Source organism: Atractosteus spatula, chromosome 11 (assembly GCF_055471065.1).
Source record: "Atractosteus spatula isolate fAtrSpa1 chromosome 11, fAtrSpa1.hap1, whole genome shotgun sequence".
NCBI lineage: Eukaryota > Metazoa > Chordata > Actinopteri > Semionotiformes > Lepisosteidae > Atractosteus > Atractosteus spatula.
The window spans coordinates 3,266,651-3,335,256 of record NC_142716.1 but is presented as its reverse complement, the minus strand read 5'-3'; the positions used below and the strand labels follow the sequence as shown (position 1 = coordinate 3,335,256).

The 68,606-nt window shown below is 46.5% G+C and overlaps 6 protein-coding genes across 13 annotated transcripts in view; 1 reads left to right on the top strand and 5 right to left on the bottom strand.

The window, feature by feature from the left end:
* Window positions 1-14,951: 14,951 nt before the first annotated feature.
* On the bottom strand, window positions 14,952-27,896 carry faah (fatty acid amide hydrolase). The gene is made up of 15 exons (XM_088927369.1): window positions 27,619-27,896; window positions 26,334-26,447; window positions 25,823-25,963; window positions 22,584-22,717; window positions 21,984-22,190; window positions 21,407-21,447; window positions 20,442-20,566; window positions 19,727-19,852; window positions 19,202-19,299; window positions 18,835-18,934; window positions 18,303-18,346; window positions 17,924-17,963; window positions 16,866-16,974; window positions 16,327-16,472; window positions 14,952-16,204 (listed from the first exon to the last, which is right to left on the bottom strand). Exons 1-15 carry the CDS (start codon window positions 27,829-27,831, stop codon window positions 16,079-16,081), a joined length of 1,764 nt encoding a protein of 587 aa, XP_088783495.1. The 5' UTR covers window positions 27,832-27,896; the 3' UTR covers window positions 14,952-16,078.
* Window positions 27,897-32,301: 4,405 nt separating this feature from the next.
* On the bottom strand, window positions 32,302-35,804 carry nsun4 (NOP2/Sun RNA methyltransferase 4). Of its 4 annotated transcripts, none has more exons than XM_088926563.1 (7): window positions 35,702-35,804; window positions 34,469-34,899; window positions 33,963-34,117; window positions 33,587-33,747; window positions 33,259-33,383; window positions 33,006-33,021; window positions 32,302-32,845 (listed from the first exon to the last, which is right to left on the bottom strand). In XM_088926563.1, the coding sequence occupies exons 1-7, from the start codon at window positions 35,792-35,794 to the stop codon at window positions 32,573-32,575; spliced, it is 1,254 nt and encodes a 417-aa protein (XP_088782689.1). In that variant the 5' UTR covers window positions 35,795-35,804; the 3' UTR covers window positions 32,302-32,572. The 4 variants fall into 4 exon arrangements, with proteins under 4 accessions (XP_088782689.1, XP_088782692.1, XP_088782690.1 ...); XM_088926566.1 differs by lacking the exon at window positions 35,702-35,804 and adding an exon at window positions 35,012-35,638; XM_088926564.1 differs by lacking the exon at window positions 33,006-33,021.
* Window positions 35,805-36,969: 1,165 nt separating this feature from the next.
* Window positions 36,970-40,936, bottom strand: uqcrh (ubiquinol-cytochrome c reductase hinge protein). 2 transcript variants are annotated; one of them, XM_088927368.1, is made up of 4 exons: window positions 40,658-40,936; window positions 38,319-38,354; window positions 37,714-37,875; window positions 36,970-37,207 (listed from the first exon to the last, which is right to left on the bottom strand). In XM_088927368.1, the coding sequence occupies exons 1-4, from the start codon at window positions 40,679-40,681 to the stop codon at window positions 37,175-37,177; spliced, it is 255 nt and encodes an 84-aa protein (XP_088783494.1). In that variant the 5' UTR covers window positions 40,682-40,936; the 3' UTR covers window positions 36,970-37,174. The 2 variants fall into 2 exon arrangements, with proteins under 2 accessions (XP_088783494.1, XP_088783493.1); XM_088927367.1 differs by lacking the exon at window positions 40,658-40,936 and adding an exon at window positions 39,961-40,131.
* Window positions 40,937-41,024: 88 nt separating this feature from the next.
* Window positions 41,025-47,144, top strand: lrrc41 (leucine rich repeat containing 41). 4 transcript variants are annotated; one of them, XM_088928031.1, is made up of 10 exons: window positions 41,025-41,272; window positions 41,745-41,831; window positions 42,345-42,415; window positions 42,808-43,705; window positions 43,980-44,210; window positions 44,600-44,761; window positions 45,021-45,119; window positions 45,578-45,700; window positions 45,923-45,998; window positions 46,605-47,144. In XM_088928031.1, the coding sequence occupies exons 1-10, from the start codon at window positions 41,173-41,175 to the stop codon at window positions 46,822-46,824; spliced, it is 2,067 nt and encodes a 688-aa protein (XP_088784157.1). In that variant the 5' UTR covers window positions 41,025-41,172; the 3' UTR covers window positions 46,825-47,144. The 4 variants fall into 4 exon arrangements, 3 of the variants coding, with proteins under 3 accessions (XP_088784157.1, XP_088784159.1, XP_088784158.1); XR_016093774.1 differs by lacking the exon at window positions 46,605-47,144 and having other exon boundaries at window positions 45,580-45,700; XM_088928033.1 differs by lacking the exon at window positions 45,578-45,700.
* rad54l (RAD54 like) lies at window positions 47,002-57,731 on the bottom strand. Its single transcript, XM_088928030.1, has 19 exons — window positions 57,357-57,731; window positions 57,126-57,244; window positions 56,810-56,890; window positions 55,996-56,115; window positions 55,534-55,594; window positions 54,931-55,066; window positions 54,236-54,305; window positions 53,414-53,702; window positions 52,877-53,001; window positions 52,275-52,425; window positions 51,880-52,006; window positions 51,710-51,784; window positions 50,732-50,862; window positions 49,968-50,078; window positions 49,512-49,635; window positions 48,991-49,069; window positions 48,547-48,726; window positions 47,887-48,050; window positions 47,002-47,549 (listed from the first exon to the last, which is right to left on the bottom strand). The coding sequence occupies exons 2-19, from the start codon at window positions 57,126-57,128 to the stop codon at window positions 47,348-47,350; spliced, it is 2,229 nt and encodes a 742-aa protein (XP_088784156.1). The 5' UTR covers window positions 57,129-57,244; window positions 57,357-57,731; the 3' UTR covers window positions 47,002-47,347.
* Window positions 57,732-60,746: 3,015 nt separating this feature from the next.
* The window catches only part of pif1 (PIF1 5'-to-3' DNA helicase homolog (S. cerevisiae)), a 9,835-nt gene continuing 1,975 nt past the window's right edge, over window positions 60,747-68,606 (bottom strand). Inside the window, exons 4-12 of the mRNA XM_088928070.1 lie at window positions 68,123-68,276; window positions 67,575-67,689; window positions 67,121-67,227; window positions 65,739-65,878; window positions 65,036-65,142; window positions 64,671-64,758; window positions 64,250-64,395; window positions 61,297-61,488; window positions 60,747-60,794 (exon numbers count right to left, since the gene is read on the bottom strand). Of these exons, the coding sequence (XP_088784196.1) occupies window positions 60,747-60,794; window positions 61,297-61,488; window positions 64,250-64,395; window positions 64,671-64,758; window positions 65,036-65,142; window positions 65,739-65,878; window positions 67,121-67,227; window positions 67,575-67,689; window positions 68,123-68,276 (1,097 nt within the window). The remainder of the gene's footprint in view (window positions 60,795-61,296; window positions 61,489-64,249; window positions 64,396-64,670; window positions 64,759-65,035; window positions 65,143-65,738; window positions 65,879-67,120; window positions 67,228-67,574; window positions 67,690-68,122; window positions 68,277-68,606) is intronic.

The following is a 68,606-nucleotide window of genomic DNA, read 5'->3' as shown; positions in this document are numbered from 1 at the left end:
GCAAGCTATGTCTTGAAGACGCCTCAAGGTAAGAGACTGGGGGCATCGGCTCCAGAGGAACGCACTGCTGCCTGGCACACAGAGGCACCCTGAAGCCTGATGCCAACCAAACCGATTGCTCTCAGCTGTTAGCTCACCTGTCAGCACGCCTCTGTTCTTATATACAGCAGTTTCACTGTGTCTATGGAAGGATTACACTATAAATAGCACACAGATATGTATTAAACGTCTCTACAATGCCTACAGCTTTTTAACTTGCATGTGAAGCGTGAGCATAAAATAACATTCTTGAGTTCTGCCATTCGAACACATTACTCAAAATACTGTACAGATATTTACTGCAGTAAATGACAACACTGGTGACTACATGTGTGTTCATGTGTAATTCCAGTGCAAGCACAGTGTGATTACAAAAAATAACAAAGAAAGGACAGCTCCAAAGCCTTTGTGAGCTACACATTACTATCATGTAAATTGCAAGAAAATTAGACTTGGGGAAAAGTGAAAATGCACTTAAGTTTTATTCCTGTCATCTTGTTCAATTTACAAATGAGTCACACTTACAGTGTACTGAGGCTTGCTGCTTCTCTTCCATGTTCGTATAGAGCAGTGATTCGAAACCTTTTTGTACTGAGGACGAGATCCTCCTCCTTTGAGGGCTAATTAGGCTAAAAGTCAGTCCATAGCAGGAATACAATTCAGTCAGTCACATTACTGTAAGGTTACTGCAGGGACCTGTCAGAGAAACCACTGGCTTGAGAAACCACTGGCAGACAATGAACCAGGCTTTAAAAACATGGGTATAATTAATTCCTGCAGCCAAATTGTACCTTAATGTGTCCATTCTCTTTTCTTCTTGAGGAATTTAAAGAGCAAATTCTCCAATTCAGAGTGTATTGCAAAAAAAATATCTTGCAGGCTGCTGTTTTCTTTCTCCACTGAGAGGTATTGAAACTGCAACAAAAGCTACTGGTTCCAATACTCACTCGTTGCATTTCTAATGTCTTTCAGTATAGGAGAGCCTGTGCTGAATCAGCTTTGTCCGAACAGAAGCTCACACAGATGCACCCACCTTCTCACTGTGAATCCCCGAGAAACCTGTGCTTAATGAGAACGCCAGAGATGGGACAGCGACACCCACTCAGCTAACAAGATTTCTACCAGTCTGTCAGCAAGAACAACAGGCGCTCTGGAGGCTATTCAACCTATTCAGCGAAGTCTTCACCCCACCTTAAGCCACTGCACATCAGATTAACCTCTGTCGTGTTACTTAACCTGATTTTATCAGAAGACAATTTTGTGCACCAGCTTTCAGTGTTTATCTCTCATGTTATAGCCCGCTTCCCTGCATCAGCGCACGCAGTGACCCCAGACACACCACTGTCCTGCGGTCATGGCCAGTCTCGGCCACAGGCTGCTCTGAGCACAACACAAAGCCAGTTGTCATGGTGCTAATGCAGTAACACTAGGACTGAAAGTGTCCACTGCATTCTCATGTGACAAAAGCACTGAATTAAACATGGGCGAGGTAACACATAACACTTTCATGGATTTAAAAGAACCCAGTTTTAGGTATTCTCACCCCTTGGGTCTCTGAGATGTAGGCCTCTGAGGCCTCCATGTTTCAACAATCAAACAGCCCCAACCACAGCCATCTTTTAAAATACACAAAAATCATCAAATGCATTAAAATCAGGTCTGTGATCAACATCCGCAGCCCTGGCAAAACCAATCCAGACCAAGATGCATGTGGTGCACATATATAATTTTACCTATTTGTTGGGTTTTCAAAATCTGTGATTCCTTATTTTTTGGGGAAAGTGTTTTACTCATAAGTCAAGAACTCTCATCCTGGGCCCCCAGATGAAGGGGAAAAAAGGGCAAAATTGACTTGCTTGCTCCTTCTTCTTTGTAAAGGCGGATCTACTGCCAGTTGGTCCCCTGACTGTATATGTACAGCACAAGCACTTCCAGCACTCTGAAATGCATTTGTTGATGCTGGTCTCCCAGTTTTCGAACCAGACAAACCAGAAGTGTTCCTCTCCACAAACCACACATTCAGAACAGCTGCCTGGCTCTGCAGCTCACACGGCATCCCTCCGGCGCCTGGGACAAACGGAATTCCCCTCTCCCCATCCTCCACACGCGCCACGCCCACCTCCCTCCCTCCACCCAGTGGACGCACCGTCCCCTCAGCTTCCTTCCTTCCCACCTTCAGAACCAGGGCTCTTGGTCGGAAGTTCATTTCAGCTGGAGATTGAAAACAAATTGCAAGACCCATAACAGCACGCAAACGATGTGATCGAAGAAAACACATCAAATGCCTTTGCCTGCCAGGAAGATGAGCTTTGAGCACATTGTACCAGCCTCAGTAACAAAGAAATGTAACTGCAGGTATCAAGGATGAATACTGGGTTATTGCAGGTCCTGCGATAAATGCAGTAATGTGAGAAACTCCCAGAGCAGAGTGAAGCTCATCCTAATTACTAAACCAAGTTTAGGTAAGAATACAGACAATTAGCTAGAGAATACCCTTTAAACATCTTTCTAAATACCGTTAGAAACAGATTAAACTGCACGCTTATCACTGTTTAACCTTCACTGACAAGCGGAACTGAGGAGATAAGCCCCTGAGATGTAGGTGAATGCTCAATCTAAACTGCTGTTTTAGCTATTTAGCAAAATGGGGTTCTGCATGATGCTTTTGACAGAGAAACACACTGGGCTCTGTCTCCAGACTCCTCCTCTTATCACCTTCCACTCTGACTGCAGCAGAGCGATGGTCATTTATGGCTTCACCTAAACCAGGATGAATCTATCTAAATGCCCAATTTCAGGCGTAATCTTGGGAGAAGAAAGGCGAAGGCAGCCAATGTGGGCTGATGGTACTATCGGATTGAAGGTTATAGGACATAAAGCACAACACAGCAAGCACTCCCAGCCTGAGAGGTAATAACAGCGACAGGGCAGTCAAAGCCATCAGTGGATGAACGAAGCCCTTTCCAGTGTAGATTGGTGCTGTTGCAAAGGCAATTTTTTTCCCCTGGTGTTAAGGAATTTGTTGCATTTACTACTTCATTTAAAGGACGCGAAAACAATGCGTTGAATGAATCCGAGGGTCACTGAAAATATGGAATTTCTAGATCGCTGATGCAGGTGGAAGTATGCTATAAACAGATGTTTTTAACAGTGAGGCAGCCTCAATCTTTCGTTTCTTGGTGCCAAGAACTGTCAAAGCATCAGCTCCTTGTGTGCCACAGGATTAAGCCTAATAATGATTTTAAGATTCTGTGACTTCCACAATCCGGTGATCCGGGCTTTCGCTGCTTATATTCCCTATTCTGTGGATTAAAGGCAGCTGATTCTGGACAGGGCTCACTCCTCGACTGGCTTCATTTCCTTTGGGTTTTTTTTATATGTTTTTTTTCTTACCTCATTGCAAAATCCCTGTGCATCTGCCAGGTCTGGGCTTTTCTTTCTTCCCAGTGACGACACACTGCCCCGAAGCCTTATAGCCAAATTGGTTTACATTAAAGAGATAAATACACAGCAAATGCGCTTAAACAAATACAGTAAAAATGCAGACGGTGCATGTCGGGATTATACCCAGAGTCAGTTTGAAAAAAGGAGTGTTTGTGCAACACAAAGCTCAGTTAACCAGCCTGAAGACTGCTGATGCAGTTCTCTTCATCACCCTTTCAGAAAAAAGGAAGGGATTTAGTATTTGCATGCTAGGCTGTGATTCTTGAATTATATAATTTGAGCACAAGCAAACCCCTCCAATATCTTCAGAGTATTGTTTTGTAATTAGCATACTCTAATGGGCGGTTTTAGTAGTGCTTATGAAATGCAGGCCTGCAGGGATGGAGGCAGTAGTTTAGAGAGAGCCCACGCCACTAAGAAGTAAGGTTTTGAACGTGAAAATGTTTCGATCATTTCTGGACAGAGTCTTCTCTTTGTCCCAAATCTTGTCATCTAGTTCAGAAAGATGGTGATGGTATTTGGTTTAGCCTTCGCATCTTTTGTTTTTAAAAAAGAACCAAACATTTTCTTTTGTATGAACAACGTCACAAAATACATGCAGCCTTTTGAATGACAAATTTCTGACCTGCTGTGTCAAACAAATATTAATGTCATTCTACTGTGACTAAGAATGTTTTTATTTTTCTACCAAGATCAAGACTTAAATTATACATGGAAAAGAACACAGTTCATTCTTCCATCTGATTTTGAATAACGCAAGTATTGTGTTTCCACGATAAGCAGAAAGTAGCCGTTATAACTGTAAAGCAGGCAAAGAGTACTGTGCATGCTGCTTGCAATTTAAAACCCTGACTTGCCTACAGCTCATCTAGCCAGGAAAACTAGTGACAAGAACAGTGTATTATTCCTACCAGGTTTCAACTTTCCACCCCCGCTGATCTGGATTTGTAAGCTAATTTCTTGATAGCCAGCATCATGTGAGGAGAAACCCAATGCCCAGGTTTATGGCTGTGCCTCAGGCAAACCTAGACGAGACTAGGGTACTGAGAGGAGACCCCCGTACTCAGACAGGGTGTCTGTGGGAATTGACAGGGCTGAGTCAAAAGCACCAGCTGGGTTACAGGATGCCAGGCTGGTCGGGATTACAGCAGGGTCAGAAGGTTACCGTCAATGGTGACAAGGTCTGGTAAAAGTCAGAGCATACCTATAGTGAGGAGAGCTGAGGATCCAGCTCATTAGAGTCCTTCTGGTCCCCCAGGTGACGGTACGTCCTTGCAATTGCACAAAGACCTGGATATGGAGAATGAAACCATGCATAATCACAGCTTTAATGTCTACACTGCTGGAATGTCCACCCACCCATTAACAGCAAGGTCTCTATTCCTGGTAAGAGTCATGGCTACAGTAAGTCTCTAGTGGAAGCACACAAGGCACAGAGAGAAATCACACCATCAGGTCAAGGTGCCAGTCCACCGTAGGGCACACACACACACAATTAAACAACATCAATTAACCCAGCTAGTATGTCGTTGGGAGGCGGAATGAAACTGGATCACCCAGAAACAAAACCCACGTAAACTAATCATTAATCTGGAAGGAATAATGGCACAAGGGATTTGCACATCTCTTTCATGCGCCGCTGGCTTTTTTTTGCAGTCTCTTTTGTCAGTACCTCTCATTTAAAAAAAATAACAGGAGCAAACAAGCGGTCAATCACAGCAACAACAGACTTGGTCATTTTCTACTCACCCTCACAGGTAGAGGATGTCAGGAGCAGGCAAGTTTGTTTCCAGAAGACTTCGATGAGGCTTTCTGGCTGAGGTGTGATGACGGAGGAGTGCGAATCCGCTAGGGAAACTGTTTCAGTTGTGCGTGCAAATACATTTGAACCAGTCTAAACAGTTCAAATGTTGTCTGAGTGCATATGCGTGGTTGTTACCCTAACCTGATCGCATTGAGAGTATGGGCAATGAAGAAGAGGCACGCGTGTGGGGCTGCTTGTGAAAGTGGGTACGCAGGACAGCTCAGACGTTTCTGTACAGTTAGCAGAACGCGGCCCCGGATTTTGATCCGGCAAGCTCCCTAATCGCTGTCTTGATTCTCTTTACAACGGAACAGGACTGGTAGAGCTGCAAGCTCAGCAGTGCTGGGCTGTGTCATAACAAGGGGTGATAAATTCTGGTCTGCAGAGCTGCAGGCTTCTCTGTTTTTATGTTCTACCTGAACTGTAATTGAAAAAAAGGAAAGAAAATTGTATGTTTCCTTGCCCGTTGTAACCCTAGTGGTTTAAATTACTGGAGTAATTTAAACATGGAAACGTATCCCATTTATCCGACAGCGAAGGTCTGAACTCGAGTCAAGGTGAGGAGTGCAGCCTGATGTGAGCAGCTGCAGGATGGCCAGGGACCCTGGGCAACAGTGGCGGGTGGGCTGGAGTCATGATTGAGAGGTGGTGGATTCAAATCCCAGATGAAACACAGTGGTTATACTCTTAAGCAAGGTACCTCACTCAAACTGCTCCAGTGAAACAACCAGCCATAGAAATGGGTACAAATGTAAGTCACTTTGGAGAACAGCATCATCCAGAATCACTAGCAGCCTGGGCCCAGAACTGGGGGGTACTCCTGTGAGGGGGCCATTTCAACACTTACAGCCGGGGAGCCCACCCTGGCTGTTTCACCCCCTTACAGCAAATCCAAAATCAGAAACGGGATGACAACTGATGCTGACTGTCCCCGACGTCGAACGCGAAGTAGCGTTTCCAAATAATAGAGGGCAATTCTAAGGAAAGGACGGGCAGTACAAACACAATAGGCTCTTTTTAAAAGATTCTCAGCCTGTTCATCCGCAGGACTGATCGTCTTTTTCCCCCATTAGTCCTCAAAGCTCAACGGCTGTTTCTGCTGCAGGTGTGATGGTGTGAAAGGTTCTGTCCTGCACGCAGACCCCAGGATGGGACCATATCAAAAAGAACACTGGCGCTTTGCACCTTAAACACAGGGGAGGGGAGGGGAAGGGGGGAATAAAGGAGAAAAGAGGGAGAAAAAAGCAGGAGTGAGAGCTGGTGGGCGGAAGAGAGGGAGAGGCAGAGGTAATCTTGTGAAATAAAAACCGTGTAGGGACATAAACTATCCCCGATGAATAAGTAGCCTATTATGTTGAAGAATGACAGCCGGGGGCAGTGATTATGCCGCTATTATATCTTAAACAGCGTGGTTTGTCAAAACGTATAAGCCCCAGTGAAATAAAGAGGGTCTCCCCCGTTTACATTCCGCGGGCAAATTGTTGCCGTATGCTAATACCAGCGGCGTGGGCCCGCGCGTTTCCGAAGGCCCGCCAGAGTGACGGCTGTTTTCACAAGGCCTGCTAATTGAATCTGCCCCCTCCACATTCTTCCCCTACTGTAAATAATGGCTGTTTTTCTCCAGCACAGCCTGCCCTTGGACAGGCAGCCTCTCCTCCGTGCTCCGGCTGCTCTAATCCTTGTAATACTGTGAACAACACCCAGGGCAGGCTGCTGGAGAGAGACACTGCAGCTCTTCACAGCTGGTATGCAAACACCCCCCCCCACCCCCCACACTCCCCAAACACCACTACTCCACACACATCCACTTGCCTGTAGGGTATGGGGAAAGAGCTAAGGATTTTAATGTGCTACGGTCGAGTGTCTGACTGCAGCAGTATGACGAAGTGGATCCCGAAGTGGAGGTCACATCCCTTATTTCAAACACCCTTAATACCTCCAGCCTTATTTATTTATTCAGTTAGTTACACGGACGCTGCTGTGGTGGTGATCCTAGCCCTGCTGGATCCAGGCCAGGGGTCACGTGAGGCCTTCGCTCCCTGGTGATCCAGTCCTGTGCTGGTTTAAGGTCGGTTGTCCGCCAGCACGTAGCCCTGCAGATAGCGCTCACACAGTGGCTCCTGCAGGTATACGCGCAGTAAGAGCCGACGAGCCACCCTGCTCTCGGCGCAGAGGGCTGCGAATCATTGAGGAGCGCAACCCTCAGCATAGCCAGAGCCATGTGGCCAGGCGGCAATCTCTGCTACACTCCTGGACAAGCAATAGCTGTGAAGATCTGCCAAATAAGCTCCATACTGTAGCTTTACACATTTAAGTAAAAGCCCGATGACAGCTCACTTTCACTCGCTCCTTTCATGCCACCAGTGCCTGGAATGTTTTTAGTGCATTTCACAGGTTATGTGCATTTCCAGCCAGAGCAGCGGCCCTGGTACAGGTACACTGTGCAGGTATCTACTCCCCCGGAGTTCTGCACAAGCAGGTCTCAGGTTGTCTTTAAGACAGAAACGCCGCCACCCGGAGAATACACTTTTTCTCTTTCTCTTTCACAGCACTGGCAACAAAAGGGTCAGAACGAACCTGTTTTGTTCCTGAAATATGAAGAGCCTGCCTAATTCCAAGCGAACTGCCACACTAAGCAGCAGAGGAACAAGAGAGGTGCTGCAGCCTAGCATTATGAGGGATGACCAGATCTCGGTTACACATTTCATTTCGCAAGGGTCAAAAGGTCAAAGCAGACACTTGGGGTGGGGGGGGGGGGGTCACAAGCCCTAATCCACTTTCATTGACAAAAATGGGAGCTTTAGTTACAGATCACAATGGGAACAAATGGGAACCTGGTTGTGCCTCCCAACGCAGAGACTTAAAGGAGGCTTAATTACGATTCACAAAACAGAAGCGAAATTATGAATGAGTAAGAATAGGGCAAGACACAACACTACACAACAGGGGCTGGAGGCGGGGCACCACCATAGAATTCAAGTTTGATGGTCGTTGGATGGGATATTTAAATCTGTTTCTCATGGGACAAAAAGATAGATTAGCTACAGTAAATGGCATAGCTTTATTATTATTTAATTGTAGACAAACATTCCACAGTACTTGATCTGGTCTAACCCAATTGAAACGATGGTCATAAATGACTAACAAGCGTGCCTTTTGCTGCGTGTTCACTTTCAATCAACACAAACCTCACAGCACACAAAACCAATTTTACTCGTGTATCATTTTTAAATGGCCACAGCGAAAGGAAACCTGGTCTCATGAGGTGTTATTTCTGGCGTTTGGTGCTCTAACACACTGAGGGCAGGAGACAGAAGTCCCCCAGGATCGTGGCCTGGAAGAAAGCAAGTCCAGATAGCTCCAATGCAGGAATAAAAAACAGTGCCACCTCTCCTGGGCTTCCCAACCTCACCAGGCGCAAGCCGTGCCTTCTAAAAAGCTTTAGGAGTTGTGCTCGCTGGCGTCTCTACTGCCTACCCTGCCAATTCAAGATCGGCGCGATTCGTGCTTGTCCAGGCACCTTTCTCCCTGAGGGACGCCCTGCAGCCTGCCAGAGAGAACTGGCCTCAATGCTGGAGGAGCAGCGAGTCATTTATTCACCACCAATTCCCCATTAGCAAAACGGCCCCTGCCACTTTAATCCTGCTGCCCCTCCCCATACAAATCACCCTGAGCAAGCCGAGCACAAAAATCAAGAGCATTACCATTCAATCAGTGTTTTTTTTCTCCCTTTATGGTTGCACTAAAGGTTTTAGCCAAGTAGAGAATGAAAGCTGCCACTATAAGAAACCTTAGCCCATTGAGAAAGTGACAGGCGCTGCCTGAATATGATCCTAATCCTGTTTCCAGCATTCTTTTAGCCCACTGGCATCGCAATTCCGCAACGTATTCTCCAAGCTGTCACCTCAGAAAATCCCTCTAATAGCACATTGCCCAGATACACATCAAAGGACTCTTGGAAACCTCCAGCAGATTAGTGCACAGACTTACTCACACATATACACACACACACGAGATTAGGGATAAGATCAACTGATAAATTCGCTTTCTGAGCAAGTTTTTTCGGAAAACTGTTTACCATCCCAGGAATGCGGATTTGAAACTTTACACCACCCGGGGCCTGATTTAATTGAAGGCAAGTAAAAAGTCAAAAGATTTAATTTTGGCCAGCCCCACGAAACAAAAAAAAGGGAGACTTGAACTCAGGTCACCCCCAATCTTTTCAAGTTATTTTTTTCTGCTCCTCCATCTTCTGAACACCACGAAACGGGAACAGGGGCAGAGACCATTACGGTGCTCATCACTTCACCACTATCTTAGTAAGAAGTAGCTACACTGTGATTAGGCCACCAGGCTCGGGCCTGGTGGATGTGAAGTTACAGTTCTGACTTTGTGCCAGTGCCTTGTGAATGTGATGAGTGCTGGTGACACTGAGCGATGCACACACATCGGCTCTAAGCACCAGCAGTGCTGCAAACACACCCTGACCCTACGGAGAGACCCCACAACATCCTCGTTATGTGGGGTGCCCCATATTATGCAGAGGCCTCCTGTCCACTCACTCTTGTGGGACCCTGTGCTTAGCGTCAGACCTACTTTGTTGTTGTTGAAGATGAATGAAAAGCCGCAGTCTGTTCGTACTGAGCTCAGCTCTCAGCATACCGTACATGAGCACGGCTTTCCGCCTCCGCTGAGTCAGGGGAGAAAACCGAGGGCGGCGAGCCCCGGTCTGTGAAGAGTGGGGCAGGCAGCGTGTCCCAGCGACGCAGGCGGGGAGGGGAGTGCGCAGCGCAGCCGAGGCCGGGCTCCCCGCTGGGCTGTAATTTCACGCCGCGCCGAGGAGAAAGCAAGCCCCCCACAGAGCGATCCTCTGCGGTTCAGGAGTCCATCTCACATTGGACTGATTATCTAATAAACCCTCACCAGGCCCGAGGGCACCTGTGCCTGCTCAGAAACTCTCCTCTCGGTCCCCCTGGCTGCAGGACACGGGAGATGTCCTGCCCTTGTCAGGACAACGTGGGCTGGACACAGAGGAAGAGCTCCTTCTCCAATGAGACGGCTCGGTGAGAAACGCTCTAGAAGAAAGCCCCGTCCTGCTCTGCTGCTCGGGTGGTAGGACTCCAACACACCCTCCCCCAGTACGAGCCGCAGTCCACCACACTGCCTGCTCTGATGAGCAGGGCTGCCCTGCCCCATCCTGTGAAATTAGAAGTGTAATTTCTTGTACATTGTTTTTCAGTTATCTCAACCTGTGTGTGATTATAAAGGATTAAATACTCCTTTAATTACCCTAACCCTAAAGGAATGCCTTTTCCACTGGAGTGCAGCCACACCTGGGAGACACACAGCAGCCATTCTGCACCAGCAGCCCCCCCTGGGAGACACACAGCGGCCATTCTGGACCAGTATCCCCACCTGGGAGACACACAGCGGCCATTCTGCACCAGTATCCCCACCTGGGAGACACACAGAGGCCATTCTGCACCAGTATCCCCACCTGAGAGACACACAGAGGCCATTCTGCACCAGTATCCCCACCTGAGAGACACACAGAGGCCATTCTGCACCAGTATCCCCACCTGAGAGACACACAGCAGCTCAGGGGGATAATTTAGACAGATTAAAGAACTTTCTTCACCGCCAGGATTAAGGGTGAGCTTTCCAGACCCTGAAATGAGTGCAGCCAGCTCACCGGGGTTAACTCCTCTACTTTATGAGCTCTGCCATGGGATCTTTAATGACCATGTGACCAGGACCCCAGTTAAACATCTCTGATGGACGGCTCCTTCTACAGTATCTGCAGTCACCACTGTATAGCATTAGATTCAAAAGAACCTAGGCCCAGTAAGAGGAGCGCCCCCTGCTGGTCCACCACACTACTTGCACCAGCCACTTGGTTGTCACTGGAAGTTTCCTATCCCAGTGCCTAAGCCTTGTTTAACTTCCAAGAGCCAACAAGATCAGCCTACAACCACAAGACTGGGCAACCCGATTTGACAGCGCCTGTGTTTAGGAAGTAGCCAAGTCAGCCTCTGCAATTCATGACGAAACCGGCTATTAGATGTGCCATCCCTTCATAACTCCCCGCGCTATGAAACAAAAGGGACCACCCCTGTTAAGTGTTACTTAAACTCCGCAATCTCCCCTAGCCCCATTAACAAGAGCTTCCTAATTCGCCTCTGCTCTCAGCACGAAGTTATTAAATCGGAAGGGCTGTGTCGCGGATCACCGTAATATGTAGAGTTAATGGGCTGCAGGGGAAAAGACATCGATGGCAGCCCCCCCCCCTCCCCCCTCCCCCCTCCCACGGTGAGCTTATGAGAGGTTAATAAAGCGCAGCGCGGATGAGACACCGCGCCATCTCCGCGACTCAGCGCTCTATCCCCTGCCCTGCTCTCTCAGGGTTTAGGGGTGTGGAGGGGTGCTGGCGTGAACTCTGGGCCTCCCACTTGTGTGCAGCTCAGTCCTGAAAACGCTCTCTCGTCGTCCCACATTTTATAATAATAAAAATAACAATAACAACAGCTATTACTATATATTGCACCTCTTAAAGTAGCTCCTCAAAGCGCTTTGTAGCAAGAAAAATCTAAAGATATGAGATTAAATTAAAACAATTAAAAATAAAGGTGTACAATGCTGTGGAACGCAAGGAGCTGACACAGACAGCCTAAATTAACTTTCGTTTAATTTTAAAATGCAGCCCAAAATAAGACTTACATTTAAGTCTTTTTTTTTTAAAGTTAGAGGCTAGAATATGAATCGGAATTACTAATAATTAAAAAGCGCTCACAGTTCTCCCCATTCATAAGCAATCACAGCGACGATGCTCCAGAGATCTGTGTGTATGTACCTCAAGCAGGGATCATGAGCCAAGCAGGAGACACAGAGACACAAACCGAATACTTACCTCATGGTGTAAGAGACAACCATTATACAGACATACGCTGAAAACAGAAGTGTGCTAGTTCTCCTTTGTCTGATAACCTTCCCAGGCCGGCTTTCCAGTTACAAACTGGACTTCTCAGTATTGCTTGAGAATGGAGTTTAGTTATTTTAGATGTCTGCCGGACATAGGGTGCACAACGCACTGTGAACAGAGAATGGCACTTAATTGCGCTTATCTCGGAAAACTCGCTGGCAAAGTAGAAAAGCACCCGTTGACCGCCACGGAAAGGTAGCCCTGACAAGCAGGGGCTGTTGCAGCAATGTTGACATTTTACTTCAACTTCCTCTAGCAATCGGACAGCAGTGACGGAACACTGGCGCCCTCTGCTGGCTGCTGACAGTACTTTTAATGGAGAAGGAGGAAGCGCACTTGACCCTTCTAGCAGTGCAGCAGAAACTCGCATCAGTGAGGGTGACAGGGCTTGACATACTGTTGTGCATTTCTATGCCAGGCTGATAAAGCTGGACAGCTGAAAATGAGAGTATTCATCAAGGTGCGAGGTGACTGCTACAGCAGTAAGACTGGACTATAGTGTTTGTTACAAAGTTTGATTGCTCAAGAGACGAGAGTGGCGTTATATGTTCTACAGTGCTCCCTACCAAGGAATGTAGCTAGAGAGCACATTACCAAACAATAATGCTAGGTGTTCTATCGTGAGTCACTATAAAGCATTAAGAACTGTGTTATGCAGTGTTCAGCCCACGGTAATATTTGCTGGAAAGCTGAGAAATTCAGTGCAGACGGTACCGAGTAAGAGAGGCAGTAGAACTGAAGACGGGCACTGCAAATGACCATTTGTAGGACGCTCAGAAGGCAGCATCAATATTCCTTCTCAGTGGCCAGAGGACAGAGGGCTATGATGATGTACAGAGTGAGTATGTGGTGGCAGGAGCAAGACATCACTGCCACCAGAGTCACACTGGCTACACAAACATCACACTGCTTAAAAAATGCCTTTATGCTGCTTCTTGGTTTTCAGAACACAAAACTTGCCTTCTTTTACGTTCCCCTCTCCTTATAAGATCCTATCACAATCTAACCGGCAGGCTCAGTGATGACAGTCGTTTCATAATTTAATAAAGACGTGGACAAAAAAAAACAACTTGTCCCTAATGGTCTTTCATCTCAAGAGTGTTAAAAAATGTAAATTTATGTAAAACCCATTGGAAATGTATATTTACAATACATTGGGGTAATCACAAGATGCAGGCATAGCAAACTAGCCCTGCTGATGGAACCAGTCAATACAGAAATAGTTTTATGTATCATTAATTCCCCTAACATTCCCAAATATTCCTTCTATTACTACAGATAATACAGTAATCACTCACAATCACACAGAAAATTATCTGCACTCATCTGTGGAATAAAGGCAAAAAAAAACAACAGAAACTATCACATTTTAGCATCTTCAGTGTCCTTAATGTTCATATCACAGGCTCGCCACAAACAACAGATCTTTCTCTTTTCGATTCTGGTGTCAATGGAGTGCCGTTATCTTGCAGCTTAATGACAGCAGGGAGCAGATGCACTGAGAGACCATCTCCGCTAATGTTCATGTGCCTATTTGAGCTACATCGCCCGAGACAGACGGGTTATTTTTTTTTGATCAGCTACAGAAGGGACTAAAAGGTGAAAGGTTTGCTTCACCCTGTGTAAACACTTTTAAAAGGCTTGCAGATGCATTTTTTGAGATCTTGATCTTTTCTGACTTCTCAAGACACTTCAGAAAGGACACAGACTGTAAATATCTGCATAAAGATAAGCAAACTTTAGTCTTCAGTGACCTGATTCACCCGCGCAAGGCAGATACATCTGTCTGATGTGCATCTAATAAATTAACAAGTTGTTCTCTACAGCGAACAGACTGCGTATTATTGAAGGAAACCAGGAGCTTTCCATTTATACAGCAAAGTGATAAACAGACCCCAGTTGTTCTTAACTAGCCCAAAGAAAGAGGACAAGAATGCGCACCCAAAAATTGAGGTTCTGTCCTGTAAAGGTAGCAAAATCAATTGGTCGCACACTTTCTTCACTCCAAACTCGATTTAAATGATTATAAATAAAATGTTAAGCATTAATAACATTAATTTTTCGATGACATGAATCCATGAAAATACACAAATAAGAAATAACCTTTGTGCTTACTTGATTTTTTTAATTCACAGGCCTTAAGTTAATTGCTCATTATATTTATGGTCAGATGGGTTTAATTTATTCCATGACTCCTTTTAAAATAAAAGCCTCCTCTTATGTGGAAAGCCCACAATTAAGTAATACTGATTTACATAAGATCCTTATCAACACAAAAAGATGTTTATCCCGATAAAGGCTTTGGTGAAACACTAACCAGGGCTAAAAAACACAGTACTTCCGGAGCAGAGAAAGTGTGCTCCCACATTGTCTATATATTCTTCATTGTCATTCTTCTGTCCAGCGCTCAACTGAAGGCAAAACATTGCAAAGAGTTTTTATCAATCTGTAAATCAGGTTATTGGACCCCAAACAAGAAACATCACCCTTAAAGTAAGCAGTGTTTTTGGTTTAATTTAACCCATAAACCGGGCTTCTACTGTATAAACGTCCAGAGATATTACGAAATGTTTCAGGGGACGTCACACCAGGCAGAAACTGACTCTTTTTCCAGTGCCGTGAAAGTGTTTATCTTCTTATGCTTAGCAATTGCCAGGTTCAGAAAGATAAGATCGACAATCAAACTAATCTTGTCATGTGTTTTTTTATTGAAAGAATCAAAATTCCTAGAATTACACCTGGTTCCCTTTCCCACGCGCCTGCTCATCTGCAGACACAAGCTGACCTCTAAAGACCACTGGCCGAGGCTGCAGACCAGAGCTTTCCAGGGCTGGTCTGCTGCGTCCCACGCTGGCACTCATCACACCGGCCCACAGGTCACCCACAGGTCACCCACAGGCTCCGCACAAAGCCCGGCAGCCAGAAGAACAGCCTCCTTCCCAGAGCAGCCTGTGGAGCTACGCAGGTGAACAGGCCAGGACTGCGGCCGAACGGATCTGTCAGATTATGACTTGGCTGGCAAACCTAAACTACAGTGCTAAAACCACAGACTGCATCAAGGTATAAACTGTCACATTAACCATAATGAACAAAAAACATGACTGGTTTTTGGATAAAACACCTCATGCATGTATCAGCTTTCCCCCACTGATTATATCCATAACCCAAAAAGTACAGAGCAGGTTAGGAAAATAAAAAAAAAACATTCCACAAGATATCAGCAGATTAAATGTAAAAGGTTAAAGTGCCAGTAAAATGGTTTATTCTTAAATTCCCATTGAACTTAAAGGTGAGTGAACTATATCTCTAAAATATCAGGCCTACTTTATCCCACTTGAACGTCAGATTATTTTCATTCATTCTGCACAGCACTCCTAAAGCCATTGTTAAAAACAGTTGCCACCGTTGAAGAGTTCCTTCTAAATTCAGGGGAAAAGTAAGGAGGCGGTTTTGCAGGCATTTTGGTAATAAAAAATAAAAAAATATCAAACTAAAAAAACATTTGTCATTTATAATCCCTTACGCACAAAAAACTCCCACTAGTTTGCATTTCATTTTTGCTTAATTACACCGCTGCATCAGTTTAAAAGCTTTCCCTAATTCAGCGATACATCGTAAACCCAACCCATGCCACAGGGTTTGCCTTAGAAAGAATCACACCCTTCCACTTATTTGTATCTAAATGGAAACTGTAATCGTACTACAAAACAACCAGATTATTGTCGTTCCAGAAGATTTCATCACACTCTCTGTACTGGTAGCCTTTTAACTCACAAGCTCGCAAAAGGCCAATGTGCAACAGCATGATGGAGCTACTTCCCCTGTTTGTTCTTCACAAGCGTCTCCACCTCTTTCATGAAGCGCAGGCACAGCTCGTCTTGCCAAGGGAGGGCCACACACTGCACGCCGACAGGGAGCCCCTGCCCGCCAGTCACAGCCTGCGAAGATCAGAGCACGTCTTTTGGCAGCGGCCCAGGCTACAGACCAGCGCTGGCTCCTGCTGCCACCTGCTGGCCACACAGACAAACGACACCCATGACCTTCGCTGGTCCAGGCTTACCCGTTTGAAGAGCTTGTCCCAGCGGTCGCCGAAGTTACCCTTGTAGTCTTTGAGCTCTTCCTCGTCTTCCTCGCTCACCACAGATACAGGCACCACCCCGGCAGGGACGTTGAGGAGATTGTAGAAGGCAGTGTAGCTCAAAGCGCCTGCCGGGGGAAAAAAAAACATTTTCAGACCAGCAGGCAGAGAGACGCGCTGGCTACAGCACACAGCAGGGGTTCAAAAAGAGCAGCACCAAAAGGACTGCGACACAGCAGCACACTGAAAAAGACAGCGGGCAGAAGAACCTCTTTCTTCTGGAGGAGGAAGGGCCTGCTACTCACATTTTGGGGATCAGAATCAAGAGTGACAGAGGAGAGAAGAAAGCGAGCAGAGTGAGGAGTGTTTGGGGGTGTGTGTGTGTGGGGGGGGGGGGGGGGGGTGTCCCTGCTCCTTGCACTGTGGGACCTCAAGACGAGAAATAGCACAACTCCCTCTGGCTACCACCCGTGCAATGTACACGCGCACGCCGCGACCGCTACTCGGATACGGAACAGTACTGGTCAGCTTTCCGCAGTATCCCAAGTTGTACGCAGGACCCAGGACCGGACACAGCAGCACGTCCAGATCGCGTTTCCTCCACTCGGCGATGAACTCCTGGCGGTAGTCCTGCAGGACAGGGACGAAGCAAGCCGGCAGGTTGGGACCCTCAGCGAGACACAGGCAGCAGCTGCAAGCGCTCCATGTGCAGGGGTCTGCTGTGAGGTCCTCTGCCTATTCCCGTCTCCTGCAGTATCGCGTTAGCTAAACAAATGGAGTCCTGTTTCCCAGCCTTACTTACACCCGCTGGTTAAGCTGTTTGCAGGCAACAAACAAAAAATATGGGCAACATGGTGCGGAAATTCTACTTTTTCTTCCAAGGGGAAAAAATCATGTCAAGACCTGCAAGGCTATAGTAATAATATACAGGTAAAATGAAATAACCCGGCTGCAGAAGTCTTTGCTCCGGGGCCTGGCACCGCCCTGCGGACCTGTCATCGCCGACCTGGGCCCGCGTTCTGGAATCTGTTTTGGAATCCCAAGCTCTTTCCACAGAAGACCGGCTTCAACCCGCTGAGAGGCGCGGCCGTTCTGCGCCAGCAGCCCAGCCTGGCACAGCCTGGCAGGGGTGGGAGCGAGAGACTGCGCCACCAGCTGGGTGAAGGGGGAACCTCCAGGAGTTTAGCCAAGTTACCAGGATTCACGCACCCACTCCTACAATGAGTGTCGCGGGATCTTTAATAACCAAGCGGTGAGGGTCTTGGTTTAACATCTCATCTTGAGGACAGCACCTCCTGCACTACAGCGTCTCCCTGGGTTTCCCTACGGGGGCATCGGCCTGGAAATTCCAGATGAAAGAGCGCCACCTACTAGCAGCCACCCTGGTTTTCCTGTGAGGTCTCCCACCCCTGTACTGACCAGGCCCAAACTATTCATAGGAGACAGAGATCTGCCTCTAGATCAGGCAATCAGCTGCTTCTGGAAATACGTACAGTAACTGCACGGATGTGTTTATTTTCAGACAAAGGCTGAGAAAACCTTGGACAGAGCTGTAAGTGTAAAAAGTGTAGGAGCTTACCTGCACAGCTTTGTGCTGCTTCCAGAGCTCCGGGATAGATCTGGAACAGTGCAATAGAAACTTGATCCTCATCTACTTGGTGTTCAAATGCCAAGAGATTAGCTTAACACTTAACGTAAACCTTTGTTGTTGGGGAAAAAAAAACTGAAAACCGTCCAATTAAAAGCAGTGGAACTGCAGAACTGCCACACAAGTTAAACGAGCTCTGGGATTAGTGTGCTGCTTCACCTGTGGACTGTGACTGAGATCTGAATGAGGTGAAACGCCCAGTGCATGTTCTGTTCTGTGAAAAGTAGCTGCCTTGTTTCAGAACTGGGAGAGTTTTAGTTTTTTTTAAACTAGGAAACAGACTAGGCAAAAGGGACCTGGGCACCCTTACCTGCATCCATTAAGCGCACTGAATGAAGCGGCCATACGAGGGTACTGAAAAAAAGTTAAAAATGTGTTAAAATGGGAGGTTTATGCTGAAATGATTACAACTCTACCCGGGCCCATGTCTTAACTTTCTGAGAAGAATGATGTAACTCATACTTTAAACTCGCTACTCAGAAAGCTAATGCAACAGGGTCTCTTAATTTTTTTACAGAAGAGCTGAAAAACATTTGCAACCTATTGCAACACTGCTGGTTCAAAACTTCTCATTTTTAACTAACTGAATTTTAACTTTTGCAGTAAGTGATTCTTTTTGAACAATGCGTGCCAAATACGGTTGCTTGAAAACACTGGAATACATATCCAGAATCTCGAAGGCGTTCTGACCAAATCCACACAGAAGAATTCAAAATGACGAAGGTGCAATTGGTGGTGCAACCTTCTGGTTCAACTTTTGCGTCGCAGTGTGCCAGTATTCATTTTCCTACTTTCCACTTAACTAGAACACATGACACCAGGACAGGGTTCACACTACTCACCACGGGCTTGAGCAGGACAGCCAGGATTCTCTTCAGCAGCCGGGGCATTCGGTAAACTGTGGTCTGCGGGCTGAGAGTGGGGTCAATGCAGCCGCCTTTCCTGTACAGACACAATCGAGGCATGCTGCGAATCTTCACAAGACTCCGACCAGATTCATAAAATCACCCAGCGTCGCAAACACTTCACTCCCCGATGAGCACGTGAGCGGAGCTGCAGGGGAGGAGGTGGCACGAGGTGCTGCCACCTGTGTGCTTGCAGCCACCACTGCAGCAGTCTGGCAACAGGAATAACGGTTCTGACGCGTTTACCCCTGGCGGCTGCTCCCCGGCGCACTGGAGCGCGGCCTGCCGTGGCGCGATCACTTACAGGTTGTCGAGCAGCGTGGTGCCTCCATCCGCCAGAAGCCCCTTGATCACCAGTTCCATCAGGACAGAATCCAGACGGGGAGGCAGGAAAGGAACTAACTGGAAGAGGAGACGGCACAACTTCAGCCTTCTGCGAGGAGCGGCTCAAGACATCAGTAAGCACAACCCCTGGCTCTTGAAGGACCCTTCTTTCAGCCCGAGACGCCACGGACCTCCATAAATGCGGAGGCCAAAAAGAGAAAAGAAAACTGGAAAGCATAAAAAAAGCTCTTTTACAAACATCGCTTCTATTCCTTTTAAGCGGAGTTAAATGCTTTCCTGCACGGCTAAATGAACATGTCAACTCTCAGGGCTAGCACAGCGGAGAAGCCAGTTCAAACGAGATCTTTTCATTTATTTTAGCGCTACCGATTTATGACCTTGGGGCTGAAAAAGCCAACGCAAAATCGCCCCCAATTGAGTGTAACTTGTCTGGCCAGATGCACTGACACCGGTGCTGGCTTGTGGGTGTAGAGTCTCGACTCACGGTGTGGCCGGCTTTCTCCAGCAGCACCTTGGTCTCCCTGAGGGCCCTGCTCATGCTGGGGGAAGGCATGAGATTACCATCGTTCTCATAGTAGCCAACCTTCAGGGGCCTGGAGCTTGCATACACCTGGGAAAAGACATGCAGATCAGGAGAGAAAGAAAGCAGACAGGCCCTTATCTGCCAAAGGAATCGTAACTTCTCTCACGATAAGAACTGTAAATAGCCTTATATTTACAGTTATAAAATGATTATAAAATGGCACAAAATTCCATTAACCAGCAGCACAATCTTTAAACACTGTTGGAAGTACTGCACACATTCTTCACTGTGCAGAAATGTTAGAACAGGCAGAGATCAAGCACTCTTTAGTGACAACAAGTTAAAAAAACTTTAAAAAGCTAATTCATCATAGATCGGGGAAAAAAAGCCTGACAAGCAATGATTCACGAACAACAGCAATTATATTTCTGCAATTCAATCTGACACACTTTCTTCCTGTAACATGCAGGGAATTAACTAGCTTGTCTGAATGCCCCATCTTAAAATAAAAATGAAATTGAGGAATCGCTGTATTACGGAGGTGTGGCAGTGAAATGGCACACAATATAACTCCCTTCTGCATCAGCCACTCAGAAACCCTTCAAGAGCGTCACGTCAGGGAACGTCGGCACTACGTGGCCAGGTGTTCCACAACAGGTGCCTCAGCTGCCCTCACCTGCTCGTCGAAGGGCAGAGGAGGGACGGTGGGGTCCAGCGCGAACATGTGGTCACACAGCAAGGCCCTCATGCACAGCGCCAGGCTGTCCGTGTCCCGGGCCATCGGGCCCACCGATGACAGGACTGGAACACAGAGACCCCCAGCACGTCACATGCACAGAACACATGGCTGAAGCACACCTGAACAAGAACTACCTTCATCATCCTCCTGGAACCAGGCTGGACTCTTCAGCCACGGAGCAGAATGCTACTTGGGTGATAACAGCTCAAATCCATGCAGGTGTAAGAACACACACAAAAAAATAACAGCTATAAACAATGCAAATAAAACAACTGGTCACCAGGTGTCTGGTCATTAGCCTTCCTCTCATAAGCATGCCCTCACTCCTCTTCTTCATGTACAGGTCTTACCCTTGCTTTTTTATTGCACACTGTTCGACAGCGACTTTGACCAATCAACCTGACGTTTCCTGCGGTCAGCCTGACAAAACTACACTGTGGGCGATGGACTGATAAAATATCAGAGGATTTGCATCAGGGCAGAGCAGAGTCCCAGGGCAGTTTTTCACTCAGTGCAAAAATCCTCGCTAGTCCTTAGACAGGTGTGTTCAACAAAGCGGCAGCAATTCGTTAAAGACACGATAGCTGGGGAGGTGGCCCAGCAGTTAACCCTACTGCCTCACAGCTCGCAGGTCCTGGGCTCGATGCTGTACTACAATCCTTCTGTGTGGAGTCTGCATGTTCTCTCCAGGTGCTTGCGGCCTTCCCTGGTTTTGGTTTTCTCCTACCTGCTGGGCAGACTAACTGGCATCTCTGAAGGGTCCAAAGTGACCTCTGGGACAGGCCCCATGCTTGTCTTGACCCTTACCAGGAATAACCGAATTTCTGATGAAAGAGGGAAGGTAGCACACTGGTCTCACAGAACTGTGGGAGTCTCGACTCTTCTGTCCAGGACCATCTCACCTGACTTCTGTCCATAGCAGCAGCTGGCGAGACCTTGCGCGCTGGAACACAAACGACCGCACCTGTCACTTAATCACTAAATCGCAGACGTGCTGCCGTTTCGCTCACCTGAAAGGTAAGGTCCTGGTTTATCTCTACACGAGATAAACTGATCACTTGCTAGATCTATAGGCCTTGATGTAAGAAAGCAGGTTGTAAATCTTTTTTGGAAGCAAAAATGAGCTCTGGGAGTCCCCCAGTATATTACTCCGGCCTGTTTGGTAGATCTAGCAGTACTGGATGGGCCACATGGTCCCCCTCTCACTTGTAACCTCTAATACTCCTATTTCATCTGATCACTAAAAGCAGAGCGAGACACAGGCAAATTTGAATACTCTCCAAAAATACCTTTTGTCCACGGTGAAACTTTTTTTTAAAGCTTGCCCACGTTCCGAAGTACAGTACGTACTGAAGGCTCAGACCACAAAAAGAGCCAGGGAGGCTGCAGAGGTTTTCCCATACGGATACCTGCTTTACGTGCAAAATCAGACTCTCTGCTAGCCGAAGGGGAGACGGCGGTGGGGCAGGGACCCCCTACCTGAGCCGGCCCGAGGTGGGTTTGAAGCCACAGATGCCACAGAAGGATGATGGGATGCGAATACTCCCCCCGATGTCCGTCCCCAGCCCCAGGATGGAGCCTCCTGCGCCAATCAGCGCCCCCTCTCCCCCCGAAGATCCCCCGGGGGTCTTGATGAGGTTACAGGGGTTCAGGGTCTGCTCAAATATGGGATTGCTGCAGTCATAACTAAACAACAACAAAACAGTGAGGTCAAAGGCAGGAACTTGCAGGTTGTGCGTCACAAAATATTAATAAAGGTGAAATAGGTTCTGATTCAATGTGTCTTGATATTACACTGTTAGGCCACAAAATGTGTTACTTTGGTCAGGGTGTGTGGACTTTTCTATAGGCACTGTATATAGAATTTGCATAATTAGTGTAATGAATGAAGCTACTTCGACTCGGAGAGCTATATGATGAGGCAAAGCTATGCAGCAGTAATAAATCTGAATGTTTTTTTTTTTAAATCAAAACAGGTGTGTAGCAGTTGCTGTTACACGCCACAGTGTCCAGAGCCTCTGTGCAAGAAAAACCTTAGCTTTTAACCTAAATATGAAGACAGGAGCGGACGTCACTTACTTCAGCAGGCCCTGGGGCATGTTGGTTTTCACGAAGGGAATAGCCCCCTGCTTCTTCAACACCTGCACCACCACGCTGTCCTGCACCTCGGGGTGCTCCAGCTTCTGCACTGTCCCGCACGTGGAGTCGTGGCCCTGGAGAAGAGCCAGAGGGGTTACAGGCCCGAGGAGAGGAGGGCATTCGGCCCATCAGACTTGCGGTTTCACGAAGAGAGATAATAATAATCGCTTAGACTCGCATAGCGTTTTTCTGGACACTCCAGTCAAAGCTCTTTACAGGTAGTGGGGATCCTCTCCACCACCACCAGTGTGCAGCCCCACCTGGATGATGTGACGGCAGCCAGAGTGTGCCAGTACGCTCCCCACACACCAGTGGGGAGGAGAACAGAGTGATGAAGCCAGTTCAGAGATGGGGAATATTAGGAGGCCATGACTGATAAGGGTCAATGGAAAATTTAGCCAGGACTCCGGGGCAACATGCCCTGGAATTTTTAATGATCTCGGAGAGTTGGGACCTCGGTTTTACGTCTCATCCGAAGGACGGCGCCATTTTACAGTCTAGTAACCCCGTTGCTATACTGGGGCATTAGGACCCACACAGGCTGCAGGTTGAGCGCCCCCTACTGGCCCCACTGACACCACTTCCAGCAGCAGCCTTAGCTTTCCCAGGAGGTACTGGCCAGGCTCACACCTGCTGGGCTTCAGTGGGCTGCCAGCGGTGAGTTGCAGGGTGATATAGCTGCTGACTATACTATAGCTCACTATAGCTGAGTGAGATTACCCAGCTGGATTTTTCGGTTTCGGTTTCATGAAGCAGAACAGAATGGTATCCAGTTAAGTAACTTTATTTATTAACCTGCTCCAGGGCAGGTGAAGTCAGACTTAACCTGACTTCGAGGGTAAGAGCTCGACTCTTTACAGACTCTTTACAGCTTTACAGAGAGAACGAAAGTTTCAATATCGCCCTTTACAGTTCAGTGATGATTTTTGCTTGAAAGATACCGTTTCAGCAGACAGGGTGTACTTCACATTCACAATCTCTTAAGCTGTGTGATCTCCTTGCCTAATGAACTGCAACATGAACACACAGTTTGTCAGATAGTTTAATCCTGAGTTACTTTAACCAAATAACCTGAAACTGAGTTTGCCTTCCTGAAACTGAGTTAACCCGAACTCAGTTATTGGGTTAATTCTATCTGGACAACTTGAGAAAATCCTGAATTAGTTGAACCTGCTCCATGAAACAGTGACCCGTCTTCTTTTTGACACACCTAGCGTGCTGGGAGTGTCCCAGTGAGCCCAGTGCCCGCATATGAGCATACCGAATCCTCCTGTGCACAGATTGCCAGCACCCCGTCACCTGCAAATGGAACTGCTAAGGACAGGTCTTTCTCGAGTTTTAAATGGAATGTTTTATAATACCAAACTGTGACAAGTGCCAAGCCGCAGACGACAACATGGAGCACATCTGAGTGTGAGTGAAACACCCTAAATGTACAGGTGGTCCCCTATCAGAGGGGTCTGCACAGCCCACTGTTCAATCGCTCCTTCTTCAGAGCTTTTCATTGGCACAGTCACCTTAACCCCTCCTCCATTCTTCAGACAGTCCCGGGAAAGGCCTCCATTACATGACACACAGATTTGTCCCTTTTGTACTCAGACACACCCTGGTGCTCTTAACTTAACTTTTAACTTGACTAATCCTTTATTGAATAAGCCACACAGAACTTTGGATTTTTCTTTCAATAATCACCACAAATCCTTCATCTCAATCCTTGCAAGTTCTTGGTTCATACTCTCACTCCAATTAGATCCTCTCCAACACAGAGAGTGAAAGCCTGCTGCAGGTGGTAATGCACAGGTGCTCAAAGAGTACTCCTGCGCTACCTAGACTCACTACCTTCATTTCTGAGCTCTCACTCTCTTGTACTCCTGCAAGAGCCTGGGCACAGACTCCTAACCTGTCTCCTCCTGGATGCTCTTATACACCAGATCTTCATTCTGTGGGAGTGGCCAATTGCCCACAGAACTAATCGCAAGTGCTCTTTTCCACCAGTGGAATTTAAGATAAGATCACTTTATTGGCCATATTCAATCTCTTGCATTAGGAATTTGTCTTTTCGCAGACCCCAACTTGCTCTCCATGAGACACACAGGCACACAGACAGGGAGAGAGAAGCTGGGGGTCAGAGTGCAGGGTCAGCCATTTATACGGCGTCCCTGGAGCAGCTGGGGTTAAGGGCCTTGCTCAGGGGCCCAACAGAGTAGGATTCCTCTGCCGGCTGCGGGATATGAACCGGCAACCTGCCAGCCACAGGCGCAGATCCTCAGCTACAGAGGCACCACACCTGTGCCTGGAAGGTTGCCAGTTCGCCCAATTTCCTTCACACTAAATGCCAATAAATCAGTTAAGACATGTGTGTTCACACCTGTAGGTGGCTTTAAATAACACCACCCCTAAAAGTCTGCTGTTAACTTCTCATGGTGCAAAACCTGATGTACTACACCACCCAATACTCCAATACAACCTATTCGATTTCTGAAATATTCCTGCTCACTTCAAAGCCTACCGATTCGTCCAGGAGTCAATAATACTAAATAATACCGATAGTATTATTTATAGCATGATTAGTGCCATGTGTGGATGAAGGAGCCAAACTGAGAAATGATCCTTAAGAGGAATCTCTCAAAGCTACAAAATCTTTCTGCAATATTCATTTCTCTAGTAACTGACAATAATCTCATGGACTGGAGAAGGGCAGACGTTAAGGTGGTGCTAAAGGAAATTTTCCCCATGTGTGTCAGCCTAAAAACGAGTCACACGCCCCTGATCACGTTCTACATGAACATGCAGAGGGCAGGAGTTCCAAACGCCTTCAAAAGTGTGTTCTGACAAGTCCAGAAACTCACTGGGCTGACTTTGTCAATCCCTGCAAATATGCAAAACTCCACGAAGGCGCTGCCAAAATCAATCCAGCGGAATAAACAGTGAAATACTAACCGAGTGGATCCCATGTGGAAGTGAATTTAAAACTGGGAACAGCATGCAGCTCTTTACCCAAAAGGTTGTGGGTGCATGGAACAAGCTTTGCAGCCATGTGGGAGAATCTGAAACCCTGGCTTCCTTCAAGAAACCTCTGGATGAGATACTGGAACCGATTAGCTACAGTACCAGCTGCCAATTGGGCAGGAAGAGCTTCCTCTCGTCGGTAACTTCTCAAGGTCTCGGGTAACAGGTACCTTGATTCCGACGTTATCTTTGATGCTGACGGGAACCCCGTAGAGCAGGCCGTCCCTGTGCTGCTCCACCTGGGCCAGCTGCTCTTGACTCTCCAGCAGGATGGCAGTAGCACAGTTCACCGTCCTGGTCGCCTGCAGAGCCTGAGGGAACACGTCACCGCATTGCAGAAAGAGCACGCCCTCCTTCTGGGAGAGGCAAACATCTCTCCGTCTCATTTACAACCACTCCGATCCGACTTGGATCAGCATTCAAGCCGTGGCCTCATTTCAGCAAACAAACAGGACATAAAAGTGACTAAAAAGCACAGCAGCTTTACACAGAATATTCATGTAGCAGATGTTTCATAACTTTGACAAGCTAATTCTCCTGGCTGTCACGGTTTTTTTTTTTGTTAAGAAGGCAAAAGAAAGCGTTGTAATGACTCATAGCGACGCACATCGCTGGGTGTTCAGAATTACCCCATGGGGTAAATGAAGAGGACGCTGCTGCCAGCAGCCTGCGTGAGCTCACCTTTTCCATGTAGGTGTACAGCACGGCCTCGGGGGTCAGCTTTTCCTCCCTCAGCCCCCTGCGCAGCTCATCCAGAGACAGGGACAGGATATCAGCACTGTTAGTCCCAGGGTGCTGCAAAGAACCGGCAACACTGAGCAGCTACACAGCCCCGCTCCGCCTCCCAGCTCCGAGCCAGTGTGTCTGCGAGAGCCTAATGCAAACTAGTTCCGACTTTAACGGAGAAACAAAGAGGCTGCTCGACGCTGTGCAAAAAGACATTCATTCAGAAGGCAGTAGTAACCCCCCCCCCCCCCCATTTTAAAATACTTCCCATGCCTTTCTTCAGCAAGAAAAACAAGGACGTGCTATTATGAGCGGACTTTCTTATCCAGGGCGATTTGCAAAGTACACTGCAAAACATGAAGTAAATGTATTAACTAAAGAAGACTTGGCGCTCCTCTTTCGTAGCATTTCCCCCCCCCCACATTGCTTTTCATGTTTCCAGAACGAGGTGTGTAGTTACTGTGGGGACACGCAGACTGTCCACACGAGTCCAGCACGTCACTTGGGCCTCAGAGACACGCGGGCGGGATGTTCCTTCACGTGCCTCCGACTGTTTTTAATCAGGACTCTGAGGAAATATCTGCTTCCTGACAAACCCCTGACAACCGTTGCACATTAGCAACTCCCTTGATACGGGCTCTGAATGAACGTGGAATAATACTGTGTGGACGAACTCGACAGCAAAGCGCATCGTTAAATACATTCGATATCGCAGCGCATACGTACGGCGTACACGCCTGCCTGTTTAATTCGTGTTACAATTCTTCGCAATGCGATCTGCAGGTTAAGTCACATTTTTAAAGGCTAACAACTTTCAGACTAAACACTGGGTTTGGCTGTACCTTCCTGAACAGCACCTGATCGTAGTTCTATTTTATAGCCAGTAAGCCGGTACTGAATTACAGACGAGCATGAGCGTTTTGCCCTGTTCAATGTCCAGATCGACTACAATTACACTTTGGTAATGTCAGCAGTAAATGTTGCGAGAGATTCCTGTTCCGCGGGCAGTTCTCTTGCGCTTGCGATATTATAGTACATACAAGCCTGGTTTGGCTCGCCAACTAACATCCTTCCCCCTACGTGCAGACAGTAAACTTGTTGATTTTCAGCTGCGGTGAAAACTCCACGCCAGCTTTTCGACGCGCGGATCACATCCCGAGTTTCATTTCTCGCACAAACCCGGCACACTCCACAAAAACAACCACCAGAAAAAAGGTGGGTGGATTGCGTTTTCCCAAACCTCTTTTTTAAACTGCTCCACCGCTTCTTCGGCACTCTCCAGTGACCTGTCCCTCCTCGCTCTGGCGTTTGCGATCAGCTCCAGCTCTCCGCTGTGCCACCTGCGCTTCAGCAGCAGAAGGACCGCGCCGGCCCCGAAAGCCGCGGACAGGAGCGCAACTCTCCTGCCCGGCTGGGCGCCGGACAGCAGCTGCCTGCAACCCAGCCTCTCCATCACGCACAGCTGAACTGCACCCCCAGGTGAGCGCGCAGCCCGCACCTTGTCAACACAGCGCGAACCACTGTAGCACAGCACGTAGGGGTGCCGACTGGGGGATGACACAGCGCCCTACTGGATGCGAAACACAAAATGTGGAGTGGATTCCCAGTTTGGGCAATTCTGCCAACGCACAGAATTCTCTGGGGAAACGTTCCTTACGCCCGGCCCATTCAGCTGCGATCGCAGGGAGGGCTGTCAGGTCTGTCCCTGCAGAATGACGAAAGAGACCGGATCCTGTAGCCTTTCTAGTGCCCTGCAGGTAGAGGTCTCTCCTCGCAGGCTGTAGTTTGTTTTATCTGGAGCGCAATGCTGAAACTGGCGAGGAGCCGTCGTCTTTGTTCACCGGTCAGCTGGTATCAGTCATTTAACGCTGCTCCGAGAACACCGGCAGGTCGAGAGTTTGAATCATTTAACTGCATGGCGCTGAAGTTCGTCTCAAACAGGGTGTTTACTGGCCACCAGACTTGTTTTTTTTAATAGTTTGAGGTATCTTTATCATTCCTCTTGCTTGATTTTAATTTTAAAGGGGTTTTAATTTTAGGGTAGCTGGATATTCAAGTTGACTCTCTACACTGTTTTGGTAGAATACTGTGCTCTTTACTCAGCATGTGATACACACTGTGGGCGCCTGAGGTCTGCCAGTTAGAGACCTGCCCTAGAACTGGACATCCTGTAATTTATGAAGGGCTGGGGGTTCAGCAGTTAGCACTAGAGAAGTGTCCTTTCTTGTGTCATTCACCTTAACAGCAATGAGCTTTGCTCCCTGAAATAGCAAGAACAGAAACATGAAAGCATGGGCTGCACTCACTGCTGCCTCACTGCACAGGGGCCCTGCATTCAATTTCTGGGGCGCTGTCTGTGCGGAGTTTGTATGGGGGTTTCCTCCTACAGCCCAGACACCCTGGTTGGCTAACTGGCCTCTGAGAAAACTTGCTCTTACCCCGCGTGAGAGTATGTGTGTGTGTCTGTCTGCCCTGGGATAGACTGGCGTCATATCCTGCCTTGTGCCCTCTGCTTGCTGGGATCGGCTCCAGCAAACTTAATAAAGCCGTTAGAAAATGTCCAGATGGCTGGATAAACACAAGAGCAGATGGAGGGATACTGGGTTTCTGGTTTACTTACTGTACTTGCCTGTAGAAAGCACTCAACGATCAGGTTCCTGAAGTGAGCAGGAAAGCAGACCTTTATGCGTGCATACAGGAGCATACAGCACTGTTTCCCTTTTTTATATAGTGAGAGTCACACTAATTCAGTCTTATAAAAGGAAGCCAAAACAACAGCAGATATTCCAGCAGAAAAACATTTACAAGATATTTTCTTACGTAGTTTCAATTGTTTGCATACCAAGAGAACATTTAGTTTAAAAAATGAACGTCTGTAACCTGATGAAAGAGTCATGAGCAATTGCAGCTATCAGCTAGATACTCACCAAGGCTAAGGATAATTATGAGAACAAGGCCCATTGTTCTTTTCTCAGAGCACACAATTCTTAAACCTTTGGATTTCTTCATGCCTTTAAGAACAAGAACGATTCTACAGATCGGACCGTCTTTGCTGAACAGGGCTGTTGGTGTTACTGAAACTGCTTGGTCGTGATCTAAAGGGGTTTGTACAAAATAGATCATTGTTCTTCCTCTGTAAGGCTGGTCACATCTGGTGCTGCAGTTAGGTCCCGTTAGCAGGCAGAGGTTTGCATCTGAAATTCTTTTTCATGCGGTTGTTTTTTATGTTTTAACAGCTGCTTAGACCTGAACTAAAACTAAATTTAATTTGCATAATATCTCCTTTTCTGCCTTCCTTGCAGTGGTTCCCTGTGGATTCCATAATTACATTTTAAATACTGCTGCCTGCCTTTAAGGACTTGAATAGTTTAGTTCGCTCTGACATCAGTGAACTTCTAACTCCCTAAACAGCTACAGCTTGGTTGCATTGTGTGAGCTTCTGCCTTCTTTCACCACCTAGAATGAGAGTCTTCAGTTCTGGGAACCCCTGCTGTCTGTGGTGTTGCTCCAGGACTGGTGAATGATCTCCTAGACTACAGTAGATCAGGTATATCAGATAGCAACTTTAAGTCTGGTCTTTAACCCTACAATAATACAAGAAATAGGATTAAATTCTCGTTTATTTTTGTTTCACGTTTTTAATGACTGTTGCTTTGCCTTTGGCTTGTTTTATTAAAAAAGCACCTTGGGATGAAAGGCACTCTAGGAAATATAGAGTAGCAGCAGTGCAGCATGTCAAGCTGTGGAAGGGAGAGCCCTTTCCTAGCCACACAGTAGACCAGGGTTAAACAAAGTTAATCATTCTTCAGCCAAGGCTAAAGCTGAACACTTATCTGCAGTGTTTTTCACCAAGTTGTCCTCTCTACAATTGAAAATGGTAAAATCACATTTCTCTTAAAAATTAAAATACAAAAACAACAACAACAACAACGTCCAGAATAGCATAGCTAAGCACACCATAGCCACGCCATGAAAAACACATCCGCAGGAAAATCATATATTCTGCCTCCATGAGGGATATAACCTCACCTGAGAGCAAAAGCACAAGAGGGAAACCAGTGAACAATATGATCTGCCAAAGCTAATAAAAAGAAATCGAACGTGGTTCAAATAGAAAGTGATTAAATCAAGGTGACCTTTGAGTTCGCTGACCTACAGTATTAATGTAGGCCTACACCTTAAACTCTTGTGGGACAATAAAGGAGCTAAGAGTCTTCTCCAGCAGGTGTATATGCAGTACATAAAGAGTCATACTGGCACCAGCTTATTGATCATCTTCTGTATCAACACAGTGCGCCTACTTTAGTGAGTCCATACAGAGTTCAATGTGTGCAACGCAATTCACAGTGCGCTTCATATTAAAAAGCTCGAGAAAAAGCTCATGCGGTATCCTTTATTTGAGCATGCCGTTTAAAGCCCTGTGTGAATCAAGAATTATGTGGGGAACCACTGAATATGATGTATTAAGACTGAAAAAAGGCTGTGAAACACAACTGTAAAGAATGCACTCAATGCTCTGATATATTTTAATACCTTTGTTTTGCTTGTTTTGCTTGACATTTTGCCTAGTAGATTGCTAGATATGATACTGAACGCAAAAATTTGCTGTGTGTTGCAGCACAAAACACTCTAAAGTGAGCATAAATGTCAAGGAGTACAATAGCATTAACAGAACACAGCAATTATGTCAGGTCATAACACCTGGGAGTGACGGTTATGGACACATAAAACAATAAACATTCAGCAGCAGAAAGGTGGGGAAATTTGAGACTAGCTACAGAGACCTCAGAATGTCAGGAACTTGACAAACAGGAAATGTTATGCCACACAGAGAACTACAAAAAGTGCTATTGCCATTACTGCATTTTTCACCTATAGACAGAATATCTAATTGTATCCCTCCCTCCATTATTTTGAAAGCTTCTGCAGCCAGTCAGGGCCTGTCCCAGAAGCACAGGATGAATGACAGGACACCAGTCCGTCGCAGGGTGCAAACACAGTTACACTGGGACAGTTTCAAGACACCAGTTAACCTGGCCGGCATGGAACACCTGGAAAAAATCCAGACTCCTCACAGAAGTCAAACGAACCCAGGATCATTCCCAGGAAGCAAGAGGAGAGAGACCACATCATTTAGGGCTGGTGATCTGTTCATCCGAGTCACGCTCCAAAAATCATTTTCAGGCACAGTACCACGCAATTGTCCACCTCTACAAATACAGATTTACATTTCAGGGATATGTGTGTGTATATAAAAATACTGTCTATTTTTCCTGAGGTCTGGAAGAGACAAAGATCAGAAGGCACCTGCTTTGCGGGGGCTAACTTGACCTGAGTGATGACAAGTCCAGATGGCACCCAGAGTACCTCTGCTTTGGACAGCCCATCTGCAGTTGAAGCCACCACTGACTTCAGCAGACACACATTTTAAAGTCCAGCTGTTCCAACATGAGATGAAAGGAGCAGAGACGTTGACTCTTTCACAGACTGGTCAGGCAGCCACCTAGAATGTCAGGTTCAGATTTGCCATTATGCATTAATAACAGCAGGTACCTGTTGAACCTGTTCACGTTTCCTATGGTTTATAAATGGCAAAAGCATGCAGAGGTAGTAAAAAAACTATGGAAGATCATAGTAAAGCATGCCAATTCACGGTGTAAGGAGTATAGAAAAAAAGGGCAAACCTTTGTCCAAACTCAGCATGGTAAACCCTGACTACTATCAACCACAAGTCCAACATATTTTTAAAACATCTGCAAAAACTTACAGCGTCTAGGGGCTGGTCTCTCTAGCAAGAGTTTGTACTCTTCCACAAGAAAACAAGAACACTTTCTACAGGAAGAGTTTGTAGGAAAAGAGCTTGTATCTTCTCTAGCATCAACCAGTCCTACCAAACAACAGCCAGAAAAATCAAATCAGCTTGTTTTTGTCTGATTCAATATTTATAATAAGTTTTTAATGATGCATGACCAGTCTTTTTGATTGAATACAATTCATTACTGGAGGAGCTGGAATACTTGAACACATTTATTTTATTCCAACAGTTAGAAGCGCCCTGTGGAGACGACTACAGAATGACGATCACAGGTAAGCCCCTGTTGTCCAGCTGCAGCCTGTCCCTCACCGAGGCCGTGCTGACCCTCACAGTGAGTCCGGCTGGGAGAACGCGTGCCCGGAGCAGCTCCAGCCTCTAGCTAACACGCTGTAGCTTGCACAGGTAGATGGGGCCGAAGTTGGCCGCGAGGTGGGGCAGGACCAGCTCGCCCAGGCGCAGACCCGGGGCGAAGTGGAAAACGTCCCGGAAAAGGCCGGCCAGAGGCGCCAGGTCCACGACGCGGACGCGTATTCCCAGCTCCTCCTGGGACAGCTGGGCCGCTCTCTCCACCACGCACTCGTTCTGCAGCGGCGACAGCGTGCAGGTCGAGTACAGGACCTCCCCTCCCGGCCGCGCCGCTCGAATCCCTGCCCTGAGAGAAGGCAGCCGTCAGCAGCGCCGCCGGAGGCCGGAGCCGGAGCCGGAGCCAGAGCCAGAGCCAGAGCCGGTCTGTTCCGCGCCCTCCGCAGGGTCAAGGCGGGGGAAGGACAACGACTGCCCGCCGAGCCACAGCGCTCGCATGCTTCACTTACCTTAAATTCTTGGAGTCTAGTGCAAATTCAATGACAAAAAGCTGGTGGTCAATAAAAGTACTGGAAACAAAAAAAATACTGGAAAGATTCAGGAAACAGCGGCCTTCAGAAAGTACAACAATAACAGGAGTATTTCGAAACAAAACTTGGCTGTCTGGAGATTTCGAGAGGTAAAAATGTTTTGACAACCCGAATCTGCAAAATGTTTAGTGGAGAGAAAAGAAAGAGGCACTAGAGTGTCCGTCTCACTTACAGCAGGAGTTCTGTCTGGAGCTGTGGCAGTCTCTGTCTCTCCTTGGTCCTGGACTTCTTGAAGATGTTATTGTCCTCTTCCAGCAAAGAGTGTCTGTCTGTTGTGCAGGGCACATCCACAAGGACCTGGGCAGCCGCAACACAGAGAGTCACTACAAGGTCTCTGCCAGCTTCACAGGGAAGTGCATCTTCTCTAATGACAGTGAAGGAAAGACACCATTACGTTTACTTTTGCCAAAAGCAGACTTGTTGATTATGTACCATGAGATCTAAATAAGTGCTGCTTGTCATAAGACCCCAAATCAGGGCAGTCTGATCTTATTACTCACCCTGTCAAAAGTCTCTCTCTCGAGCTCACCCCACTTCCTGCCATCGAAGGAAGTGATGCGCACCTTGTCTTCGGAGCAGTGCACCCTGGGAATGTAACTCTGCAGGACCCCTCGGAGGCGAGCAGTGCGGGACCCCGAGGCGTCGTTGGCTGCCAGACGCCCTGTGAACACACACACGACAGCACGTGTCCATGTTTCATCACACCTGGGCTAAAATGATACCATCAATCACTCACACTCCACACACTGTTGATATATTCCCTGAAGGTTCCTTCAACGTGCATTTAGTTTCCCACATAAAGCTTACAGAAACTAAAAGTTTTCTTGGTCTTTTATCTCCCAGACGCCATGTGTTGTATGAAGGAAAAATGATTACAGCAGGCCTGTGTCTGGAGCAGAGCCAGCGTCTTCCCCCCCGGCGCGGCGCACAGGTCCAGGACAGTGTGGCCCTCCTGCACGTCCAAAGCCAAAACGGGCAGCACCGAGGCCGCGTCCAGCAGGTAGTAGCCCAGGAAACCACTGCGGTCAGGCCTGAGAAAACACCACTGCAGTCATGTTCTGCACTAGACCTGCAACTGTACCTCCTTCAAAATAAAGACCAGTGTCAATCCAACCATCAAAATGCGGCATGTTTCACCTACTCCTTGTGTAGCAGAGCTATGCCCTACAGTCTACAGTAACTTTCTTTTTAAGTCTCCCTAGCGCTGACACTTTGAAGACTTCCTTTCTGATCCAGCTACATTTTTGGGGCAGTTTCGTGAGATAACAATCTCACCACTAATGGTTATCTACTGTGATCAGTGCTGGCAACATGGAGCAGGCCACTATCACCACAAAGACAAGGCTACGGTCACAGCTGGTGCATGGTTAGAAATTTCTCACCTTGCAGGTCTGAAACGCGTGATGTCACCCTTAGGGAAAACATAGCACTTTACATTTGGACTGAGACTTGGGAATCTGCCGTCCTGGAGTGATCCTGAACTCCGAGGCTCACTGTCGGATTCCGGGGCTTCAGCACACGGAGGTCCAGCGACTACCGAGGGATCCCGAATTGTGCCTGGCCCGTCCACACCGGCCCCTGCGGCACAGTCTCTCCTGAAAGCCTCCTGCACAAAGTCGAACGCCCCCTGCTGCTCCAGTTCCGCCATCACCTCCTGCGCCGCGGAGAAGTTGTTGACGAGAGCTCCATACTTCTGCTCCGACAGCAGGCTGACCCGAACCAGAGGCCACTGCTCTGCAAACTGGGTGCCGTACGACATGTCAAAGATCTGCAAGGCCAGCCTGGTGGAGGAGATCTTGGGTTGAGTGGCAGCCTGTCGGGGGAACGGAGACCCTGGACTTACAGTTCAGCACCGATTTCTATGAAAATAACATGAAGCTAAGAATCATGCAGAACCAAATGCAAACACAAGTAAAGGTCCTTACGTCATTGCTTACTGTCCGAATGACCTTGAAGCGTTTTCACAAGCGTGCTCTCATTCCAAATTTGAGAGCGGCACATTTGCAACGATGCTGCTTTTTAAATGTCACCCGTTTTCCCTATGACGACTATAGCCTGCTGGCGTTTATTACACAACATACGGCATTCTAAATCCTGAACAAACCTAGCGCGCATTCACGTACACTTTCTATGTACTTTGATGTTTTTTAAATAAAAAAATACTAAAATATATCGCATGCAGACACAATAGCATTCCCCGTGTTAAATTATATGTACAGTATACGTGAGCTTACTTTAGGTGTAGAGTGAATTTTGATTTTGCTACAGTAGACAAACGGAAATCACCTAAGAATCAGGGACAGTAAACTAAAGAAATCGCCGGCTTTGGATGGCAATATACATTAAGGCTTACGGCTATTTTTAACTGAGAAATCAATCAAATATATCGGTGCATCATAGACATTAAATTAGTCACAGTAAACGACCATAGCTGTTCTACCTATTTTCGTTCTTTAGCGCAAATATAATTAAGATAGCAAGGCTATTTATCTGGTTCATTAATTTGAGTTTAGTGCGGGTCCAATTAAACCTGTCTGCGCTTCGTTTTGCTGAATTCGAAACTGAGAACACTTCCTATTTCAGCGGTATAAAACGATCTCTGAGGATTATATTACCCATTTCTTCTTCACTCGATTTCTGCAAGGAATAAAGTGAGGTAAACCCTTCAGTTTCCGAAGCAATACTCTCGTGCCTGTGAGCGCAGCCATATTGAATGCCACAGTAAAAAATGCCCCGGGAAACAAGATCTTCGGCAACGATCGGTCCGCCGGGTTAAAGCTGAGAGTTCCAAGCTTGGAAATGAGTTTTTTCCCCCCTCATTCACTTACTGCCTTACATATGGACACATAAAACAATATGTCACTGAGGAGAAATGTTCAGTATACTCTGGTTAAATTCTTAATTCAAGTGGTACAGTGGTACAGGAGCTCACTCCTCTGTCTTATCTGCAGTGCTGTGGGTGCTTTTCAGTGGTAGGTGATATATATACAGTATATAATACTTTGGGATCTTTTGGAACGATAAGATCTATGCACATGCAAATAATTTTAATATTATAGATGTTTGCAACAGTGTAACATTTGACAGCTCCAGAAACCTGTCAAATTTGAGATTCAAAAGTGCTGGCCACAATAAATCTACCAATACAAGATACATGAGTCACACAGAGTGGTGCATTAATAAGCTCATAAATAATGAAATGCTCCAAGGTGTAAGATGGCATCATTCTCTTAGTCATACTTAATTTTAATCCTTGGAAGACATTTGGTTTCTGTTGGATGTATTCAGAGACTTTTCCCCACTCTGAAAGCTTAGGCCTTTCAACGTCAGATAAAACTCCAGATAAGCAACAGGATCAATGCACACAGTGATGCAGACCAGCTAAGACATCTGTCTGTAGAGTATCACCCAAAACCTTCATCACCACCCCTGACCACCTTTCTGTACTGGTTCAAGATGCTTTCAGGAAGGCAGGACCCATGATCTCTCAGCTCTCACTTAATCTTCTGCCACCTTCATCCCATCTTGCACTGCTAATTGCACTAATTTAAACAACATACATACTATCGAATTCTTATTACTGCTTCCTATCCACACTGTATATTTTCTTTCACAGGGTTTGGTGAGCATGTGCATTGCTCTTCCTGCTTGTATTGGCCTCATTTTAATTTGACTCACCTTATAGTTATTGTTCCTGCTGCTCTCACACCTCATTTCATTTTCCTGGATCTTAGTCACCCTGGGTAAGTATCTTCTAAGCAAATAATATGCAGTGTGTCACGTACCAAAAAATCATTCAAAACTGACCTTCATAACGCAAGTAAGCGCACAGTCAGTCCTTCTGGGAAATGTTGTCTATTACATGTTTTAGACGCAGAAAAGCAGATTCAGAAAGAATGTCATTTTATTCACATGTGGACACATACACAGTTAGCTGAGGTATTCAAACATTTCCTGAAACTGTATGGGGAAGAAACGGACATCAGGAACTTTTCTGATCAGCGCTGTTTTCTTATTTAAATACAGATTTCACAGCTGTATGACATCAACCACAGAAACTGGAGCCTGAAGCCAGAGCTGTGCAGACTTCACTTAACCATTTTGAAGGCCTTGTGCGCCACCTACAGGGTAAAAAACAAAATCTGCTATCAGTGCACAGAGCAGATCTTGAAAAACTTTTTATTCAAATTTAAAATGTATTCAAATTTTACCACATAAAGTTTCCCTTCCAGACATGCTGGAGAATTTTTTAGGGTTCCATAAACAATAATGTTTGATGGCAATAAAAACAGAAAATCTCTCTTTACAATCAGGTAAGTAATAGTGCGATCAGAAGACAAACAGGAAACCCACTCCAGGAACAAAACAGCACTTCGGAGCTTATGTAACGATTATGGGTTGGTCTGAAACTGATGAGAATGTGTGTCGGGTGTTCTTTCCGATATCAGAGCTGCACGGCTCGTTCTGTTTTCTGTTCCAGTTGGAAGTAACCAGGCAGCAAAGTTCGGGAGTAAGCCCAGCTTTCTGCGGGAATGTTTTGCTCTGATCGCTCTTATTAACGAAATCCCTGGCTGGGAAAACACTGATCAGCGCGCGGCTCGCGCACGTGTGCGAGCGAGCGACTCACGCAGTGGTCCCTGGCGTGCAGGAAGTCGAAGAGCTCCTCCGTGCACTCCTCCAGCGTCTGCGACCGGGAGCTGACCCGCGCCTCGCAGGCCTCCAGCTTCTCCCGCAAGTGCACGCAGTGCTCCGTCTGCTCGCACTGCTCCCGGATCGCCACCAGGGGGTCCTGCGGATACACGGGGGGGTCAGAGCGCCGAGCCTGCCCCAGAAGGAGACAGCCCCCCCCCCAGAACCTGACTGGCCCAGGCTTGAAGCTCTGGTCTGACCCCCTCAGACTGTGCCGACGAACAGTCTTTTAAAGAGATAAACTGCAGAGACTAAAAAAAAACCATGAGCTACGCGAATTGTATTGATTCTTCGGAAAAATCCCCCAAATGCACACAACTCAACAAAAGAACAGTCTCAAAAGCAGAAGCCAACTACTGCTTCTGTTTCCCCCCCACCCCCATTTATCATAACACACCAGCTACACCATTATACCAGCGTGTCGGCACTCCAGAGGCAGAGCAGCACACAAACAGCCTCCCTGGGAGAAAGATTGTGGAAGAACTTCCGGCCATCAATCAGCGTTCACCCCTGGAGTAAGAACAAGAATGGAGGCATACTCACCACCAGTTCTTCCTCCTCCTCCTCCTCTTCCTCGACCTGTAGAGAAAGTGTTAAACAATTAAGAGAAAACAACAAGATCTCAGATCTTCACCACCATTTTTCTTCCACACCTGCAGAACACCGTGTTTGCTGCAGACAGTGCAGCTCCACCTCTCAGTCCATGACTGACAAAAGGGGTTGTGATACAAGAACATGAAGTTCAGAAATGGTAGGAAGCCGAGTCCTGTTGACCACATTTAGACTGCTAGCAGCCCACAGACCCAAGGATCTCATCCAGCAGTTCCTTTAAAGAAGCCAGGTATCAGTATAAACAGCACTGCTGAACTTCTGCAGACTCCCACAACACTGAGAACAGAAGTACCTCATGGTTTCAATATAAATATACATCCCTGCAGTTTTCTTATTTATTGGTGTGCTCCGCTGCTGGGAGTCAATATCCTTCTTTTCCCATTAAGCTTCCTGGGAGACACTGACATAACCCAGAACTGAGCAGGGTTCAGGCGGCTCACCCTGCATTAGCCCTGGGCTTAACTGATTTCATGTTGGCAGCAGCCAGTTACAAGTTTCCTCCCTGGAGCCTGATCACGGAAACGAAGCGAGGCCGGGCCTGATGAGAACTGGGAAGGAAAGCCCAGCTTCTGGAAGCAGGCTGGGGGGACCAGCAGGGGGCGCTCTTCACTGGAATGTCAAACACCAGGCCCCCAGTAATGGAGGCAATGGTCTGTCAGAGGCGTTGTCCTTCCTATGAGAAGTCAAACCAACTTCTAGGTCACTAATGACCCCAAGACACTTTTCAACAACCCCAATGTCCTGCCTAAATTCCTCGTGAGTCCTATACAATCCAACCTGCTTAAAAGTTGTTCCTTAATTGAAGCAGGGAAGAAATTTCCCACTCCTCCACCAGTACTGCTGTGGGAGCAGTGGGGCTGCTGGTGCAGAATGCATGTCATCGGGCTGGTGCTGCGATTTAGTGGCGGATGAACTGAATTCCGGCCAAGTGCAACAAGACCATTTGGGATGAAAGGCGCTGTATACGTACAAGGAATTATGGAAAAAAGCGTACTTTGTTCTTTAGTCAGATGTCATTCGAAGCATGCAGTAACGTATGTGCGAATGAGCTTTCAAGGCGGATAAACAAGCGGTTGGGTGAGATGTGCAAGATCAGATCTATGAACACGTAATGATACCATGAATTCAACATCAAAATTACCATCCGGAATGCAACAGTTCACACTGTACCGGTCACGAATAGACCACCCCACTGATTTTTTTTGTTTTGCATTTCGTACGACTTTAGCTTTCAAACAGCAGGACTTTCGGAATACCGAGAAAACGGTCGTTTTGACTCCCGATTCACAGCCCTTTCTTCTCCTTCCCACTGACAAGGGATCAAACACATCCAACACAGGAAAGCCTGCGCCGCTCTGATGCTGCCGAAGACAGCGAGGCAGCCTAGAGGCACTGAAAAAAAATAATATTAAAAAAAAAAGAAGACTAGCCCTTCATTCGGCATTTGAACGCTGTTTCGCAACGAGGCCTTGCCTGAGAAGACACTGGACGCACGCACTTCACGGATAGCCTACAGAACATCCTTTCCGGTCATTTTCAACTATTTTCATTGAACCGCATCTCAGATGAGTACCTCGTCGGGCTCTCCGTTCGTAAGCATCTTCTCCTCTGTCAGAACCATGATTACCGTGGGGTGACAAACCGGTCTAAATCACGCTCCCTCTCCACCACAACCCGAGTGCGTCTGGAGGACCTTCAGGTCACACGCCGGAAACTGCGAACAGCACTACCGGAAGCTGCCATACTGCCAGTAGGGCTTTTGCACAACCGGCATTCTGACGTAATTTCCGCCATCTTCCTTTCCTTGCTCATCGGGCACGAAAATGGTATCAACGTAGAATTCCAGAATTTCACGGTGTTTCCCCTCAGTATTGCGCTGTAATAATTATAAGGACACTACTGCACACTTATTTTGCCAATATGTAAAAAAAAAACCCAACACGTGGCCTTTGGAAAAAGTTTCCTTTCATAAAAATTCGATTACTTTTAAAGGTTCAAATGCGTGTTTTCACAAATCCGGGCATGTTTTCAGGTAATCCCTACTGTTTAAACACAACATGGACTGCCTGATTATACAGCATCACATCCACAACAAGATCATCTTAAAAAGAGTTGTTTTATCTAAGAAGTGATATTTCATAAATAATAAAATATGCAAAAACGTGTTGGTCTGAACTTTGTAATACGCAAGTACTGATAAAACAGTCACCGTCATCACACACATATAAACATTAAGATGAGCAATTTATTCCATAAAGTTAATTACTTACCTTAAAGTAAAACCTTATTTGCATTCAGCTCTCACTGATCTTGTATCAGTGTATATCGTATATGTCCAATAAAGTGCTCATATCTTATCTATACCCCATTTATAGTTATCTATAGTTTCAAAACACAAAAATAAATTCACTATACGTTAATTACACCTTTACTTTAAGGTATGATGAACTGAAGAATTCTGAACCATATTTACACTGCAACAAAAATGTCGCACGCATTGGCATGCTTATTTGAGAATAATAACATCGTTTACAAACCCAAACATCCCTTTTATTTCAGATAAGCCTCCTCTCTCGCTCAAAATAAGCTGGGGGAGGGGTCATGTGACGTAGGCGGAAGAGGAACACGTGTTTGCTGGAGTCAGTGTGTGCAAACAGTGTTGACTTGGGAAGAGAGTGATGTACTGTACTGTAGTGCTGCTTAGAGGGGACAGAGTATACGCGAGTTTTCTAGCTGAGGTCAGACATACAGTATGTATATATTATTATAAACGTGCCGTGCACTAATGGAGAACACAAATGAAGCAGATGTAGCCGCGCCTCTTGTGAAATTGTGTATCAAAGCTGTCAGCAAAAATATGCGCGTACTGGAAAAGCAAGCCTGGGGTAAGAAACTGTATCAAACAGAAAAGCGGGAAAATCGATCACTTTATTTTCTTTAACGTACTTGTGATTGAGACACAGCGACACGAGAACTTAAATCTCTGGGTGACCGTTTATCGCTGATTCTGAAAACGTAGAGGCGGTCCTTCAACTTGTTTTAACACGGGTTTTCCTCGATAGAGCCTTGCCAGGTGGAATAGTTTGAAAACTACCTGCAACTTGATAAACGGTCTCGCCAACGCCATGATGTAATGCAAATGATCGAAATGTGGTCAGAGTTGTGGATCCTCGGCGTTACCTTCACGTCTTAAACTTCACTGTGTGAAGCGGTGTTCGTTCAAGTTATTACACATCTATATAGAGAAGTAAATAATGAAAAGGATGAAATCCAGGACTTGGTGTATTCGTCCATTTATAAGTGATGCGCTTGGTTGCTTTCTGTTTCCTACTGATCGCCCCTGTGCCTTCCCCACAGACATACCGTCTTCTCTTATTGAAGAGCTGTTGCCGCACTTGAACATATTCTACCTGGAGAGGATCGAGGACGTAGCTGTTCGCAAAGGCACGTACAGACGGGGCTGCTCTGTGGGCTGGGGCACGCTGTGCAGTGCAGCTGTGCTTTATCATAGGGCTCAAGGTTTTGGAGGAACGAGGCTTAGGAAAAACATGCCAACACACACCACCTTACCCAGAGCAATTGCAATGCATTCATTCTTAGAGGACCTGGCTAAACACTTTTGTAGCTACTCTATGTGTGTTGCAAGTTTGACAGCAATTCACTACCTTACACCCACACTTGCTAACTCTGTCCTGTCCTGGTGCATGGGAACGAGAATACTGACAGCCCATGGGCAGCTGTTTTGCATGTATTTTATTTCATTTTATTTAATTTTCCTTTTCTTTCACTGTTTTCGGTGCAACTGTGGTGTGAGCTCAGCCAGGTTTACGACTGTAAATGAGATTTTGTTCTTGACAGACCAGACTGGATAAATAAAGGATTATCGTAAAGCAGTCTAATCAGAGCAGGTGTCGCAAGGCATCTAAACAAAATGTTAAAAGCTACCTTTCTTTTTAGGCCTGTCCACTGCTTCTGTGTGGTTTGGACTTTGGATGGAAGTGGTCAAAATCAGGCCTCCTGGAAACAAGGTCAGAACACTAGGAATTAATTATTTTAAGTGAATTTAGACTTTGTAAAAAGATAAAGTTAGATAAAAAATTATATATAAGGAGCAGTGAATTATGCACTTTTAAAAAATGAAGACACATTTTCAGTGTGTTTTTGTTGTAGGAGTGCTTAAAATTTGGAGGAAGACACTCCGTACTTCCATATCTGACTAATTTGAAGCAAACAAGCTTTAAAGTGTTCTTATGAACAGGTAGTACAGCTGCACATCCTTCTCATTTAGAGAGACATCTGTGAAGCAGTGGTTTCTGCATTCAGGTCATGTACAGCAGTCTGTACAGTACACACAGCCCCATGTAAATCCACCCCCTCTAATATAGTCTCTATATATTAATCAGTTAATGTAATTTTTCAGCCAATTAAGGACTGGCGACAGAAATTCCTGGAGCGTCTCTTCCACATGGTCACTTTCGGTCACTTCAGTGAAGAAGAACACCCTCGACTGCAAGACCCTTGTTTCTCCCTCCTCTCGCTGGCGGCCAAGTACGTCAGGGTCCTCATCCTCTCCAGGTCCCTGGCGCAGACGTCCCGGCTGAGCTCAGAGGAGTTCCGGCCTGTCCTGAAGACCCTGGAGGCCACCGTCACGCAGCTGAAACTCCGGGAAATCAGACTTTCTCTCTTCCACAACGACTTCAGCCCGGTGCTCTTCGTCATCCATCGCCTCCTCCACCACGGTTCGGTCCAGACTCTGGTCATGAGTAAATGCAGCATCTCCAGCCCCAGTCTTTGGACTTGGATCCTTCAGATGAGCGCTGGTCACCAAGATATCAAGAAACAGGAGGGCAGTCAATCGTTTTCATCTCGCACTCAGGATCTGGAAGATGAGAGGCGTTCCGATTTTGTACCAAACACATCTGGTGCTGGAACAGGCCTGTCACAGGAGGCACAGGTCTGCAACCAGGAGCACAAGAGTGCAGCCAGGAAAAGGAGACTGTTAGATGACTTGTGTGCAAAACCCTTGAAATTACCTCGGCTTGACATCTCGGAGCCCAGGGGTGGTGCTGAGCCAGGCGGATGCAGTAGATTCGATAAAACCCATCATTTACCACTCTGCCAGTGCGTGGACTCTGAAATCCTGGATCCTGGTTGCACTCTCTCCTCTTTTCCTTCCCTTGTCTCAGGGAAGGGAGGTTGCCCTGTCAGAAGAATCACTGCTCTGGTGCTTGACGTATGCGATGAGGTCATCTCCCGAGTTCTCTCGCCCCTTCTCTCTTCCTGGTTCTGTCTTTGCTCCCTGCAGGTGACATGCGAATGTGAGTAGAGCAGCTCCAGTGTCGAAGCCAAGGACCGACATGTCCATCTCCCCTGAGCAAGGCTGTCCCATTTTTGCTAGACCGTTGCCTTCTGTACTGTATGTATTGAAGAGGGCTCTGTCATGTACAGATGCTAACGTTTGTGGGGGGAATAAGCTCTCACCATATTTTTGGTTATAAGCGAAAAAAGAAAAGAATGGATTTTAGGATCTTTCGTCTCTCTCAACCTGCATCCCCATGTTGCAGTTTCTTACCTGTTTTGTGCTGCCCGCAGGGTCCATAGAGGAGCCCAGCCTCTTGGAGATGGTGGAAGCCTTGCGCCTGCTGTACCAGAACCCGGCCTGCTCCCTCTCAGTGCTGTCCATCACCAGTGTTTGCTGCAGAATGTCTGTGGCAGCCGTGCTGGCTCGCCTGCTTTCTTCCTGCCCTGGGCTGGAGGCTCTTACGCTTGGTTTCTATGGAGCAGAGGGGAACAGCAGCTCCTCTCACCAGCCTGCACCCATAGGTAGTGTATGTCTTTCTCAAGGCCATTCGGAGTGACAGCACTGTGCTGCATCACATGAAGTACACTACTCCCTATTCACCATGTCGTAATGTTTCAAAGTTAGGAATTGCGTGCCCTTCGCTAGTCAACAGAAACAAGACATACACAATTTACTAATCAGAATGAGCTGGTGTTCTCCAACAAGCCTAATGTTTCCTGTTGAAAATTCGGAGTTGCAATTGAAAAGAACTAGCATAGCTTAAAAAAATAATTTTAAATTGATCGGAAAACGCACGAGCCACGTATGTTTACTGTACAGAGCCTGCTGAATGTTTTGAAGACTATTTAAACCGAGGACAAAATCACTCAAACCACGAAACTGGCACTGAATTATAGCCTTTGTTCTCCAGAGAGCTCTCTGAAGGCTCTGCAGGTGGAGTTCCCAGTCGAACCTGTGCACCTTCAGGGCTTCGTGACCGTGCTCCAGGGGGCGCGGAGCCTGACCAGTCTCCACCTGAAGGGGCTCCGCTGCAAGACCCCCCAGCTCAGCGCACTGCTGCTAGCTCTGCCAGGTACAAACAGCCTCTGGTCCTCTGTTGCCCTGCTGCTCTGAGTGAAACATGGCCCTTAGACACCGCCCCGCAGGGGGAAAGAGGTTCAGGGGTTAAATTGCTCATGCAGTTCCAAGACCTGGAGTGTTCACAACTTCAACCACTTCAGTGTTTGCATGTCACTGTCCCTTGTTATTCGATTGAGCATCCTAACCCTGCAGCTGCCTATATAACGCAGATAGGAGATTGAACAGAAAACTGTCCTGTTTGTGTGTGGTAGGGTCAAACCCCCACCTGGTGACCCTGTCCCTGGAGGAACTCTGCCTCTCGGGCTGTCAGGATGAAGTGCTTCACCTCTTGAACAGGTCTGCTCTGCAAGGTAACGTTCTCTCGGTCGGTGACAAGTGAAGAAAACTTCCTGTACGACCGTGGATTTGAGATCATCACCTCCGTATACAGACAGTGTCAAAATGTTATTTGCTGTAGCTCTCCCCTCAACAATTTCCCACAAGCACTTAATATAACGATACAGTCAACAATATTGACGCATGCTGAAGGTTTCATTACCCACATTTTTAATTTTGCCCTTTTTTTTCCCCGATGGACGTCTTTCATGCTGACATTGGTGCTAATGATCATAAACAGTAATTTATGTTTTTTTTTGTTCACAAATTCTTGCTGAATACATTTACCATTTAAAAAATATTCCAACATGATGTTTCTTTAGTAATTACAGCTGAGTTCTTTGAGGAAACTGAGGCATTGATGGGCCATACCAGAAAAAAAAATCTTAATTTCTGACGTCAGACGTCAGTGATTCATTTTTTTCCATTTTAGAGGTATGCTTCACGGACTGCCGCCTGTTTGAAAGGAACAAAGAGGAGTTTCTGGGCCACTTCGTCGACACAGTAAAGGCACAAACATCCCTCAGATCAATTTCTGTGTCAAAGAACCGCCTTGGTGAGCTCTGGAATAGTTTTTCCATTTCGCTGAAGCTGACACCCTGTCTTCTTTCAAGGAAACGTTTGGATGAGATCCCTGGATCAATAACTACCACATAAGCTAAATGGGTCGAATGGCCTCCTTTCATTTGTAACTGTTCTCATGTTCTTTTCCCTTCCAGACTGAGGTTCTCCTGTTGCACATTTTAATCATTTTCTGTTTGATTTTTTTTTAAAACAGGTAATCAGGGCCTGATAGCCTTTGCTGATCTGTTTTCTGAAAATTCTCCGGGCAGAATTCAGCACTTAAACGTCAGGTAATTATATTATTCCAGCCCTGGTCCTGGAGGAACAGTGTGTCTGCTGGTTTTCATTCCAGCTGAGCTCTAAATCTGCAGTGCTGTTGATGATTTTATTGATCTGCCGGCTCTTTTCAGTTTTTAATTTAGTTTGCTTCTTCGGTCAGTCCTGACTATCGATAATACCTTACACCAGCACACAGAAATGTACTTGGCCCCTCATCAACTCGATTGATCAATTGATGAAAAACAGACACAGGTGGGAGAGACGATGCATGTGACACCCATAGTAGGAATGACACAGCCACGATGAGCATTTTTTCCTACCGCAGAGATTCCATTTGGTTACATTTCAGGCAACACACTTGAAAAAGGGCAGTTCTGAAACTCAGAAAATGGTACAGGGTTGATACTTATTACTAATCCCATTTTACCTTTAAAGAACTGAATTTCCATACTTGTACAGTATAAACACACCAAAACTGAAATCAATGATTTATATACTGTATATTTTAAACAAAATTGTAAAACAGGATTATTGTAGAGTTCTGCAACAGATGCCCTAACTTTGACAGTGCTGGCGAATGTCAAGAAGCTGCGTGAATTCCTGTTTTATTTGCACAGCTCTAACTACATCCTGCCCGACGGGCTGCTGGAGTTTGGGAGGTTGCTGGGAAGACATCCCCCCTCGCCCCATCTAAAGCTTGATGTGCGAGAGAACCCCCTGGACAGAGACCCCCAGAAAACGGAGCGTGCCGTGCGGCAGCTCCAGGCACTGTGCCATGTGACCAAGGACTGCTGGAACTCCAGGACCACCTTCGCAGACCACATCAGCGTCATGTGACCAGAGCAAGCTGGGCGGGCGTTTTTATACCCACTACTTCACATTGCGGTTTGAGATCTTGGGAAGTGCTTGTTTCTGAACCTAACAACCCCAACAAAAATCTCAGATGTGCTCTTCAGTTGACCGTTTGGAAGACTCTTCCCTTCGAATCTCATTATACGCACAACACTGCGGCACTTACAGTTCTGATTTTTATTACGGTGCCATTGTGGGACACAAACTATTTACACCACAGAGTTGAAGCTTTAAAAAAAAAAGGGGGGATGGGGGTAGGGGCACTTCCTTTTTGCCCTCAAAAAAATAAACTTTGTATGTCCAAATGAGATGCCTCTGTCTTTAAATTAAAAATAAAGGTGTCGGGAGTTTCCATCTTCCCGTTCTCCTTTCAAAATGTTGGGATAACGCGGATCCAAGTCCAAAGTGTGAGTGGTCTTTCCCGGGAGAGGACTGTCAGAGAGAGCAGCACCTGACGGCAGATGGAAGACGAGCGGGCCGGTGCTCTACTGAAGGCAGAGCAAGCCTGTCACAGCAGCCCTCTCTGGTCCTCGTGGGACCGCTGGTGGAAGACGAAGGAGACGCCCGCGTCCCAGGACGCCTGCAGCACCGGGTCCCTCAAGCCCCTCCTGTCTGAGCCGTGGTGCCACTGGGACAGGTCGCTGGTGCAGTCGGCGGCGTCGGGGGGGCTGCGGACCTGCCGCCCGTTCACACAGCGCCGGCAGCGAAACCTAGGGCCGGCGCACGTCAGGTTAGGTCACGCTGTACGTGTCCCAAGAACAAAGTTCAACCCCACACGCCCAGTCATTGCAATATCAACTGGGTGATCGCTTTTACATGGGGGCCAAGTTAGAAACCAGTGGATGCAAACACTCGCGCGGTTACCCATACAAGTTAACCCTGCTGAAAACCCAAAAGCCTCTCATTTTTAAAATAATGAAGCAATTCAGACGCTGCGGACTTTACATATAAATGTCATTCTACACCACTGGGGAACCTGCTCGTCGCCTTGACTAAAAAAGAAGAGTCGAACCCTTGACCATTCGTTAGTTCCTGAGAGGCGGGTACCTGCTGTGCGTGTCGCTGGCCGTGTCCTCGCGCAGGGAGAAGAGCTCGCGCAGCTCCTCCAGGGAGAAGTGCCGCTCCACGTCCTGCTCCTCGTCCACCACGCAGCTGCTCAGAGCCTTCTTGTGGGCCTGGCGCTGGAGGATCTTCTCCTCGATCGTCCCCGTCTGCGCAGACACACACACCGTCAACACTGTTTTCTGCCTGGCAGCCCTTTTTAAACTTCTTTAAGAGCTTGCAGCTCGACCCAGACACATGAAAGACCATGAAGACTGTGGCTTCCTTTGTTTATCTCTTCCAAATCTCTGGTTTCCTTGTTTCTACTCGTTTATTCCTTGTTTTGATATTATTGTTGGATTTACACAGTTTGTTTAGGTACCAAGTCTTTCACGCCATGATCATTATTCACATTTGTTCATTATTGTATATGGTACCATGTAATATTCTTTCTTTTCTCTGAAAAACCAATAAACAAATGGAACATCAAAATGTTTCCTGGAGTGACTTGGAGAATTTGACCAGTTAACCAGGGGATGTCAGCTGCTGTTAGTTGTCAAGAGCAGGCTGTGCTTTTCTCAGGTTCAAGCGTGCTCGTCAGTCATTCACATTCATGGTAGGTTACATCAAACAGCTCCCTGCCCCATGCCTCCTCCCTCTGCTCACCGAGAGGAGCCTGTAGATGTAGCACGTCTTCTTCTGCCCGTCCCGCCACACGCGGGCCATGGCCTGCTCGTCGTTCGCTGGGTTCCAGTCCGGGTCAAACATCACCAGGCGGTTGGCGCCGATCAGATTCAGCCCACAGCCCCCAGCCTTGCTGCTCAGCATGAAGATGAACTCTGGGTTCTGGTTGGAGGCAAAGGAGAAGAACAGAGCCTTGTGCGTGCTGCTCATGAAGCAAGGACAAAACTCAACTGCAAAATTTTATTCTGCCTGTCATCCCAGTCCTGCTGGTACTGGCACTGGTACCAGCATCAGTCCTGATGTGAAATTGTTCCGTCGGGTCCTGCAGGCCTATAGATTTATTTCACATTGATCTTTCTGTAAGTACAGCTTGTCCTCTGCATAACAGTCACGAGTCACAGAACAATACAACTGCGCAGTACTCACAGAGGGGCTGTTGAATCTCTCCACAATTTTCGCCCTCTTCTTAATGGACATGGTACCATCCAATCGAACATAGAGGTACCTGTCCAACACAAAAAACCACAGCCTTGTGTTGGAACTATTTCTATTCTTATTAAAAATGCAAATAAAAAATTCCGTCTCTTAACCAGCATGTACATAAATAAACCAAACTGAATGAAGGACTGGTGATCTTTATATGTGTATCTTATACAAAATATAAAGGTAGTAATAAAAGACTTCCTTTTTTAATTTGAAGCTAATAGAAGGGACTTAACTACTTGCATTCATAAAGCACTGATGGTTCTGATGGCCAGAGGTTTTACAATAAAGGAAACGGTGTGGATTATTAGCAATAACTCATTTAACTATGAAAAAACAGTGCCATCAACATCACATGAAACATTAATTAATTTGATATTTTTTCTAGAATGTAGCATTAAGTAACATTGCAGCAGTTGCTTGACATAGTGCAATCGGTATGATTTGATGCCGACTGCTCTCACCTCCGAGATCGGCACAGCTTCTCAAAGAGGTCCAGAGTTTGAGTGTAGTTCGAGACCAGAACCACTTTATCGCTGGTGGTGCTTCTTGTCATGGCCAGAATATAATCCAGCACAAGCATCTTCCCTAAAAAAACAACACAGCCCTTCAAGAAAATGCTTCTAGTGAGGTACAGGCAGACATCTGTCTAGAACTCTTGTTGCACTTTTCATGTATCTAATAAGTAAACATTTCGGTCTGAAACCAGGGTGTGAGAAAAGCTTCTTCTAATCCCCAAATGACTGAGGTTGACTTTCCTGGATACACACAAACCAAGAGGCAGTACACGCAAGGTTCCTTCACACAGGATGGAAGCCCCAGAGAGCAGTGGTATTGCTGGTACTGGCACTGGCCCAGTGTTACTGATTTACTGAACAGGTGAGGTGAAGACGTGCAGGACCTGATCACGGCTGGCTTACCGGAGAGCTGTGGCTCCACAGCCTTTGGGCTGTACCCTGGGGGGAACAGCTCCAGGGCTCCATCGAAGCCTTCCTCTCCTTCAAGACACTTGTCATAGATGAGAGACGGGTCTGGAAACAGCGGAGGGTCTTGAATAAATATCTTTGCCTGTTCTGAAATCAACTTCTCTTCCCTTCAACAAGGACATTATGTATATCATAAAATCTACACAGAAAAGTTTAGCTAAGGAATATAAAGTTATCAGATGATTGTATATACTGATCAACTTGAATCACACAATAAAACTTGTGCTGTGCTGTTTCCAATGTCAGAAGTTATTTTGTTGTGCAGTCACCATTAAGTTTCTTCAATGGCTTGCTTATGCGTACACTGCAGTCTTTTTTAATATGAACCTGTGCACTTGCCTAGTGAGCTATTTTATTTCAACTCAGTGAAATTCAGGTTAAACAGAGACACATGGACCAGAGGACATAAATGGAAACTAAGGCACTTTTCCACAGCTGTGGAAATTTGGACCAAGTTACCAAGACAGATCATTGACAGCGTAACAGTTTCTTTCGAGATACAGCTGGATGAGATCATCCAATGAATTTGCCACTAACAACTACTGGAAAACTAGACTGGCTGAACGATGTCCTCTCCTTTTCAAACTGGGATGTTTGAATATAGAAAAGTGGGACCGCATACATTCAGCTTCTGCTAGAAAAGAGATTCCACAGATTAACTCCATGTTGGAAGACAGCAGTAAGCAGTGGGGACTCACGGTTGCAGAGCTTCTTCAGAGAGGTTATGGAGGACAGCGAGGACACGGAGATCTTGCCCGTCTGTAGCTCCTCCTCAGGCTTGGCCTGCTGCAGGAACCGCTTGTACAGCTCTGTCTGCAGAGGGGTCAGCCTGGCCACACAGAATCACCACAAAGCCACGTTTGTGCGTATATACAGTACATAAACATATAAAACTGCACTATTCCATCAGGGTTACCACCTTGCCAGACCTTGTTGAGGCTGCCATTGGTGTACCAGCAGGTGGCGCTGTTCCCCCCGGACCAGCATGTTCAAACCTGGGCCCCAGTGTGGTGACTGGGGCCACTGTGAAGCGTTAAGCATCGCCCCCTTAATCCAACCGAGGAAGCAATGTTCACTTCTCTGCCTGATCTGCTGTGCAGAATGGCTGTTGTACGCCACCCAGACAGGAGCCACGCTCCAGGGAATAAACTGTCTCACCCCCTATACAAGAAACGTTTTATATGAGCCCTGTACAATTGGAGCTCATTTCCTCAATTGAAAAACATTCTTTAGACTAAAGAGTTTAGCCACTGAAGCCATTTTTGTCAAATATGCACCCAAGTAGGAATGGCCAGTTCAATGATTTTTGCTCCCCGGCTCACAGTTCTGAACACTGCAGCCGCACACGGGGGGGAAAATCGAGGAAGCGAACGCCGACTCCTCGGACACGCCCACCTTCGAGCCATTCATCTTTTCAAACATCACAGGCTGCACAGCCCCACCCAGGAGGTTCAGCACCCACTGAACGGTAGGCACCTATGTTAAACAGAGCCCCACGCTTGATACCACAGCAACGCAAGGGACGACAATCATCTTCACACTCCTAAGTGTCTCGGGTTCGCTATGTAAAGGTGCTGTCTGTAGGCCTAGTGAAATGCATTTGCTGGGGATCTTTCCACAAAGGCAATACCTAGCAAACCTAGTACGACATTTTAGGATGTGTTTTAAGCCCATACCTGCAGCAGACGACCTGCTCGATCTTAACAGGCAGGTACTTCGAAAGAATATCTGACGTCCTTCTGATTAAACACCTGAAAAAAAACATGAAGAAGATTCTTACTGAACACTGGCGACAATTCAGTTACCAACATACAGAGACGCCAAGGAAATGCCAATTGTTTCCAACCTGTTGACGATGGAGATGAGCTCTTTGAGCTTCTCCTCCCCACACTGCCTGTCTTTGTCACTGGCATCCGCATCACGTCCCTTCAAGATGGGGATTTCAAAGCGCTTCTTGAACTCCTGAGCAGTCCCTGAAGAAACACAGCAAAGCAACCTTGCCTGGGTGTGTTGTGAAATGGATACAGTCTCGGTAATTGATTAGGTTGTGAGTTACTTAAGCTCCAACAGTGTTTTATAAGGAAGACCAGCACAAAAGCAGATGCTCTGTGCAGCACCTTAGGGATACATCTTCCTCTTCTTTAAAAGTCTGAAAAAAAGATTTGGCTGCAACACAGTTCTCCTCTACAAAGGCCCTGCATGATCTTTCGAAAAGCAGAGTGAACACCAATGCTTTCTCACCGAGGATACCAGCATTCACGAAGTGCACCAGGCTAAAGTACTCCAGCAGATCGTTCTGGATAGGCGTCCCAGAGATGAGGACACGGCGCTGGGAACTCATGGCATTCAGAGCCTGGTACGTCTGGTTCTCCGAGTTCTTTAGACGGTGACCCTGGACAGCAAAGAGGCAGATCTGTGAGTCACTATGTGCAGAATTAGAAAGGGAAAAAAGGACAAAGTTGAAATCTTGAAGGACAGCTGAAACGGCACTACACAAATGCGGCATTCCATTGGAAAACTAATCCGTGTCACAAGCCTGGAAGAGTTTTCTCTCAAAGGCAATAGGTCCCAGTCTTCCTCCATCTCATTTATAGGAGTTTTGCTATACTTTCAGAATGCTTCCTGAAGTCGTGTCCACAGATCGCCTGGCTTTAGAGAGTGTGTAGGAATGCTACGGTGCGTAACTGTATTTAAACACAAGTTAAAGAAAAACAATGGATCCACGCCGCGCTGTAAATCGACACACCAAATCGATTACATTGATTTCCAGCCCTGCCTGTGGTGGCAGCCGTGCAAAGCGAATGATACTGCACAGTTCGAAGAAGAGCTGAGGATTCCCTTACCTCATCGCAGATGACCAGCCCAACCTTGCCCTTGTGCAGAACAGCAGCATGCAGACGGAAAGTCTCGTAAGAAATGATCAGGATAGGAGATGGGACCCTCAGGCCTTGCTGCGAGATGAAATTGACTGCCAATGGACAAATGAGAGTTTGTTGGTTCGATCTGCAACATTGCATTTTAAAAATCACATTTTAGATTTGTTGTGCTAAATAAAAAAAAATCCACAAGAACATCAAACACAATTAAAAGCAAGGCCTACCGTATTTTGTTTTGTTTTATACGGTATATCTGCACAGTACTGACTCAAAGACATCACTAACAAGAATCTCACTTGTGAGCTTAAGTGTTTTTATTACAACCAGGCAAACTGAGCTCACAACAGAGTGACTCCAGTCAGTTCTGTGACTTTCTCTGATGGAAACTGACCAGACCCTGCCTGAACACGTCCAACGTTGAGACAAGGCGACGTGCAGGAGATATTTTAAAACATGACGCTGAAGTGGAGCGTCAGTCACGCTGGCATCACGACGAGCGCTTACCGAGTTTTTGGTCGATCTCCTCTTTCGAGCCCCCGTCGATGGCCAGCGGATGGATTCTCCCGGCCAGCCACTTCCCCACCTCGTTGTACCAGTTCCTCACCAGGCTGGAGGGCGCCACCACGATGGCCTTGTCGATCTCCGGCTTGGCGTCGGGGCTCTGCCTGAGCAGGGTCCACATCAGCGCGATGCACTGCAGGGTCTTTCCCAGCCCCATCTCATCCGCCATGATGCAGCCGTAGCTCTGAGGAATGCGCCTGCCCGTGACGCAGTCCCACAGGAACTTCACCCCCTGCGGAGCACAGCGCACTTTCCACAGTTTGCCTCAGCGAAAGACTTTTTACATCCCATTACGAAAAGTTCTCAGTCTGAAGCTCAGCTTGGAGGATGCCCTTATCAGTGCTCCACTATAGCTGCAAGTTCTGTAAACCTCAATGGGAGGCAGGGAAGTTCATCATAAAAGTTTGTCAACCATCCAGAGACAATGGATAACAGCTTTTTCAGCCTGACACGGTTATGTTTTCAGAATGTTGACGCACGTAGTACGATTTCCCATTACCTTAACCCGAGCAATGGATTTCCTGTTTGACCAGCGCTGTGAGGCAGCAATGCCAACCACCGGGCAACCATTCCCTCCGGACGTTCTTTCAAGCATGCCAACATCTGTCCCAGAAACAGCTGGCCTTTCCCAATAGATGAATATTTACCTCCATGTTTTATTGGAAACCCGAACACTTGAGATTAGAAACTTCTGAAAACAGTATTTATGGTAACAAAGTGCTCCTGTAACACTATATTTTTCTAAGCAGTTCTTCCCAGACTCACCTCTCTCTGGTGGGGTCTCAACACTTTACTCAACACAGGATCCACAACAACATGCACAGGGAGTTTCTCCCTTTTAAAAAAAGAGAATAGTTCATAAAGATTACTAAAAAAAGAAGATGTTGTTTGCCACATATACTGTCACCCACATCACTGATTGAATGATCATTGAAATTCCATTTCTCAAACCGCAAACATAATTAAAGTACAGACCAGAATTTACTCATTTACTTCTGTACCCTAGTGTGAAAACAAAGAAAACAGTACTATCTATTACAGCAACTGATTACTTAACTTAAGAGACATCCTCTAAATTGTATTGATCAATAAAGTATTGTGCACAAGACACAACCCATACTTATATTTCTGATGAAATTACATATTAATTTACCATTCATTACATCTGACATCTGTTTTATTAAACTGATCCAAAGTGGAAGCTTTTCAGCTTAAGTGAAAGATGCTGAACTTGATCCAAGGTAAATAAAAGGTATGCATTTTCAAATTTTAATGTTTCAACAAGACAAAAACCAGTAAAATCAACTACAATAGAAGTATTTATAGAGTTCTGTAATAGTAATGCATGCTTAGCCACTCAATACATAGTTAATAAAACAAAAGCATTTTATGTTGCTGGCAGTAAGATTTATGGAACGTATGAGCATTGAGTGGCTGTTTCACTTCAGATTTACACTCACTTGTCTGCCTTGATCAATTCATGAGCACTCAGTTGGGGAGGCTCATACAACACCAGTGCTCCTTCTTCAAAGGGGTCATGAAGTGCCTTCCTGACTCCAGCTCGCTTTAAACCCAGACCTCTTACACCCAGCGGGCCTGTAGAGAGGACAGTCACTAGACAGGCTGGGAACAATCTCGAGCTGGCCGGAAACACAGCAGCGTCTGTTACAATCAAGGCACAGTTGCCTTCTACTCTGCAATTTCTCTAAAACAGTTTGTGAAGCCAGGAATGATTCAATGAGCTTATGCTCAGGTAAGTTTTTTCATTAGATGAAACGTCTGGGCTTAATGACACGGAACGCTTGGACTGAGCACCAGTTCAGCATGGGGGCTTATGTGTGTTTTTAAGGTGAAGCAACACCATCTCTCATGAATTGCAAAATAAAATGATGGTAAGAGGAGGCCGATCTGGTTCGTTTGGTGCTTAATAGTTAATTGAGCCAATTACCGCAGTCTAGTTAACGTAGATCCTTGAGCTACTCCACTAATTACATCACACTAATTTGAGTATCCACCCTGCATGAAAGGTGAAGGACCTGCGGTGATAAACACAAGCAACTCACCAGTGTAATTTGGAATGGGAACTTTAAACGGCTTTGAGAGGATACTGCGAATGAAGGCTTCCTGCAAGTAAACAACAAGACGACATTCTAGAGCAAAGATTGTTCCTGGAAGCAGGTATGGTTTAAAATCACTGACAGGATTCAAATCACGACACAAAACTATAGTTTAAAAAAGCTCAGTGACAAATATACGTAGCCAGAAATCTGTGCCTTTCACTTTCATATTTGAAAGGAGCATCAAAGCTTCTAAAAGCAGATTCTTATTATATCCCTACTATTAGTTGTATTGCAGCTGAGACGTACATTGGCCTTTACTTACTTGTGTACCTTTCATAAACAGTACAAGTTCTCACTTTTCAACACCTCACAATTTCTGCTGAAAGGATTAAGGAATGATGGAGATCCATGGGAAACAATGTCCATACTGGGTTGTTGTAAGAGCAGGTCAGAAGCAGAACTCACATGCGCGCTGCTGTCCAGACAGACGGGCCGGTTGGTGAGCGGGGTGAGGGGCTTTCGGAACGGGGAGACGTAGCTCTCTCTTCTTCCGCTCTCACTCCCACCTCTCCTTCGCTTCGGGGTCTGGAAACACACCAAACACAGACGCGGAAAGACACTCCTTGTATAGTCACGTTCATCTCTCGGGAAAGGTGACGATCATGCCATCTCGCAGTGCACTCTAAACTGAGAGGGGGTTGAAGAGAGGTTTGAAGGAGGAGTGCTCTAATGGAGGAAAGGAAAGGTAGCCGAGCTGCGTCATGAAATAATGTCCACCTGGAACCCGATTCGGCCATGGTCTCACAGAGACTAAACAGCTCTATGAGGACCACTGCTGTGGAAGAATTCTGGCCATCACAGGGGACAGTCACCACCCCGGGCATCAGCGTTTCACCCCACTGCCCTCAGGCAAGAGATACAAGAGCATCCGGACACTGACCACCAGATTCCTCAATAGCTTCTACCCACAAGCAGTGTGATTGGTGAATACATTTGGCCACGCCCCTCGGACCACACCTACACCATCTACATCATTATGATTTCTTATTTATTGCACATCTGCAGTCATTGTTTACATGTCTGCATTGTTTACATTCAAACTGTTAACTTGTACTTGCCAGCTGTTTGTATATTGTCTTGATGCACGGTCTCAAATGTGTGTTTTTACACTTTTTAAGAATCGAGAGGCTTTCTGTCAGTAAGAATCCCATTGTACCAGTACATGTACCGGTCACATATGGCAATAAAGTTCAAGTTCATTATTGTCGTGATTACTTACCGCCTCCGGGTGCCAGTCCTCATCTTCAGAGGAATCCCCTTGCTTCCTCTTGGCCAGCTGACTGGGAGCGAGGCTCCGTCTCTGTGCAGAGAACGGGCGAGTCAGGCGGTCCGACGAGCGACAGTGTGTAAATGCAGCGTTTCACAGCTGTACATAAAAGCTGAGTTCTGAATTCAAGCAGGCGGCCGGCATCGCTGGCACCTTTTCAGCTACAGCATAGTTTGGCATCAGGGATGTTGGAACTGGACGTCAAGAACAGCAAACCCGTGCAACAAGCAAAGGAAAATACGCAACGTTTTACAGCAGCTGCACTTACCATTGTCTCTTTCTTCTAGGTCTGACGCGATTTTATGTCGACTTCTGTCCGCATCGTTTCCTTGCCAATCAAAGAATCTCCACCACAGTGTTGCCAACTAGGACTGGCTCTGGATTCGTCTGAAATATAAACATCATCTTATCATGAAACAAAAAATAAATGTGTAGCGCAAGACGTATCTTAATTTCAAGTTTAAAAACGACGCTTGCATGGGTTTTTACTAGAACTAACCTGTTCACATCTAGTGTTTTAATTTGTTAATAATGCGTCTGTCCACAAATTGAAGACCAGCCTTCTGAATAAAAATCAGAAGGCATTTCGATCCCCACTTGGAGTTCAACAAGTCAACAGTAACAACTTAAAATAAGACGACTTAATTCTTAATTCAGCCACCGAATACAGCGTCGGAAAGCCTTTTATAACCCTACTTCCAGGTTATATCTGGTTTCCTTGCTCGCTGACGTTTAACCGCGCGGTGTTAACATATAACTTTATGTACACCGCTTGACACAGCGATCATTAAATAAAAATAGTCAATATTTCAAGTTTTCCGGGACACAGCCACTCTGTTTCCCTGTGCAGTTATTGAATGTTCCGCGCGCTGGTGACGTAACACCTACCCGTACGGAAAGCGCACAAGGACAAAACCGTTGACAGCGTTTTCAAAATCCGCGTCTATGCTGTGGCTGGTGTATTAGGCTGCAAGGCTGGCATAACTGCTAACCATACTAGGTAATAATAATCAACTGTATTTTATATAGCGCCTTTAAAAGTGGCTTGTCAAAGCACTTTACAGAATGACAACAACATCAACTATAAAAAAATACACAAGAAATGCACAATTAGAATACACAGTGAGAGGAGACGGTAGATGGGGGGTACTGAATACAGCAGGAGCAGAGGGGTAAAGAACAGAACCAGTTAAGTAAAGGCTCTTCTGAAGAAGAAGGTAAAAATGCAGGTCATGGGGTTTATTGCTCTGGCCCTATTCCTGTTCAGATGTTGCACTTTGCGTCAGAACGCTGGAGGTATTAATATACTCTAAATCTGTCAATGAAATCAGACACTACAAGACACCGTTTTGCAGAGGGAGATGATGATGATGATGATGATACCTCGTGTTTCGCAGAGCTGTTGAGCGGCCTGACCCCTGACGAGTACTGGGCACACCTCAGTCCAGGACCCCAGCACAAGCAGCAAGTGAACAGAGGTCGGACCCGTCAGTAGCCCGGGTGCAGGTGCAAAACGGGAGTCGTCCCATTTCCCTTCATTGCAATGCGCCCCGCTGATACCCGCGGCGCTGCATCAAGGGTGTAGGGAATCTCATTTATTCTGACATTTGAAATTATTTCTCCGCGAATTTCGAAGCTCCGTGCTTTACGATCCGCGTTCATTTGCAGCTTAATTGGGTATGAATTTCAAATGAAGTGTTAACGCCGCGGAAGTAAAAATAGTCCTTCTCCGGATGAATAAACAACCGCGTTCGCGGTCTTTAATTCTGTTTGTGGAGAGAAGTACAAAAAAAAACACACGTGTCAGAATTTGGGGATGTTGTGTAATGTTGTCTTCACAAGGTGGCAGCAGACGTCCGGGTTTGTTGAAAACAACTTAAAGGGCGTGTTCAGTAGCAGCTATTGAACCCCAACAAAAAGTCAAGTTTCTCTCAATCCCCTCAATTAAAAAAAAAAAACTCGTACGGGAGTCTCAACAGGAAGTGTCGCGTTCACGTAATTTCAAATGCAGCGTGCATGACCTTGTCACCTATAGGCACCAATCAAGGAAATTAGTAACACGTTTCATTTCATTTAGAGAACATCAGAAGAGTTCGCCCTGTAAATCATCAATAAAACCCACACAAAAGAAGTTATACCTTCCAGGTTTGAAAAATGCCTTTTATATCAATTTTCTTACGTAGGATTGGATTTTATATTGCTTATGCACTGGAGACAAGCACCAGCAGTAAAATACTGACAGATCTCCCTATTTGGTTTAAGTTGCCACATGAACATCCTCCCTGTTTCTGCTTTGACCTCATCAACACACAGTTTTAATTAGTGAACGGATATTTGCTTACTAATTCAGAGACGTTTCAAAACAGACAGACAGAATGAATCTAAATCAAGTCTGTGGAACTGGTCCTGAAGGATTATGGCCTCTGGCGCTATCCTGGGCCTCTTTCAAGTAGCAGCTGCCAAAGAATTAGAAAAATTGATCAATTGTCCCCCTGTTGCCAATAACAAACCAATGTGCTTAATTAGCATGAAGGTTTCCAGTCAAGGACTGATCCAGTTAACCCAGGGTTCTGCAGTCCTGGGCCTTGGAGGGCTGTGATGTCCTCTATGGTGTTCATGTCACTAGAGGTTGGGCAGTTCAGTTCAGGTAAGGCTTTAATTAGTCCCACATTTTTAGATATGAAACTGGACATTTCAACCTTGTAGAAGTAACCTGAAATCAGCTACCTGACAAAATGGTTTGAATAACGAAGGTTATTTTCCCAATAATTACAGTACTACAGGGCACCATAATGTTCACAAAACCTACATGTTAGCTCCATGACACGTTTCACGCCAATATTTTCTCGGTACAACAGCTCTAGACAAACAACAAAATGCAATGTTAAAATATTCAGTTTATTAGCACGTTTATTCCACATAGTCTGGTATCCAAGTTAAACCGTCAGGTTGTGTTGGATATCTTCATTTAATGTACAATTGAACCATCACACTCATTCGAATCTTTCATAGAAAGAAAGTTTCCAGAATTTAAATATTCGACAACAAATAATGAAGACAATTTCCATCCGTCCACTTTCTAACCACTTCTTGCAGTACAGGGTTGCAGGGGAGCTGGAGCCTATCCCAGCAAGCAATGGGCACGAGGCAGGGTACACCCTGGGTAGGACACCAGGGTTATTCTGCACAACCGTAGAATACCATTTTTCACGAGACTTCCTCGTTTACACTTTGTTTAATTACAAAGGACAGAAAGACCATAGGTCTTCATCTTGGGACTACCATGTGCAGTGACTGGAAATAGATGCCTTTTCCACCATTTAAAATATGTCACGACACTGATCAATACTGATAAATAATGGATATTCATGTCCAGACCTCTTCAATCCAGTTCATGTCAGCACTTTCATGCAACCAGCTCTTTAATTGGCATGTCAGTCATGCCAACAGCCAATGGAAGGAGCTGATTGTGACCAAGATCTGTAATGGAGTGGTAGCAAGCTGAGCATCCCTACTATAAATACTTACAAGGAAAAGCAGAATTGCCTACATTGAAACATGGATATAAAAAGGTATAGAAAAGTGAAAAATATATACACGGGTACAGTATACACAATGCAAAGATATTGTTCATCAGTGTCGGACATGGGTCTCCAACTCCGTTCCAGGATAGCCACCCAATCCTCTTGTTCTCATTCCTTCTGAGCTCTGAGAGACCTAATTGTTCACCCAGGTGCTTCATTTGAATTTACCATGTGTGCCAGATCTCTGCTCAGTGTTCTTTTAAGGCTGCCTGTACTGTACTGCGAGATGGCGACTCTCCGGGATCGGGCTTGCGAGCTCCTGGAACGGGAGTGGTGTACAAAGTGCAGGGCAGCCGTGGCTGTCGTCATCGATTCTCCTTGTTCTCGCTGCTCAGATACTCATCCATCGAGGCCTGGAAGACAGAGAGGTGCTGGTGTAGTGCACTAACCATCAGAGCCACCATCATCCCTATACAACATTGGTCCCCCATCATACTGAGCTCTGGGCAGGCAGGGCGTGTGACCGAACTGGGAGGGCCTCCGACACAGGCCAGCAACGCCGGCAGGGATACGGAACAGGCTCCTGCTTGGAAATGCAGGTGGAAAAGACCCCAAAACAAAGGCGAGGAGAATGGTGCATAGATGTGAAATGCTAACTTAAAAAGACCCCCCGCCAATATACTTAGTGGGGAAAAGGACAGATGGCCAGCACCAGTGAAACTGCTGCTGCATTAGCGATACACAGGGCTTTAGTGCTCACCAGGAGCTTTGAGCACCACGTGATAGGGAGGCTGCAAACCTGCAGCTAGGACGACTCCTTCTCCTACCCCTGCCTTAACTCCTGGATCCCAGCGGTTTCAGGGAAGACGCTACAGAAACACGGCGCCTGTATCGGGAGTAACGCGCCCCTCCTACCTGCGCGAGCAGGCGCTCCTTCCTCAGCCGGCTGTAGAACTGCAGCACGTGGGGGTCGGCCCAGACCACACGGGGGTTGAAGTCCATGACCCGGAGCCCCTCCAGGCTGCGCGCGCGGGACAGAGCCACGTACGCCTGGCCGCTCTCGAACACCCGTGACAGAGAGATCTCCACGCAGTCCAGAGTCATTCCCTGCACACAGACCGGCAGTCAGCACCTACGCCAGCGGTACTACTGTACACGAAATGCGCTTCCAATTCAGGACAGGCTGAACAAAACAGACAAACACCCCCGTTTTAATGCTGGAAGCTACATTATCATTGATGCCGCCGAGAGGCTGAGAGGAAACATTAAGAAATTAAGCTTTTTTTTTTGTGCTGATCACTCTAAAGCAGTGATGAACATTCCTCCTCTGCTCTTAAAGGTGGAAATGGGAAAAGACATTCCACAGATACTGCAGCCCTCCAAGACCGAAGCTGTGCACAACCACTCTAAAAAGCGTTCACCAAAAAGCAGGGTTTTAAAATGAACAAGTAATAGGTTTATTCCATGCTGAAAAGAGAAGAAAGAAAACGCAACAGGTGTCAAGACACCTGAAGAAGGCTCCATGGCCGAAACGTTGCATTTTCTTTCTTCTCTTTACAGCATGGAATAAACCTATTACTTGTTCCTTTGCAGCCTACGCATGCTGACGCAGCTCCCCACCTGAACTACTAGAGTTTTAAAATGTCCATTTACCACACAGCAATATAACATGGTAAAAAAAAAAACCTCTCTCTCCCCTTGGAAGCTCTCTTCCCCAGGAGAACATTTAACTCATTGCGATTTTGACTTTGAATAGCTTAGGCCCAGTTTCTTCTCCTCTGAAGCTAGAGAAGATGGCACTAAAGTGAAAAAGTTAATTAGATCACTGACCCCATCATTGCACACCTGCATGCATACCAAAGCAATCAAGCAAATATTGTTTGCTGAATTGCTTGCAATTATTTTCCCTAATTTTAGAAGCCTTGAGGCAGCTCTAATGTTTAGACAGTCCTGCGCAGCGAAGAAAAAAAAATGAGTTTGCCTTGGCTTTTCATTAGTGCAGGACAACTAATGAATATTCACAACGGCGGCAGTGTCCTGATCAACATTGCTCTTTGAAGCCAGGAGCAGACAAAAGCCCACAAAGGCCAATTAGTGGTTATGCCCGTGTTTATAACTGAAAAGAAAGACATTCTGTTAGATCATATCTACCAAAGATGCTGCTACAAACGGGACAAATGATCCTCCACAGGAAAAAGCTTGAAATTTCAAATACGTAGCAATATTATGTTTTACGAGTACAAATGAGGATAGATTTGTGTTCGCAGGTCATATTCCATAATAAAATCCTTCCTAAGTTTCCAATTTCGAAGGATAGAATGGCCCATTCAAAAGACTGCACTCACTCAGGCTTTCAGAACTCTGTTATTGAAATACAGGGGGGTTTGATATACACTACATCTCCTCTAAGGCTCATTCTCTTTTCAGCCACACACTCTAGTACCGTGATGTCAAGTCACATCTGTTGTGTTTCTGTCTGCTTAGTTCTGGCACTGAGCACTTAATACCCTGTTATTGTCAGCAGAGCAAAAATCACCACCTTAGCCTTTCCTATTTAATTAGGAAGCTAACAGCATAGCTCACTGATGGAGTGCTGTGAAGTGACAGTAGATACCAAATTGAAATGGCAGTAACTTCAATCATACCGCAACACAGATTAGCCTGGATAATCAGCCACTCAAATAAAAGGCCCCCGCATTAACACTGCCGAGAATTTACACTGGCTTACAGGAAAGCAGAAGGGTTACTGGGATGTGGTCACAAACACTCTGCTCCCATCCTCTCCATTTCCTAGTCACCCCATGAGCTTGCTCAGCGTTTGCAGGAAGTGGATCTGCAAGAAGCCGAGCTCATGCCCAGTGTGATCACAGAGCACACTCAGATCGGACCTCCCAGGGGCTGAACGAATCGCACTCGTATCTCCCAGTGGCTGCAGGCAGGGGCAGGTATTAAACCTTCCTGACCGAGCACAACTGCAGGAAGTAAAAGAGCTAAGAGCGACTTGGCAGACAGGCGAAAGACCAATCAGACGATTAACCCTTGCTCTGCCAAAAGCATGCCAAAGACTCACAGTAAACTGCAACACCTCCTTTAAATGACATGACCTAAACCATTCCCCATAACATTATGTAATAGGGCATATTGGATATATCTGGGGGTATAATTTATACTGGAGTGTGGCATTATGTTATCTACCTCCCAAGGTTATACATGACAAGAGCTGCCCCCTCTCCTCCACCCCAAGTCCACAAAGTCTTTGGATCACAGACATTCATACAATAAACAAAATCCTCATGACTGAAGCCTCTCTCTCCTGCAGGACAGCTGCTCCCAAGCAGGTATACAAATACTCCCTCAGTCTTTACTAGGACTATTTTGTTGCTTTTGTTCCGGAATTGTATACTGTGGAATTGATTTGTACTTTTGTTTTTAAGGATCTGAAAACATACAGTACAGCCCCCCCAAAATGACTTAACTAAGTGTCTCATTTGGCTGACATGGCTGAGTAATTGGTCAGCTCCAGAACACTATTGCAATTGCAGCTCATTTTCCAGATTGAGACAGACGGTTTTCTGGCTCCTGGGCACTAAATGCAATTGCGGACAAAAGCAACAGTTCAGGTACAAAACGACGCTGTGTGTTCAATACAAGTGATCAAAGAGCTGCCAATCGGCTAAATGCAAAAAACAAAAGCTGCCGTGTGTCCAACACCGGACACTGCCACACACAGTTAGGGCAAGAAAGTTAAGAGTTCTGCAAGCATGCTGCACACAGACCAGATCACCCAGAAAGCCATAAAGAGCTCCTTATATACATGGCTCCCCAAGAGGAGGAGTCTCTCCACACTGCAGAGAGGAGGTCGGCTGACCTGGCTCTTGTGGATGGATATGGCCCAGGCCAGCTTCAGGGGCAGCTGATGACGGCTCAGGTACACCCCACCTCCTGCCTTGAACATCCAGCGCTCCTGCTTCATCACCTCGGTCACCCCACACAGGAAACGTACGCGGGGCAGACCTGTGGGCAGAGAGGGGCTCCAGCTCAGACAAGGCAAAGGAAGGCGGCCTCGTCGGGTGTAGGAAATGACAAAAACAACGGGGATACAACATTTAAGGGCCCGTCAAGCTCCCCTTGGTCTGAAGGCAAAGTTTGAAGAACGCTGCCTGGTCGTTCAGCAAGGGTGCAGTAAAGGTCACCAAACCGCCAGGTTTTAAAGACGAATCTCAATATGTTCCATCACCAGCTTATAGCAACAGAGATGTAGCATAACCAGTTCCCGAGTCCCCCCCTACCTTTGCTCCCAGGCTCAAACCCCAGCACCACTCCCCGCGCCCCGTTCACCAGGCCACGCTGCACGTCCAGATTCTTCGTCAGCATCACCTGCAGCAGAAACGGGACGCTCAAGGACTGCTCCGGCCCGCAGCTGGGGCACCGAATACAGAGCCGAGGTCTCCCAGTCCCACTACGGGATAATAGGTTTCATCAAATCTATATCAAGAGGTACTCCTGGTATGGCTACTTTAACACAAAAATATTCTAATTCAATGAAGGCTCGGTTCTGCATCTCTAGGGAAAACGAGCTGTATTTCTCCCCCCGTACGAGACGCACGGCGCTTTGAGTTCAGCTCTAGCTGTCGGCCCAGGAACGCCGCCTCACCTGCGCCCCCACTTTGAGCTGCAGCACGCGCCCCACGGGGCTCTGGGCATCGATCAGCGTTGCCAGCTGGGGGTCGCTGTCCGCGGACTCAAAGGTTCTCACCGCTCCTGCCAGGGGAACAGGAGAAGCAGATAGTGGGAGGGGGTACAGGCGTGCCCATTCTGACACGCCAACGGAGGGCGTGAGGTCAACACGGCACATCAGACACACGACCAGAAAAACAGCAGTTTGCATCTTCCAGGGGGCTGATTAAGGGAGAGGTACCACGCTTTCAATCCGGGAATGAACAAGGGTGGAAGTGACAAGAGATCACTGTGATTTACTGCTCTGCCACAGACACCTGTTCTTTGTGCCAAAGCTGCTGCCAGGAGACCTGCTTTCAGTTTTATCTTGTCCTGCCAGCGGAGACTCCTCTCATCTGTCACAGCTCACGCGGTTCATCAGCTGAAAGGATCACGCAGGAAATCTGCAGATCACCATGGCTTTTCAAGCACAATGATAGACATTCATCTCTTCTGGGCTCTGCGCGATGGCCGTTATGACAGGGGAAAGGTCCAGGATGTACTCTAGGCATTTTGTTCCACACTGGAGGCTACGTTAGTCATTAACATCCCATCTCACAGGCAGAAGTTGACACAGCAGGGACTGATGACTTAAAAAAAGAAAAGAATCGATACCATCTGGCAAAGTTGCCCAAACCTACCTGGTAACTGCTGGAGTTTTGTCTCATTGGTCAGTTCTACATCATCTTTGTGTGTGCATAGCCTAGTTGCTAGGATACCATCCCTTTCAATACGGTGGTAGGCAGTGTTCATCAACTGGGCTGCGACTTCCTCGGTCACCCTGAGGCAAAGAGAAGAAATCATTCCTTTAACTTAGTTTCTTTCAAGAATATATATATACCCACCAGCCAAAATATTAAGACCCTCCCCCCACCTCGCCTCAGTGTCAAGAGAATTATCTGTATCTTGTCTGTACTGGCTTGGGAGAGAAGGTGTATAAAGATGAGAAATGAGTAGTGCTGGTCATTTCCTAGTTATTATTGATTAAAAGAACCTATGAAAGCCATTCCATTTCCTGAAAGTCTATTGTATAAACAACTACAGCCTAGCTTTGGCAGTTCTGCATTAAAGAAGTGCAACTTATTCTCAGTCCTGATTTGGCACTTAATTTTCCATTAGCCTTTTCTGGAATTGATTTCTGCTTGGAGCTGTAATGTAATTAAAGTTCCATCAACATGCAGGAGAGCTAGAATAATCTAACCTTAGATGCCCGACCGTTTTGAAGTGCAAGTCCTGGCAAGCAAGCTAAGGAGAGTTTTGAGGCTATTGTTAATTGAAGTTGTGTTTTTATTTTCAGGAAAAGGGAAGAAAAACTATTTTCAAGTCGATGAACCTGAGGAATCCTAATGTTTCACAGGTAACGTATTGAAAGGGTGAAAAACTATGAATGAAAGGGAGGATGCGATTTCAATAAAACATTAATCCAGTACAAATGCATCACAAGCCAAAGCTTCTTGTTTCAATATTAACAGGAAGTAACTTCCCAGTTGAAAGAGCCCAAAACCGAGTTTCTCCTGAACCCGTCATGAAAGGGGGAAAGAGACTAATAATGAAATTTTGGTTGTTTAAAAACATCTGCAGCACGTGAAACTTATAGAGGGGGGAGTTTGTATTCCAATATCTGTTGGATGAAAGGGTTAACCACTACGCCGGCTTTTCATGAACTCAGTAATCCGAAACAGATTAATGCAGTTTCGCAGAAAGCTTCTCATCACCCTCTCCAATCTCCAGGACTAGAGAACGGCTGCCATACACAGTGCATACAGTACGTTTGATGTAGACAAAAACTACCGTATGTCCGGAAGATTGAAGACAACCATCGTAAAAGATTCAACAGAACTTAAAGTGAAAAACTTTAAAAAAAAGTGAAATATTACAACAGGTCGAAGTCAAAGCTGGAAAAGCATTTACCCATTCTCGAAGAAAGATGGGACTATGCATCATGGAATCTGGCTGTTTCTCTGTAGAAAGTATAGCGTTTATATACTTGGATAAACCATTAAGATCCTTCCTCTGCACTTACTTGCCAACTCTCACAGCCTGCAGCAAAGAGATGAAAGTCTTGTCCGTCTGTCTCCGCACTTCAGTCAGCTCCATGTTCAGGTGGAAACACTTCCTCCAGCTTCTTGCCTGAAACCAAAATAATTTCCGGTTTCCGATATTTCTTTCCTCTCGAGCTCCACCTTCAAACTGCGGCACACCCCGAAAACGTTTTAGCTGTAGTGGCTGGAGAACCTGTCTTGCTCGTGTCGGGTTTCACTGGCTTATAGTCCAGAGCGTCACATCAAGATGGGAGATTGATGGACTTCATGGCAAGATGCTTTTAAATAATAAAGATCCCGAGTAAAGGAAATCAATACAGATCCATTCTCCTACAGATCCAGAAGGAGTCGCCCTGTTTAAAATCCCTATGAAACTCTAGAGTATGCAAACCATGGCAAGACCACTTCCTGCCGTCTTGCCCCTAGGCTACTCACCTGGAAGCAGAACTTGGGCTTCACCTTGCCTTTGGTGACGGGAGGAAGCTGCAGGAAGTCTCCACACGCGATCAGCTGGATCCCTCCAAAGGGCTCTGGTGACCTCCGGATGGACCTAGACGCCCACACAAGAGCCAGGGAGAGTGTTTACAATGTGTTCATGGAAAGAGAGCCCATCACACAGCAGCTTGATCCAACGATTCGCCAGCCTTGATGCTTATTTCAACCCAAATGAACAAGACATTTCTCAAAAAGACTCCGAGGCTTGTGAAACCAGACATTGATGAACTCCTTCAGCCAGTATACTGTAAGTTCCATAAAACTGGATTGGCTGCCTCAATGTAATGACGCATTGTAGGGTTCGAGTGGGGAGCTCTGTCAGTGTGTGTAGGCTGCAAAGGAAGAAGAGAATATTAATTCCCCTCTCTGCCTTCTTCAAGCGATGCACTGCGTGTTCTTGTGAGTTTCTCCAGCATGGAAGTAACCACTGTGTGTTTGGAAATAATAGAAGCACAAGTGACCCCTAAGCCTGGCACAGACTGAGGTACCTGGCTATGGCCTCCAGCTTGTCGAAGAGCTCCCCTTCCACCATGGAGACCTCGTCGATGATGAGATGGCGACAGCTGGTCCAGTGCTGCAGGACCCCGGGCCGCTGGGCCAGCTCCAGGCACTGCTCCAGGGGGGCGGACCCGGAGCCGATCCCTGCCGCGCAGCAGAAGGCACAGGGAGGCGGTGAGACACCAAGAGAGCCGGGGGACGCGGAGTGAACCGGCTTACTGTAGATCCCGGCGAGAGTCGCAGTAAGCCGGACAGATGCCATTCAGCATCTACAGTACATGTTCCCACTTGGTCAGATATTAACAGTGTCAAAGCAGCACTGAGGTCAAGGAGAATTAGGACAAATAGAGAATCAGAACCAGAAGCCACAAGAAGATAATTAGTAACTTTAACAAGGGCGTCTATCGTGGTAATCCAGGGCACAATGCAGGATTCTGCCCAGTACAAAGGGAACATGGAGAGCTGCCAAGCAAG

Bases quoted from the DNA above. Each gene is read 5' to 3' on its own strand.
- nsun4 (XM_088926563.1), bottom strand. From the start codon at position 35,794: ATGGCTGCGCTCACAGGCACGAGAGTATTGCTTCGGAAACTGAAGGGT. The intron at 33,748-33,962 runs GTAATCATTTTT...GTGTGTTCACAG, and splicing joins GCTCCAGACACAGGCCTGCT to GGCGTCTGGCAGCCAACGAC. The intron at 33,384-33,586 runs GTGAGTAATAAG...GCGGCTGCCCAG, and splicing joins AGAGAGAGACTTTTGACAGG to GTCCTTGTGGATGTGCCCTG.
- rad54l (XM_088928030.1), bottom strand. The intron at 55,067-55,533 runs GTGAGTTGCTTG...TCCTCTCTACAG, and splicing joins TCCCATTCCAAATTACACTG to GCCCGCTGGGTGTAAGAGGT. The intron at 53,002-53,413 runs GTAAGCGCTCGT...GTCCATTGGCAG, and splicing joins GGAGATCGACCAAAAACTCG to TCAATTTCATCTCGCAGCAA.
- uqcrh (XM_088927367.1), bottom strand. From the start codon at position 40,008: ATGGTTCTGACAGAGGAGAAGATGCTTACGAACGGAGAGCCCGACGAG. The intron at 38,355-39,960 runs GTACTCATCTGA...CTTTCTCTACAG, and splicing joins CGAACGGAGAGCCCGACGAG to GTCGAGGAAGAGGAGGAGGA. The intron at 37,876-38,318 runs GTGAGTATGCCT...GTGTATCCGCAG, and splicing joins AGGAGGAGGAAGAACTGGTG to GACCCCCTGGTGGCGATCCG.
- faah (XM_088927369.1), bottom strand. From the start codon at position 27,831: ATGGAGAGGCTGGGTTGCAGGCAGCTGCTGTCCGGCGCCCAGCCGGGC. The intron at 16,975-17,923 runs GTAAGCTCCTAC...CCTGTCCTGCAG, and splicing joins AGCAGCACAAAGCTGTGCAG to GACTACCGCCAGGAGTTCAT. The intron at 16,473-16,865 runs GTACTGTTCCGT...TTCCCCCGGCAG, and splicing joins ATACTGCGGAAAGCTGACCA to GCGCTTTGAGCTACACTGCC.
- lrrc41 (XM_088928031.1), top strand. From the start codon at position 41,173: ATGGAGAACACAAATGAAGCAGATGTAGCCGCGCCTCTTGTGAAATTG. The intron at 43,706-43,979 runs GTGAGTAGAGCA...TGCTGCCCGCAG, and splicing joins CCTGCAGGTGACATGCGAAT to GGTCCATAGAGGAGCCCAGC. The intron at 45,701-45,922 runs GTGAGCTCTGGA...TTTTTAAAACAG, and splicing joins TGTGTCAAAGAACCGCCTTG to GTAATCAGGGCCTGATAGCC.